The 70,287-nt window shown below is 53.1% G+C and overlaps 2 protein-coding genes and 1 long non-coding RNA gene across 3 annotated transcripts in view; 2 read left to right on the forward strand and 1 right to left on the reverse strand.

Annotated features, from left to right (window-relative positions):
* The window catches only part of CA3 (carbonic anhydrase 3), a 10,837-nt gene extending 9,429 nt beyond the window's left edge, over window positions 1-1,408 (forward strand). Inside the window, exon 7 of the mRNA XM_036337461.1 lies at window positions 516-1,408. Coding sequence (XP_036193354.1) covers window positions 516-635 — 120 coding nt within the window. The 3' untranslated portion in view covers window positions 636-1,408. The remainder of the gene's footprint in view (window positions 1-515) is intronic.
* An 11,433-nt stretch (window positions 1,409-12,841) lies between these two features.
* On the forward strand, window positions 12,842-26,671 carry LOC118670453 (carbonic anhydrase 2-like). Its single transcript, XM_036337462.1, has 7 exons — window positions 12,842-12,994; window positions 13,715-13,912; window positions 21,205-21,323; window positions 21,731-21,823; window positions 23,090-23,152; window positions 24,102-24,257; window positions 25,903-26,671. Exons 1-7 carry the CDS (start codon window positions 12,961-12,963, stop codon window positions 26,020-26,022), a joined length of 783 nt encoding a protein of 260 aa, XP_036193355.1. The 5' UTR covers window positions 12,842-12,960; the 3' UTR covers window positions 26,023-26,671.
* A 9,652-nt stretch (window positions 26,672-36,323) lies between these two features.
* LOC118670532 lies at window positions 36,324-46,554 on the reverse strand. Its single transcript, XR_004972366.1, has 3 exons — window positions 46,456-46,554; window positions 37,736-37,943; window positions 36,324-36,908 (listed from the first exon to the last, which is right to left on the reverse strand). It is a non-coding gene; the product is annotated as an uncharacterized LOC118670532 (long non-coding RNA).
* Between the last annotated feature and the right edge of the window lie 23,733 nt (window positions 46,555-70,287).

Raw genomic sequence — 70,287 nt, forward strand, 5'->3', positions numbered from 1 at the left:
ACAGATCGGGTTTAACTGGTACAAATATTTTGAAAGAGAGAATTTCTTAAAGGAGAAAAACTAAAAACATTTTCATAGAGAAATATAGCATCACTGACAAGAATTTCCTAAATTCATCTCCCTAAAGAGAAAGAATCAGTTCTGAGCATTCTAAATGTAGCGCGATTGTTAGTTCCTGGTGCTCTTTGAACAATGGATTCCTGCATGTACCCAGTGACGACGGCTTACTGGTGCACTTTGCACCGACACTGTCCCCTCCTCCGTGAAATGAACTGTTTCAGAACCCGGGGAGGGGGCTCTGACCGGGGGCATGCGGTCCTGCATGGAATAGTTTTCCCGCGTGAAGAAAAGGCCTGTTCCACCAGGAACTGGTCACCCGCCAGCTCTGGCCTGAGTGGGAGGCAGGCGCTGTGTTTGCTGATCTTGTTTAAAAGCCATGGGTTTCTGACTCCGTCGCACGCATTGTGTGTCCGCTTGGTCTGACGTGGAGCTGACCACCTCCCTTTGCCCTGCAGATGGCCAAGCTGCGCAGCCTCCTGTCCAGCGCGGAGAACGAGCCCCCGGTGCCCCTGGTGGGAAACTGGCGCCCACCGCAGCCCATCAAGGGCAGGGTGGTGAGAGCCTCCTTCAAGTGAGCCCTCCCCACAGGGAACCCGCCCCCGAGAGCGGGTCCCGCCTCCTTCCCGTGCTCCTTGTGCCACATGTATTTCAGTCTCCACACCCAGCGATGAGCGATGCAATCACTGACGACAGGATGAGCAGGAAAGCGCCCAGCCTTTGTAGCGATCACCTTTCCTAGAAAAGTAGCATTTGTAGCGCAGTTTCAAAAAAGAGATGGAAGAGTAAAGATATAGGAAAGGACAATTGGGCACCGTTTTTCTGTCATAAATTTCACAGAACTTCAATTTTACAATTTTCACGTTACCCATTGTCCATTTTAACAGCTTAGTGAGAAATCCTATATGTAGGTGTGGAGGCGTGTGTAAGTCATATAGCAATTAAACTTGACCAGACAGGAACTGAGATGAGAATGTGTTTTAACCCTTAACTAAACCAACAGAGGCCCATGAGGTATTAAAATTCCAGCTCCTGTAAAGATGGCCTGGTTTTGATTATCAATGAAACAAAGACACATTCGACCAGGAGATTTAAGAAAACATGACCTGGTATTTGAATTTTTTCTTCCTAAAGGTGGTTGACTGTAGCCTAATACTTTTCTTTCCCGGAAGGAGGACACTTACTTTTAATTTCGCTCCTTTGGTTTTGCATGCTTGTTAACTAAACAGCCCGGATCTCTGAGTTGCGGGTGGGATTCACAACTCCTGGCACAGGTGGGGCGATGTCTGACGTGCAGTGAGGCGGGCAGCTGATCAGCAAAATAATAAAGACATGAATGCGAAGAGTTTCATGCCCTGGTGTGTGTGCTGTTTGTTGTTTGTTTGTTTTTAATGAAAAGGGGTTGCACATGACAAAACAGGGTGAAACTAAGAACAAGCCCACATACTGAGTTGGGTTGGATGCTCCACCCCCTTGGCGTGGTGAAGACAATTAGTGGGAGCCTCTGAGGAAGCCGCAAAAGGACCACATGGCCATGAATTTGAGAGTAGTCTCCAGAGGTCTGAAGGCTGGTTCAGGATTTGGGATTCATACCATAGGTGCCCCTGAGGGACAAGGAATGACCCTGGTCCAACACGTCAAAAGTCCATCCACTTAGCCCGGCCAATGTGGCTCAGTGGTTGAGCATCAGCCTATGAACCAGGAGGTCTCAGTTCGATTCCAGGTCAGGGCACATGCCCAGGTTGCAGGCTCGATCCCCAATGCGGGGTGTGCAGGAGGCAGCCAATCAATGATTCTCTCTCATCATTGATGTTCCTATCTCCCTTTTCCTCTCTGAAATCAATCCTATATAATAAAAGCCTAATATGCTAAGTGTCTGGTCTATGGGTTGCTGTTCAGTCAAAGCATAATCTACACTAATAAAAGAGAAACATGCAAATTAACCATCACTCTGCCACTCCGCTACACCCACAAGCCAGGCCCACCAGCCAATCAGGAGCAAGTGTGCAAATTAACCCAATCAAGATGGTGGCAGCCACGGAGCTGGAGCAAGGAGGAGGCTTGGGTTGCCCCTGATGATGGAGGAAGCCAAGCTTCCCGCCTGCCTGGCCAGCCCTGGGCTCTGCTCAAGGCTACAAAGTTTCAATTATAGAAGATAAATAAATCCCAGATACCTGCTTTCCTCCGCTCAAGGAGGCACTGAAAAAGAAAAAGAAAAAAAGGAAAGGCTGGGAGCTTGGGTCACTGGGGGCCATGGCCAGCCTGCAAACAGCCATCAGCCCCTCACCCAGGATGGCCACACCCCCCCAGCAGGGACCCTCACCCCATGGGGTCGTGGCTGGCCAGCAAACCACCACAGACCCCTTGCCCAGGCCGCCCCATGCCCCAAGGGAACTCCCACCCTGATCTGGGACACCCTTCAGGGAAAACCAGCCAGCCCCCACCTGTGCACCAGGCCTCTAGCTATACTAATAAAAGGGTAATATGCTAATTAGACTGGAAGACCATCCAGGAGACCTTCCGGACATTCTTCTCGACAAAGCCATGGTGGCAGGGCTGCAGTAGAGGCAGTTAGAGGCCAAGAGGGGAGGGCAGTTGTGGGTGATCAGGCTGGTGGGGGGACGGGGCTGTTGGGGTTAAGCAGACCACCAGGGGGCCAGTTAGGGGCAAGCAGGCCATCAGTGGGGGTCAGTGGAGGTGATCAGGACAGCTGGGGGGGCAGTTTGGAGTGAGCAGGCCAGCAGGGGGGCATTTGGGGGCAAGCAGGACAGTGGGGAGGGGAGGTGGGGGCGAGCAGGCCAGCAGGGGGACAGTTGGGGGTGAGCAGGCTGGCAGGGGAGGCAGTTGGGGGAGAGCACACTAGCACTGGGTCAGTTGGGGGTGATCAGGCCAGCATGCAGAGTGGTTAGGGGCAATCAGGCAGGCAGGCAGGCAGGTGAGCAGTTAGGAGCCAGCAGTCCCGGATTGCGAGAGGGATGTCCGACTGCCGGTTTAGGCCTGATCCTACCGGCAATAGGACATCCTTCAAAGGGTCCCAGATTGGAGAGGGTGCAGACTGGGCTGAGGAACACTCTCTCCCCTGTGCACAATTTCGTGCACCAGGCCACTATCCTATCTAATAAAAGAGTAATATGAAAATTAACCATCACTTCACAATAAAGATGGAGCCACCCACAGCCAATAAGGAGGGAATATGCAAATTGACAAGACAAATATGGCGGCACTAGCCAGAGCCATGGAGCCAAGCCGGCTGGAGTGCGGGCATGGGAGGCTTGGCTTCCTTGGTATTCCCAGCCGGCTCCGTGGCTGCTGCCCAGACAAAGCCATAGTGGCAGGGCCAAGGCAGAGGCGGTTAGGGGCGATCAGGCCAGGAGGGGAGGGCAGTTAGGGGTGATCAGGCCAGCAGGGGGAGCCAGTTGGGGGCAAGCAGGCCGGCGAGGGGGCAGTTGGGAGTGAGCAGACCAGGAGAGGGGTGTCAGTTGTGGCCAAGTAGGCTGGCAGGTGGGGGGGGGGGCAGTAGAGGGTGATCAGGCCAGTAGGGGGAGCAGTTGGGGGTGACTAGGCTGGCGGGGGGCAGTTGGGGGTGATCAGGCTGGAGGGGGGGAGTTGAGGGCAATCAGGCCAGTAAGTGAGGGCAGTTGGGGGTGAGCAGGCTAGCAGACAGAATGGTTAGGGGCAATCAGGCAGGCAGGCAGGTGAGTGGTTAGGAGCCAGCAGTCCTGGATTGCAAGAGGGATGTCTGACTGCCAGTTCAGACATTCCCCAAGGGGTCCCAGATTGGAGAGGGTGCAGGCCAGGCTGAGGGACAACTCCCCCAGGCCCCGTGCATGAATTTTGTGCATGGGGCCACTAGTATGCTAATGATATGCTAAGGCCATTCAACCACTCGCTATGAAGTGCATTGACCATCAGGGGGCAGACAGTTGACTGATCAACCAGTTGCTATGACATGCACTGACCATCAGGGGGCAGATGCTCTGACGGGTAGGTTAGCTTGCCGCTGGGGTCCAAACAATCAGGACTGAGCGAGACGGGCCATACACGCCTTGGAGCCCTCCCACGGTCCCTGCCCAGCTGGCCAACCTTGGCGCCCCTCCCTGGCCCCAATCGTGCACTGGTGGTGTCCCTCAGCCTGGCCTGGGCCCTCTCACAATCCGGGAACCCTCGGGAGATGTCCAAGAGCCAGTTTTGGCCTGACGGCGGAACAACTGGTGGCTATGACATGCACTGACCACCAGGGGGCAGATGCTCAATGCAGAGCTGCCCCTGGTGGTCAGTGCACTCCCACAGCAGAAGCACCACTCAGCCAGAAACCCGGCTTAGGGCTGGAGAGCGCAGTGAAGGTGGCAGGAGCCTCTCCCGCCTATGCAGCAGCGCTAAGGATGTCTGACTGGCGGACATCCCCCGAGGGCTCCCAGACTGTGAGAGGGTGCAGGCCAGGCTGAGGGGACTCCCCGCCCCCCCACCCCCGCCCCAGAGTGCACAAATTTCATGCACCAAGTCTCTAGTATATATATTTAAAAGTCCATCCACTTAGACCTTCAAACTACTTACTGTCTTTAGACATAAACTTTGATGTGCATTTCACCACCTCACTGGCTCATGTTAACTGACTAGAAAGTGAAGTGGTGCTGGGCCAAGAGCCCCAGGAGGCGGGAGGTCAGGCAGCAGAGTCCCGGGAGGGAAAATAATTTAATGAATCGCCACTTGGGTGAAGTGAAACCAGGTTGGTCAGTGCGAACTGGATGTGTTAATTAAATCCCTTGCAATTAAGAGGCGGGGAGCGTTCATCAATTAGCGGAGAGGTGCAGCTCATCCTCTCGGGTAGGCCTGCCCCAGTCATGCTGCAGCGCTGTGAGGTGTGTCCAGGGCGGACACACGTGCCAGTGCCAGCCACAGGCTTCAGGTACGCAGCGCCATGGGCAAGAACTGTCTTGAGAGAAACCGTCTGATCAGGGGAGCAAGCTCCCTGGACTGTGAGCTCCGTCAGGCACAGATATTAGTCTGGACACTGACATTCCCATATCGCCTAGTACTGTGCCTGGTACTTAACACATGTCCAACAAATATTCAGTGAGTAAATGATGAACACAGGGCAACTACGCACCTTCTCAAATAATACTTTACTCGACAGGGTTCAAATTAGTACTGGTTTTTGCTCATCTTATTTCATTTTTAGATCTCCTTGGGCAATGATTTCTTTAGCTTCAGGTGATCACTTTCCAGTAAAACATTACTCTCCCCCTCCTCACCCCCCATTCCCCCTGTCTGGGTCATTGCTCACAATTATCACCCAACTTAGAACTTCCTCCAACTTCTCCCTGGGCTCACAGTGCTGAGTTATTATAAATGTCCATTTGAACATTGAAACCACACTGGGACCTTATTCAGTGGAGGGTCCTTTTCCTGGGGGTGCACAGACCTCCAGACAAGCACATCTCAGGCCCAGCAGGCAGAGGGAGCAGGCCAGGAACTGCGGGAGGAGGGCCGGCGCTGGCGCCTTCCGTTCTGCAGAGCAGAATCAACATAGGGCAGAAACTAGTTCAAGCTGAGTCGTAATATTCAGATGACTATATCCTGAGAAGCCGGTGAATGGGCATCAGAATCAAGAACTTGCTGAATTTGAGCACTGCTAGGTCTCCAGGGTGAGCCTGTGTCATAATCCCCACTAATGGCTGACGGTGTGTTATGAAGCGATAATGACTGCACAGCAGCGCGGACCTGAAGCTCTTTATGTGGGTCAGTGGGTGCTGGTGCAGATGAGCAGACGTGTTCTACACAGAGCAGGTCAGGCTGCAGATGTGTCTACCTGGGATCATGAAATAAGTACCGTTGGCCAGAACTATAAACAAGCTGGTTACGTGTGAAAACTCAGTATGCCAGTCATTCAAGTGAGAATTGGCAAAAATAAAATTGGTCTGAAAGAAATTCATAGGGTTCAAAACCACACATAAGATTAATTAGACGTCAGTTTCTCTTCTAATGTCTTCTTATTTGATATTAAAGAGTAATTCTGGGCGTAAGCATAACATATTGTAGCAGAGGAAGAATAAGTAAGAAAGGAAAGAAAAAATAATGATAACTGTGAATGTCAGGTTAAATTGTTTTCAGATTTAATGCATGTACAAACTACCCTAAGGCCGCAGAGTTAAAATGCAAAAATAAAGCCATGTTTGCATGTCATTTTTCATCTAGGCCACTAGATGGCAGCACAACAATTATAAAAATGACAAAAAGCCAGCCTGTGTTTCAGAGCCATGGGGTTTGTTTTATTATTGGACACCTTTTCTCCTCCTTTCAAATGCTTATTAATGAACCATTAATGTCCGTCTACAAAGAAAAGATGGGGAGGCATTGTTACATATTCTTGAAAATTTTAAGAGCCAAAAATGAGGCCTGGGGGGTTAAAGGACAGTAGTTATTGAACTGAAATTTAAATAAATGAGAAACATTCCACAGCCTGCCCAGAGGCCTCCATTCAAGCCACACAGAACTTGATGGCGTGTGGCCTCAGGCACGTTCATGTCTCTGTGCCTCAGTTTCCCCACCTGTGAATAAGAGGGTTGTTTTAAGTATTCAATGGGCTGAGTTAGTATAAACCTCTTGGATTAGTTACTTTAGCATGTAATAAACTCAGTAAAGGTTAACAATTACCTTCTATAAACTGGTTATACTTCAACCAAGAATAGTTTTAATGGAATATGGAGTACCTGAGGTCATGTTCTTTATGTCTCTATTAGCATCATGGACCTGATGTCATCAATTAGAATAATGCTGCAGGAGTTGCCGAAGCAGGCCCCTCTAACAGGCCCCCTCTGCGACTGGCACTGGGGAAATGAAATTTAGAAACAAGCCAATGGCCTGTCCCATACAATGTGGCCACACCAGAAACCAGCACAACGTTAGGGGGTGGCGTGAGCCCGGGGACTCTCCGGGGGAGGCCCTGCTCCACAGCCCGGCACCGTCCCTGATGACAGGCACCGTGGGCAAACACCCAGAAAATAAACAAGGAGAGCCGTGGGTGAGGGGTGCCCCGCTTCACTGACTTTTCAGTGTCAGTGGACAGAGATTCGGGGCTCTACACGCAGGGGAAAACCATCTTCGTGGTGAGTACAGAAGGTCTACTGCCGTGAAATTAATTTGGGGCTTGTCTGGGCACATTGCAGAATCAGAACCCTGGATGAGTTGCCCACGTCAACCTGGGAGACAAATGTATACATTTGGGATGACCATCTTATTGCACAAAAGGAAATGAAAGAGATGAAGCATGAAATCCAAGATCAAGGGGATGAACGGGAGCTAATGAACCCCTTTGGATTTGAAGGTGTGGCAGCCACCTGACAACTTGACCAGGTGATAATCACAGGTAATCAGCAGGGGCGAGAGAGCGAGAGAGCGTCTAACAGTGAGGTCTCAGGGGACCGTGCAGAGCAGCGGCACAAAACCCAGCGATTTGAGAGCTAATTTTAGCCAGAGAGACTCGACTCTGAAGTAAACAGAATTGGATTCTCCCTTGTATTTAAATCATGTCCGGGTAGAGGAGGGGCCTGGGAGCTCAAGGGAAAGATTTTAGCTATTAAATGTGCATATTCTTTGCTTCAACATGTCCATAAATTTGTCATACTCACTTGACTCATTTAAAATTTGAATGGTTCCTAACACAGGTGATCAAGGGACTTCTTCCCCCCAAGGACACTTAGCTCCCATGAAAGTACATTAGAAACGCAGCCTTTGAACTCACTGTGCAATCTGGTCCCAGAACTCCCACCTCTGCTCCTGGGTGGAATCAGCCTAATGGAGGCCCTGAGGCAGGCGGGGACACGTGGGTGTTTGGGGGCCCAGGGAGAGGGCTTGGCTAGGGAGGGAGACCGGGGCCAAGCAGAGCAAGCAGAGAGCAGGGCCATCCAGGGAAGTACTAAAAACTAAGCAGCAAGGTGCAGGTAGACAGCCATAAAGAGGCTGCTTTTCAGGGAAGACGTAGGGTTGGGTTCTTGTACTGGGAACCAATTTTTGGAGCAACTAGTACATTTAAATCTCATCTGTGATGTAACTTGGTGTGTGTGTGTGTGTGTGTGTGTGTGTGTGTGAGTGTGTGTGTGTGAGTGTGTGTGTGAGTGTGTGTGATGAGTAATGGAGGCTGGAAGGCTATAGAAAAGTAAGGACTCAACCTGTCTTGTTATTCTACTGAGGCCCCAGTACCTAACAGCATCTGAAACCTAGTCAGCGCTCAAAATGTATTTGTTGAATGGAGGAATGGGCAGATGGACAGACAGATGAGTGGAAGGAAGGAAGAATTAGAGGAAAGGAGGAAGAAAGGATGGGTGGATGGATGGAAGGGTGGGTGGGTAGGTAGGTAGATGGGTGGATGTACGGAAGGATGGATGGGTGGGTGGATGGATGGATAGATGGAAGGGTAGGTGGGTGGATGGATGGATGGATAGAAGGGTGGGTAGGTGGATGGATGAATGGAAGGGTGGATGGGTAGATGAATGGAAGGGTGGATGTGTGGGTGGATAGAAGAGTGGGTGGATGGATGGATGGATGGATGGATGGATGGATGGATGGAAGGGCGGATGGATGGATGGAAGGGTGGGTGGGTGGATGGATGGATGGAAGGGTGGATGGGTGGATGAATGGAAGAGTGGATGGGTGGATGGATGGAAGGGTGGGTGGGTGGATGGAAGGATGGGTGGGTGGATGGATGGATGGAAAGGTAGGTGGGTGGATGGGTGGATGGATAGAAGGGAGGGTGAGTGGATGGATGAATGGAAGGGTTGGTGGGTGGGTGGATGGATGGATGGAAGGGTGGATGGGCGGATGAATGGAAGAGTGGATGGGTGGATGGATGGAAGGGTGGATGGGCGGATGAATGGAAGAGTGGATGGGTGGATGGATGGAAGGGTGGGTGGGCGGATGAATGGAAGAGTGGATGGGTGGATGGATGGAAGGGTGGGTGGGTGGATGGAAGGATGGGTGGGTGGATGGAAGGATGGGTGGGTGGATGGAAGGATGGGTGGGTGGATAGAATGATGGGTGGGTAGATGGATGGATAGAAGGGTAGGTGGGTGGATGGGTGGATGGAGAGAAGGGTAGGTGGGTGGATGGGTGGATGGACAGAAGGGTGGGTGGGTGGATGGATGAATGGAAGGGTGGGTGGGTGGGTAGGTGGGTGGATGAATGGAAGGGTGGGTGGGTGGATGGGTGGGTATGGATGGATAAGGCAATGAGAATCCTAAAATACTGAATGACACTGTACAACTATGAGCTGGTGCGAGGTCTGTCCCCATCCCAGGAGTTCTCGGAGGAGGGCAGGGGTTTCTGTTGCCACCACCCAGGCCTCTCTGTAAAGAGACTATGGAAGGGGAAGGGAAACAGCTTTATATGGGTCAAACCTTATCCTTTGCAAATTTAAATTTAAAAAATGCATTTCACTTAGTATGGGAGAGGCATGTTTAGGAGCTATAGAGCACATCCTCTACCCAGAAACTTATCTCCTTCAGCACCTGCTCCTATGTACTCACCGCAGAGGCCGGTTGGCAATGAGCCTGTGCCACTGGAGCGGTGGCAGGAATCAGCAGATCTAGTCCAGCACTTGAACTTCCACGCATTCACCTCCATTTTCCCACTTGTGACTTTCATTCTCCATGTTCTGAGCTTTGTGTGAAGATACCCACAGCAACTGCCCACCCATTAGAGGATGTCTCCTAGCTCAAAGTTTGTCATGGCTGGAGATGCACAAAGTAGGCTGATTTTGAAAATTCAGTAAGCATTTCCCACTGACATATTCTGTCCCACGCCAACCAACCAGGTGGTCCATTCAGGTAAATTCCCACCCTCCACAGACAACACAGACTACACTCCACACACGTACTCATGCTCTTGTAATCACTACCTAGAGTGTGCTCATAGCTGAGATTCCTTAGGGGGAAAGATTTTACTCAGTGAATTTACCAGAAATCAAACTTGGGGTGGTGGTGGTGGTGGTGGTGGTGGGAATGGTATGTTGTTGTTGTTGTTGGTGGTGGTGGTGGGATATGTTGTTGGTGGTGGTGGGGGTGGGATGTGGTGGTGGTGGTGGTAATGGTTTGGTGGTGGTGGTGGCGGGATATGTTGGTGGTGGTGGTGGGGGTGGGATGTGGTGGTGGTGGTGGTGGTGGTGGTGGTAGGAATGGTATGCTGGTGGTGGTGGGGGTGGGATATGGTGGTGGTGGTGGGAATGGTTTGGTGGTGGCGGCGGCGGTGGGAATGATATGCTGGTGGTGGTGGTAGTGGGATATGTTGATGCTGGTGGGAATGGTATTTTGTGGGTCAGCTCATAACTTGATGATCTAAACAGCCTGCCTATTATAATTTTTATGAAACAAGTATTTTAATAATATTTCATCAGAGAAGGTCTAATTTCTTCCTTTTAGTTTGTTCTCTCTAACAGAGGGCCTGTTGCCATGATGGCGAGGCATGCTCAGCCTCTGTCCTGTGAGCTTAATTGACTGAAACATTGATTGAGCCCCGGGAGGGCAGAGGGCCCCAGCGGAATCACGACATAGCCTCGGTGTGTCAAGAATGCCTGCAGCTCGCTAAGCGACCTGCGCTTTGAGCTGGGGGAGGCGCTCTGTGTTCGCTGTGACAGCAGAAGTAGACACAAATGACGCCAAACCTTCCTGAAAGGGTTTCATGTTTTTCAAAGTGTGTATGTGTAGATGGTGGTCGCCTAAGACCATCCTGCATATCAGATATTTACATTATGATTCATAACAGTAGCAACATTACAGTTATGAAGTAGCAACGAAAATAATTTTATGGTTGGGGGTCATTACAACATGAGGAACTGTACTAAAGGGTCGCGGCATTCGGAAGGTTGAGAACCACTGGACTGTAGAGTGTGAAAGAAATAAAACAAAATCAAAGAGCTACCAAGAAATATTAATGAGAAGGAAGATGGGAAGGGGTGACACTACCCCAGAGAAGTCAGACCAGGCAGCCACGGCCGGGGGGCAGGGCTTATCGGGCATGAGCACCGTGCCCGCACGCTGGGCACGAAGTAGTGGCAAACGGTGATATCAGCGCCATGTGGAAGGGGGCAGATAGCACAGCCAGGGCACAGGTGCCTGGCACGACATGACTCGGCCTCCTGCGCCCCTTGGAGGCAATGAGTCGAGCCTGTGGCTGGGACAGACCACAAGGGCACAGTGTTAGAGGGTGAACCAGGGTTTAAACAGAAATGAGACACACAGTGTTCTACTATATATATAATAAAATGTAAGCACCCTCGGGCGCGGGTCCCTGTCTCCCCGACCGTCCCGTCCACCAGCGGGACTCGCTGGCCCCGACGCAGAGAGGAAGACGGGAGGGGGGGGGGGTGGGGGGGGGGGGACGACCTGCTTTGCCCTGGCGAATCCTGCCTCTAGTCCTTCATCAGGAGGAGACACTGGGGTGCTCACACGCCCCTGCATGGAAGCTCATTCATTCCTGTTTCCAAAAGGAAGTAACCCCTGCCCAGCGGCCATTCCCACACAGAGACGTTTCCCCACGGGTGAGGCCACTCGGACCTAACCAGGGCTCACCATCTGGGCGAGAGGCCACCTGGGGTGCTCTCAGGGGTGAAGCGACCGTAACCCTAAGGTGCAGAGGGGAGATTTGATCTTTTCTACCCAGTCCCACCAACAGAGGACAAGGAGGGCATATTCTGGGCACAGCACGGCTTGGGCGCACGTGTGCCCACACAGGCTTGGCTTTCAGACCCTCCGTAGACAGGCACCGGGGACAGGGCCCGGACCTGGTGTCCGGACCTGGGGCTGGATGCTTGGGGTGAGGGCTGCCCTGTGCAGGGTAGAGGCGGAGCAGCACCCCTGGTGCCAGGAGCACCCTCTGTGACAACCAAAAGGTCTCCAGGCACTGCCAACGTCCTGGTCGGGAAACTGCCCCGCAGAGCCAGGTGGCCGGGACCGCATTCTCACCGAGTCTGTTGTGGGTGCCGCCTGTGGCGGCCTCATGGGCACGCAGCGTGGGAAATGCATCAGTGTCGCTGTCCCCGTTAATCTTTTCATTTCTGTTCTGGTTGAACTTGAAGCCGGGTAACAATGTTTCAATGCTCGGCTGCTCTGGGCAGCGCAGTGGATGCAATAACTTACAGAGAAGCGCTGCTCGTTACCGTGAGAACGCCACGACCCTTAGGAAGCGCGTCGCTCCAAGTCTGAAAAGCGGTTCACCAAGGGCCTCGCGCGCTCGGTGGGAGTGGGGTCGCTGTCCCGGCCACGGCAGGGCTGGGGGTTCGTGGGAAACCGTAACCCGCGCCCGGGCGTCCGTCCTCTCCCGCGCCTCCCGGCCTCCTTCCGCGGCCGGCCAGCGGGGGGCGCGGGCTCTCCGCACGGAGCCGCCACCGCCTCCCGTTTGCCCCAAGGTCACGGCTCGGAGCGAGCTCGCCGGCCGCCGGGGCGGGAATCCCGGGTGCCTTCGGGGCGGAGACGCCGGCGCCGGGCCGGGGGCCGGGGATGCGGTCACAATGGGCCGGGAGGGAGGCGCGGGGCCGGGGCCACAGCGTGGGCGCCGCCACCGGACTCCGCGCCCGGAGGGAGGTGCGCGCAGACGTCCCGCCGCCCCGCGCAACCGGAGCGCGGAGCCGGTGCCGCCCAGGCCCCCGGGCGCGGCCGCGGGAGACGCTCCCCGCGCGGCGGGCGCAGCCTGCAGGGCGCTGTCCCCGCCCGGCCCTCCCCGCGCGGGACCGCACCTCCGCCCTCACCTCCCGCCGCAGGTCCGCGCGGCCCCTCCCCGGCCGGCCGCCCCCGGCACCAAGTTGGCGGGAGCCTATAAAAGCCGGGGACGGCGCGGCCGCGGACACACCGAACCGGCCCCGAGCAGCCGCCGCTGGACGCGCGCCAACTCCTGCCCCGCCGCCCCGCCGCCACCATGTCCCACCACTGGGGGTACGGCCCGCACAACGGTGAGTGCGCGCCGCCCTCTGCACCTGCCGGCCGCGGGCGCGGGTCGCGGGCCAGGGCCCCTGCGCGGGGTGCCCCCTCCCCAGCGCCGGCCCCCGCGCGGGTGCCCCTCGCCCCGGCCCTGTCCGCTGCCCCGAACCCCCGCGGCCGGCGCGCACAGGCCCAAGGGGGGGGGGTACCCTCAGCGGGAGACGCGAGGACAGCCCCTCCGGGCCCCTGCGGGACACCCTCCTACCCCGACCCAGGAGGAGAGAAGAGGTTGTAACAGGAAATGGTAGGTGTTGGTGGCAGAAATCAGGGACCCGCGCCCCGACCATCCTCAGCGCCACCTGTGGCTGAGGCTCCCGCACAGCCTGTCCCTGGCACTTCTCTGCGGTTAGAATTCCTTGCCCTGAATGCAGTTCACCCTTCACCTCTGACCCTAATGTCAGGGGGTCACCAGGAGCGGGCTTTCCCGCCAGGGATCTGGGTTCTCAGAGTCAGAGGACATGCAATGGCTGGGAGCTGCGTGGCCTCCACACATGGATGCCCATCTCACAGCAGTCCCTATGGGAGATGTCATTATTAACCCGCAGAACAAATGGGAAACTGAGGCACGGGGTGCTTTCCCAAAGGCTCTTCAGCTTGGTGGTGCCGCCCAATGGGAGCCTGCATCCCTGCCCCTCCCCGGGGAGTGGGTGCCTGTCCCCAGGCTGGGGGCTCACGCGTCCCTCCCCCCCCAGGGCCCGAGCACTGGCACAAGGACTTCCCCATTGCCAAGGGCCACCGCCAGTCCCCTGTGGACATCGACACCAAAGCCGCCGCTCACGACCCTGCGCTGAAGCCCCTGACCGTGTCCTACGAGCAGGTGGCGTCCAGGCGGATCCTCAACAACGGCCACTCCTTCAACGTGGAGTTTGACGACTCCCAGAACACAGCAGGTCAGTGGCTAACGCATCACTGGGGCCTTTTACCCAAAAGCTGTTTTCCTGGTGAAGGGGGACCCTTCTCAGCCCTGAAGAGCCAGGCTGGGGACTGGCACAGATGCCAGGCTCAGAGGGCAGGCCGATGACCTTGAAGTGACCTGGGCGGCTCCTCCCTGGAACAGTCCCGGGTCCCTTGCAGGCCACTGAGAACCTGGGACCTGCCTCTGAAAATTCCAAAAGGCAGTGTCCCCTGGCAAGAAACATCAACAGTGATGTTTTGCAAAATTAGAACATTTAAGTTCTGTTCCTCTCTCACATCAATGTCTGCCCCCTCCCTCTCCCTCTCCCTCTCCCTCTCCCTCTCCCTCTCCCTCTCCCTCTCCGTCTCCCTCTCCCTCTCCCTCACCCTCTCCCTCTCCCTCTCCCTCTCCCTCTCCCTCTCCCTCTCCCTCTCCCTCTCTCTCTGAAATCAACAAAAACATACTTTTAAAAATTAGAAATTTAAGTTCTAAGTTTCACTCTCACATAGATATTTCTCTCCCTTCCTCTCTAAAAACCAATGGAAACATGTCTTTGGGTGAGGATAAAAAACCGACAACCTCCCCCCCACCCCACCCCCCAACCCCCGCCCAAATTCTTGGAAACAAAATTCTGAGTATTTTCTGGGTGTTGGGCTAGCGCGATAAAGGTGGCAGTACAGCTTGGTATCTACTGAGAAAGTCATTCCACGAATGAAGATGGTTTAGAGCTGGTGGATATACTTGGCCCATTACGGACAAAACCGATTACCATCATTTGTTTGTAATGAGCTGTTTTCAGGGCGCTCGTTGAATGCTGTGCTTTTCCTTGTTTAGAAATAGAGCCCCCCCCCCCCCCCCCCCCACACACACACCATTCAGCCGTAGTCCTGCCTCTTTGCCCACTGGTTGATGTTATTGCCCTGTTTTCCTGAGCGCTGCCTCTGAAGGTCCGTGGCCGCTGCTGCAAACACACAGGCGGGCGCTGGGAGGGGCCTGGGACAATGAGAAGGAGCGCGATGGTGCTGCTAAAACGGTGCTTCCACAGCCGCAGCTCTAGCATCTCCGGTAACCAGAGCCCTCGGAGGCGCGGCCACTGTCCTGCTCAGCTCTTACCCCTGTATTCAGCACTGTTTTGAAAAAGTTCTTCCCTGCCCCTTTCCCATTTTAAAATTTCTTGATACTTGGCTTTCTGAATAGTGATTTGGGAAGACAGTTTGATGGAGGGTAATGTAGAGGTGATCTGAGAAGTGTTCCCACCCCGTGCTCTGGGTCACCTCACCCAGCACACACGCACACGGACACACATGGACACACATGGACACACACGGTTTTCTAGGTTTTGAGGATTAGAGTTGGTGGAGGGTGTCCCCTGGAGACCCTTCTGTGGCTTTCTGCCGTGTCACCTTCCCCGGCGCCTCCCACTCCAAAGCAACAACGCTCGGCGATTAAGTTAAACATAATGTTAAATATAAGGGAGACAGTTTCTTTCCTTCGTGTGAAGACTGTAATAGGACAAGGCCAAAGGTCTTGGCTGTATTGTACATATAGAAAGGATGCCATAACACTTTGTGTTTGGTTATTTAAAAAAACAAAAGCTACTTTAGTCTGTAGTTGTCAGCTTTTTTTTTTAAGAGACAATGGGCATTCAGTGTTGCCAATGAAATCATTGTTTTCCCTGGGTCTACCAGTTACATAGTAGATTTAATTCTGGATGCTACAAAGAATCCAGTATAAGATCACATGCCGACTGAGTGCTGAGAGTCTTTCTTGGAACAATGAGAAACAAATGGAACCGTGCACTGTTCTAGTGCGTGTGTCTTGGGGAGCGGGGGTCAGCATTTGGTGGTAGCTGTGAGCCTCGCCCGGGGTCCGTGGCCCTGGTGGCAGCAGCCTGGCCTCTCGGAGGTTTGCTTTCTTCCCGTGAAACTGGAGTGAGGGTGGCGTGCACCGGAGGGGGAAGCGTGCTGAGCTCTAAGATTACCGCCGGCGCTTCCTCGATGGGGTTTCCACGTCTCGTTTGTCAGTGTATCGGCACGTGCCATGTATGATATTAAAGGGGTCCTGCTGGTTTCCTACGTGGCACCCAGCTGTAGCTGCGCGTCCGGCCACGCGCCCGCCGCTCCCGGGGGCTTTCTCCACGGGCAGGGGCTGGTCACCTGGCTTCCCATCTCTGTGGCCACTTGCATGTGTAAGGCGGCAGCCCGGCCGTGTTTAGATTGTGAACCGAGAACACAGGTGGGTCAGTTTAGGGAGGGGCTCAAATCCACGCGTGGAGACACGTGGACTTCACTTAGTTCTCATTTTAGAAACCCTCACTAACACAACGAGATTCGAGGTCAGGCAGGCACCTGAGGGCCGGCCAGGGGCCGGGGCACCTCGGGAGAAAGGTGGGAGTAATGGCTGGGCCAGCCGCTCCCAGACGTGCGACAGGAAGTCTCCCAGGGCCGAGGAAACAGGGAGGCCTGAGCTGGCCCGGGTCTCGGTGAGGCCAGGCCTAGGCTGGGAGGGGCTCCAGGCGAAGGAAGAGGTCGGCCCGAGGCTGCCAGGGCACAGCACCTGCTGGCACCGGCCGGAAGGCACGGGAACCGGACGGGCAGGCGCAGAAAGACCTCTCTTCGCATGTGAAAGTCTCCTTTGTGACTCTGTGCAAACACTGCAACCTCCTCAGCTGTTCTGGTTAAACAGGAAGCTTTCTCTCTTTTCGAGAATGCGGAATGCATTAAATATTGATGTTAAGGGAAAACACACCCACAGAATTAAAACAGAACCAAAGCGATCGTACCAGGCAGGGGAACAGCCTTCAGACTTTTGTAAAGATCCTGGCCTCTCAGGTTAGAAGAAGCGGCCGCCAGGCGTGAGGCAGAGGCTGGCCTCCCCGTCCCGGGAGTGACTGCCTGGGGACTTCAGAATAGGAGGGAATAGAAATCTTCACAAAATAACACGGCTAACCTAGTGTGTGCACACCGTCTCCAGCACTGCGCTTTTCTGTCCACATACGTCTCAAAATAATTTATCCTTCTGGTCACCCAAGCTCGTTAAGTCAACAGTTTAACATCTCTTTTTGTTAGGAGTTATTGTTATGGTGTTTATCATTTTTATATCCTTTGCCACTCATTTTATACTTTTAAACCCTTAAGTTTATTTCCTTTTCCCTCCCTCTGTGATTTCAGTCTTCTAGCACTTCTCAGAGGTTCAGATTTTCAAATATATCCTAAATGCTATCTTATCTCCAAACTCAAACATGGAGTCAGGAGCTGAGCCGGCAGAACTTATCGCTGTTTAAGCCCAGGGAGTTCTTTTTGCCTGTGAGGTAATGGGCTGTGACCAGAACCTTGGGCTAAAGCCCTCATCAATCTTCTAAATTCCTTTAAAAACAAACCACCTTAAATTAATGAAAAATCGTTAATCTTGTTAGAGTTTTTTCATTATTAGAAAATAACTCCCCCTGCTTAAGATCTTTTATTACTATCTTTATTTGAGAGAAAAGATCAGCAGTCAAAATTCCTAATTCCTGCTAACTTATTAACTTTTATTAATGAGTGTAAAACTCTCCTGCTTTATTGCGAAGTTAGAGGCAAATACTGAAAGACAACATCTGGATTATTGAGCTAATCCATACACAGCATTATTTCTGTGTTGTTTTTTGAGAAATTGGAATGTTTGTGTCTGTTTATATTAATTCAAGAAGGAAGGCGGCCGAGCTGTCCTGGCCCCGGCCGGGCGAGCAGACCTGCTCTGGGCATATTCTGGGTTCTGCTTGCTTTTCAGGAACCTGCTCTTGAAGCTGCTAAACTTCCCTCCCACAGACAATCTTAGCTCCAAAGGAAACAACCACCACAAATGGCAGGGCTTGCCTGCAAAGCGCGGCCCTCACCCAACCCCGCCAAGCTGCAGCATGCCATGCCGATCACGTTCACGGCGCGCGCGTGTGTGTGTGTGTGTGTGTGTGTGTGTGTCTGTGTTCGGGCTCTCAGTCCGCATCGTAGATGCTCACGGTCTGCCTGCAGTAGCACGCATGTCATGTCCAGTGTGTGTCACAGATGTGAACCTCCACCCCCTCGGCTCCCGTGCAGCTGCTGCCAGGCACCGTGTGTGTACATACCTGCGTCTCCTTTTTAATTCTTGGACAGTTGCCATCCACCTGCCTCTAAAAGCTGAATTTCCGTGTGTCTACGTAGCGCAGGGCAGCCTGCCATTTTGCTCCTCAGAAGCAGCCGCGCGGGCCGTCCGCTTCGCCCTGGGCCGCCCGATGTCCGCTCTCCTCTCCCGGGGAGGCCTGGCCGCCGCCTCCGCCGGGAAGGCCACAGGGATGCAGTGTGGTAGTTTTCTGATTGTTCACAGAGAGCGTTGTTCACCTGTTGGAAATGCTGTGTTTAGTGGATTTATTTCTTCACATTGTTGACAGGAAACTCCTTAAATTTTAAGTTTGAACCAAAGACCATCGGGTTAGTTTATTTGTATTTTGGATCTAAGAGAGATTATTGACTTCCAGGGAGGTCTTTGTTATTTGGATGCATTTTATATGAAGGGATCATGTGATTTGGAAGAAAAAAATTCAAAGCGTTAACATTTCAGTTTTTAATTTGTGTAGGTGGTCTGATTTATCTCAGTATGACTGGCGTGACTGTCTTAATTTTTACAAACAACCTATATTCAACATAATTTTTCCACGTAATCTGTACAGGAAGACAGATGCGTCTAGAATATACTTGGTGCTCACTTTGCAGTTTGTGCATTAAGTTGGTACAACTGAGGCAGTCACGGCAGTGAAAGGCTGCAGCGCCCGTGGGCGGGGGGGGGGGGGGGGGGAGGGAGAAAGTGGGGGGGAGGGGGAATCGGGGCTTCAGTTGCATGGAGCCCGCGTGAGTCTGTCCTTCCCGTGCAGCACGTTTCCGCCAGGCAGCAGGCCATGCCTCGTCCACCCCACGGGCCTCATTGCCTTTTACAGAAACAACTTCTGCTATTTTTAAACCTTATTTTTGCAGTAGAAAAGCAGGTTTCATTTTAAACTGGGGTAGTTTAGAGGTGACCTGAGGCAGCCAACGTAAAGCAAGTAAGCAAGCAGAACCAGAGGCAGCCGCTTCCCAGCTTCCAGCTCGTGCTGTCTGTGCTGCTTCTCAGTTAAAAAGAGAGGTGCCCTTTACGACAGCTCAGGGCAAGTTATCATCATAACAATGAAGTCTTGAGGGACTTCATTGACTAGACATCATGTTAAGGAGTTCTGAGAAATAACCAACTAGTTGAAGAAGGTCAGAAATGCTGCCTTTAATAGCAAGTAAACAGTAACTATAATAATCTTTTAAAATTACAACAGGCTTACAATTTACATAGCCACATAGTTTTATTTTAATAGGAGTGAAAACAGGTATCTGGTAATAACAGATCAGCATGGAATGTGTTTAATCATTGAACCCAGAGCTTAATTCCTTTTCCTTTTGAGTATTAGTAAGTCCCGTTTAATGAAAGCTCATATATACTCTTGCCTGACTCTAAATGTTCTCTGTAAGAAGTAAAGTAGGATGGAATCTTAACATCCGCCAGAGAGTGAGTAAGAACTAGCTCTAAGCTTCATGATCTTTAAAGTTTAAGATTCTGACAAGATTCTTCACAGGGAGGGAGCTTAGTCAGCTCAGATTTTACTTAACTCACTTTCCCACTTGGTAGAATGAATGATGTTACAAATGGTTTTCATGATCAGCCCGCCAGTTAGTTAGTAGCTTTAAAAAGTTATAAAGGAATTAATTCCAACATCAATTTATTTCATAAACAAGTATTTTGTTTTAAGGCTATATCATTAAGAAAAATAGGAATTATCTCATTTCTGAAAAAGCCTATTTGGGGTGATAAGGCTAATTTTTTCCTCGTAGACTTATGAGGTTAAAAAAAGCTTTTACAATTAATTGTTATTAAGTTTCAAGAGAGGTGATTTTTGTCAGAAAACATGCAAATTCCTGTTTCTTAGCAGCTCTGTAACATAGCACTATTTATGGTTCGCGGGTTTTTTCATTCTCTCTTTCTCCCGCCTGTGAAAAGCAGAGGCGCACCAAGGCCATGCCAGGAGCCACAGAAAACCTCCACCCGAACCTCCCATCGGCTTCCCCTTCCCTTCCACTAGATGAGTGTCTGCTGCCGCCTTGTAAGCACATTTAGCTAAAGGGAAGCCAGCAAACTTGTCCATCCAGACTTGGTCCCTTTGATTTGCAAAGCCAAAGTTTGGACTCATTCTTTTATGAATTATAAACCAAAACTAGTAAGATATACTTATGGGAACAGATGTTTAATCCCAGTTCTGGAAAAAATAACGTTGAAGTGGTAGAACTAAACTAACTTTAAAAGCTTTAAAATATACTGGTTAAATCCCATTAATACATATAAGTCAGGTAAAAAGTTTTTGGAGGGGATAGGGAAGCAGTGACCTCTTACTATTTTAATCCTCTCTTAAGACACAACTGTCACAGATAGGTTGTGGTCTAACACCGCGATTTCTAGGACTGCTTTTACTGTAATTAATGCCAGAACATTGGAATCATGAGATAGTTATTCAAGTTAGAATTAGAAGTTCCTGGAGATAATAGACCCCTCCACTAGTATGTGATCAGTACCTAGTGGAGTCATCAACCATTGGATGTACCCATTTTACAGATGAGGACGTTAGGGGCAGAGAAGGTAAATAAAAATTTTAAAGGGACAAAGCTAGTCAGTAGCTTTTGGATTTGAATGGTCACTGCTACTAAAGGATTTGGAAAGCCTGTGTGAGGAAAATAGGATTTTATAACATTGAGATCAAGAATGCTGGTATTTCAGTAATTCTGGCTTGTAGGCCTGTCCTGACAGGTTAGCTGAGTCGCCCCTGGACAGTCCCTGCGGAGAGGCAGCCACATTTGTGCGAATGTGCCCGAGGCCTGCGCTGGCCAGCAACAGAAGAACTTCCTCCGTGACTCACAGAAGAAGCCATAGCTTCCTTAACATTTCCTCTCTCTGCCCTGACCCTATGACCCCCAAGCAAACCCAGAAGAGAGGTGCCAGGTGCTCAGCAGACAGAGGGAAAAGCAGCGTCCTTTAGGCAACACGCGGAGGAACAGGTACCGCGTATTCTGCTCCGAGCTGTGGGCCAAACCGGAGCCCGGATTAAATTTCCAGAGTGAAAATGTTGCTATGGGCACAGATGCAGGACTACACAATGGGATTCAAATGTAACGTTAGTGGTGTGAGTTCCATAGCACATGTATGAGTATGCACTGTACACTTGTGTATACACACACGCACACGTATATTTTTACATTTCAGTGCTGAAGGGAGGGCCTCTCGCTGACACCTACCGACTGGTTCAGTTCCACTTTCACTGGGGCTCATGCGATGGGCAGGGCTCGGAGCACACAGTGGATCAGGAGAAATACGCCGCAGAGGTAACCTATGCTTGCTTGCTTCTGGGAAAAACACAGTGATACTTGGCATTAATTTCAAAAGCTTAATTTTGTAAATTCAGCTTAAACAGGGGGAACCACTTTCTGAACAAAAGACCTTCACACTTGCTTATCGCTGCTCCAAGGACAGCGTTGGGGGAGTGAGTGAATTCAAGTGGGAGGACCTGTTTTCATATAAACCTAGAAACAGAATTTGCGTCTTCCCGCAGAACATGCAACTCTTGCTGTTGATGAAATCACTTGCTAGTATGCCAAACAGTTTAAATAGAATTAAAATGAAGGAAAGGCTTACTTTTAAAATGCCCAGAGACCACAGTGGGGGGTGGGGATGGGGGCAGGGTCCCTGGTTCTGTCCATCCTCACTGTGAGTGGTCTGTCTCCTGTCGCAGCTGCACCTGGTTCACTGGAACACCAAGTACGGGGATTTCGGGACGGCCGTCAAACAACCCGACGGGCTGGCTGTTTTGGGTGTTTTTTTGAAGGTAAGTGGGTGGCCCAGTTCTTTCCCCCCTGTTTTCAGCAAAGATGAGCCAGACAGGACACTTCTAGCCAATAGGACATTCTCCAGAGAGCCTGGGTGGAGATGGGACCAAGGAGGACTTGAGAAGTGGTGTTGGCACTGTTCCAAGTGACAGTGACGACGCGTCCCTGTGAGGTGAAGGGAGCAAGAGCGACCCGGCCCACGTCCACGGTTCCTCCCCTTGAGCTGGACAGTGTCTTTCATGACAGATGGCTGTGGGGGGAGGACACACTTTCCTCTGCCCTCGAGGTGCTCCTGGCCGGCCCAGCAGCCCAATAGACCTGAGGCAAGAGAAATAACCATTGGAGAACATCCGCCTGCATGGGAACCCCGCAGACAGGAGAGTCAGAGTCCACCTGCAGGAGCGGGAACCTGGGCTCTGAGACATCTGAGCTGGGGGTGGGGAGGGCCTGGGGGCCTCAGCAGGCCCTGCAGGAGGGTAAGAAGGGCAGCCCTTTAATCAGCAGTTTTCCCTGCCCTGCAGCCATGACAAAGGGTTATCTCTGATCACCTCTTCTGAGCAGAGCCTCTCACTCAAATTCTTCTAAGTAGTTAAAGTGGGAGGAGGGGGTAGAAGTTTGCTAAGGTTGACTTTAGCTCCAAACAATCTGCACCCCACAGAGGCACACAGCAGGGACGGGGTAGGGGGACTTATTTGGACCCCACATGCTAAAGGAAGGGCAGGCTCTCAGGCTGGAGGACGGCTCCATAGTGGGGAATTGCAGGCAACAGGGGACGGAAGGTTGAGCTGCCATCCTGACAGTTGTAAAGCCAGTGGAGTCATGGGCTGGTGAGTCACGGCTGGACTATGTCAAGGTGGGAGCCGCGTGTCATGAAACCATCCACAGAAAGCATGGAGAGGCGTGGACAGACGCTGATTAGATGATGGAAGGAAACGAGGGCTGAGGGGTTGGGAAGGCAGGAGAGCCAAGGGAGAGTGTTAAAAGCGAGGGCGGACAGTCGGCGAAGGCCTGCGAGAAGGTGCAGGCGAGCTCGGGCCAGTGTCCTTCCTTCTGAGCTGAGAGCACTGTTGCCGCTGGAGAGGATGAGAAGCTCGCCTCTGGGGCTGCCAGGGCTGCGGCCGGTGTTCGTGGGGGGTCTGGTGGGGCCAGGTAGCGAGTGCGGGGTTTGGGTTTACTCTTTGGAGAAATTCTATGATAGAACTGCCCAGATCCAACGGGTGTGGTGCCACCCGTCATACAGCACCTGGTCCCGTGTCTTGCTCTAGGTCGGCGACGCTAAGCCGGGCCTCCAGAAGGTCGTCGATGCGCTGTGCTCCATTAAAACAAAGGTACGTGAGTGTCCCGCCACCCCACGGGCTTGGGGAAACGCTTTTGTTCAAATGGAATAGTTTTGGCTTGACAAGGGGTGTTTGGGAGAGCAATCAATAAAGGTAAAATGTTGCTTATATATGTATTTAACTCTTTTGTAATCCAAAAGTGGATCTTGATGCCCGTTTAAGTTAGACTTGTGTTTGCGTAATCTGGCTTCCCCATCCACGCGTCCCTGTGCGTGTCAAGGGTTCGTGCCTGGGAGGAGGCTGAAAGGCCGCCTGCTCAGCCAGCCACTCACCCCTGCGCAGGGATCTCCTGAGGGCCTGCCACGTGCCGGCCACTTCGTACCGTGGTGAACGCGACGCACAGGGCCCGCCTCAGGGAGGTGTCTGTTTTGAGCCTCCTCGAATTGTTTCGTCCCATGTTTAAACCCTCCCGACGGCCCAGCTGCACTGAGGTCAATGGGCATCGGCGTAAATTAAATACTGCCATGGCCAGTGGCAGCCCTGGCTCCGTAAAGCTCGCCCTCACAGCAGCCTCTGTCTTCTGAAATGCTCACCTCCCACCTCTAGCTTGACGCCCTTGACTCCTGAATAAACCTGATCTGAAAGCACTAACTCAAAAAGACGCCTGCACCCCATGCTCATCATCGCAGCATCATTCACGACAGCCAACTGGGGGGGCGGGGGGCGGGGCTAAGTGTCCACCAATGAGTGAACGGATAAAGAACATGAGGTGCATAAGGAAATGTGACTCCACCTTAAACAGAATGGAACTGGCCATCTGTGAGGGCACGGGGCTGAGAGGAGTCAGGTTCTCCAGCTCATGGCTGTTTCTGGGCAGACGCCTCGGTTACGCTCCTTATGTTCTGTTTCCTGGGGAGTGGACTCTTTAAAATGCAGCTGGGCTGTTAGGTGTGCCTCCTGCCCAACCATGAGGCTCTAACCTGAGTGTCGCCTGTGCCAGGGTAAGAGCGCCGCCTTCACTGGCTTCGACCCGTGCGGGCTCCTCCCCGGGTGCCTGGACTACTGGACCTACCCCGGCTCGCTGACCACGCCGCCGCTGCTGGAGTGCGTGACCTGGATCGTGCTCAGGGAGCCCATCAGCGTGAGCAGCGAGCAGGTGGGTCCCCGACGGCGGGCGGGCTGGGTGCGGGGCTGTGGAGTCAGCCAACCTGGTAACCTCCTCCTGGTGCTCTGGCCGTGGGTCCGTGTGCGCAGAGCTGAGCTACTAAACATGCAATAAACACGGTTCGTCATTAACCATAGCCTGAAGCTGTAAACACAGGCAGAATGAGGGTCCGGTGGGCCAGGTGCCTTCACCGAATGAGTGCTGCTTCTGTGAACGCTGAGAAAGCGAAGCCTGCGCAATGACCTGTCACGCCCACGGTTACAGGGTCAGGATGCTTCTCAGCCCCCTGACTCCTGAGGAAGGCGAGGGGCCTTGCAGAAACTATTCAACTCAGTCCCCGCGGCCAGAGTGGCCGGAGGCTGAGGCAGACCCCTCGCCGTGCGCTGGGTGCAGTGCCGTCTGCCCGGCAGGTGATTAAGGCCTTGCAGTCCCAGCGGAGCAGGGGCAGGGGCAGGGGCAGGGCAGGGCAGGTCACCGTCGTCCACTTCAATCAAAGTGACTTTGTGGGGGGCACTGTGGGAATGTCACTGAACCAAACAGCTCAGGCTGCTGACTGGTGGCGGCCGACCTCCTTCACGCAGATCAAGTCTCGAGAAGGGAAAGGGAAGAACCACTTTGCAAAACCACCTCTGAGAAGTGGGGGCGGGTGAGGGCTGCCTGTGTCCATCACGGGGCCAGGGAACAAACTTCAAATGGAACAAAACTCAACCAAGGCACCTGGGCGGCATGGCTCAGTGGTTGAGCATTGACCTCTGAACCAGGGCACATGCTCGGGGTGTGGGCTCAGTTCCCAGTGTGGGGTGTGCAGGAGGCAGCCAATCGATGATTCTCTCTCATTCCTGATGTGTCTCTCTCCCTTCCTGCTTAAAAAATAAAAGAGTCACCCTAGCCAGTTTGGCTCAGTGGATAGAGCATCGGCCTGTGAACCCAAAGGTCCCGGGTTCGATTCTGATCAAGGGCAAGCTGCAGGCTCCTCCCCGGCCCGGGCCGTGGTCAGGGCTCCTGCAGGAGGCAACCAATCGATGTGTTTCTCTCACACGGATGTTCTCTATCTGTCCCTCTCCCTTCCACTCTCCCTAAAAATTAATGGAAAAGTATCCTCGGGTGAGGATTAACCAAAAACAAATAAATAAATAAACAAACAAACAATAAAATAAAAATAAAAAGATCCACCAAGACCAGGACTGGACGCCCACTCGGCACAGCCCTCCAGGGCAGTGTCCTGCGCTTTTGAGCAGAGACGCCGGCCTGCCTTCCGGCTCTGGGCTTGCCGACCCTGGACCCCCAACTGCACAGGTGCTGTAGTTCACCCTCCCCAGGGCAGACGCAGACCTTTAATTTTCACTTGGGATTGTTATGTTACATCTCAAAGGTATAAAGTCAGGAGGAAAGCAGAAAGCGAACGGAAATGGCCTTCAGCAACAGCAGCGATTCCGAGCGTGTGTCATAGAGAGGGATCCGTCGGTGAACACATGCATGTGCATCTGTGATTATCTGTGGGGTCCTGTGAGACGTGAACATGGGTACATGGTGCTGTGCACATAGGGGAGCCCATGTCAGATATGACCCAGCGCGTCCCTCAGTATCGCCGTGAAACGTTTCTTTTTAATTTTCGAATCTTTCCTGTGTCTTTTAGATAAACACGTTCCGTCAGCTTAGCTTCAACAAGGAGGGGGAGGCAGAAGAACTCATGGTGGACAACTGGCGCCCCACACAGCCCCTGCACGGCCGCCAGGTCAGGGCGTCCTTCCAGTGAGATGCGGGCCGCGGTCCCCAGCGTCCGAGGTCCCCGACGCGGAGCACCGGCCCACGCGGCGAATCGGACCTGCTGCTCTGCGTCCCCGACTGCTGGGCTCCCAACTAGACCCTTCCTGTCCCCTCCCGTCCCCCTGACGCTTGCTATTCCCGTGGGAGGAGCCGGGCCAGCTGTCCACGATGCAGCGACGTGGTGGGCGGTGCTTTGCTGGGGGTGGCCTTCCTGTAAGAAATGATTAAAGGGATCGGAGGGGAACTGCCTGTTCACAGCGCGGGGTGAGCCTCACACGGGGTGTCAGATGGGAGGAGGTGGGTTCGGATCTGCACTGGGAGATCGCGGTGATGTGAATCAGGTAAAATGCTCAGGATTCTGTGCGACGTGAACCAGACGGGATCACTGTTCTGACTCCAAGATGTTGTACGAAAGAGAAATCCTCACATTCGTCTATATTTGTAGCAAAGTCCCCTTACATGTGACTCCTGCCATAATTCAGTGGCTTCTGAGCTGCAGAGGTCCACGAGGTAGAATCTAAAAACTGGTATCATTGTCGCTGTGACACAGAATGTATTTCCATCCAGAAAATATGTTCTCTGTTAATAAATGCTGTATTTTGGGTATATTCTCTAATAAAGCCCGATTTCTCTTTGGAGCGCTGTGCTTTATGCTGGGGGAGTGGGCGTGTGTGGGATAGTTCCCGTCGGTTCATTGCTGGGGTGAGCGTGTCGGCTTCCTCAGGACTGGAGGACCCCGAAGGCCTGGCCGGTTCGCGCCAAGGGGAGCAGGCGGAGCAGATGGAACGCACAGCTGCCCAGGAACAGAGGAATGGCCTCAGCCTGCGCTGCGTCAGCAGGGTTGTCGATATCTCTGGCCCCGCTCTGGCCCCACTCCGGCCACACCGAGCTGCTGGGTGAGGGGAGCGGGCCTGGACTTGTGTGCGGTCCCCCGTCCCTGCTGGCCTCTTGGGGTGGCCTTTCTGTGAGGGAATCTGGTTAAAGGCTGGCTGGCCTGGCCCCTGATCAGTGTGCTGACATCTTTCATCTGGTTGGGAGGGACCCGTAGCTGAACGTATCCCCACCACCGCCTCCGGTCGCCAGGTCCTGTCTGCTCCTATCATAGCCTAGGGCAGTGATGGCGAATTTTTTGAGCTCGGCGTGTCAGCATTTTGAAAAACCCTAACTTAACTCTGGTGCCGTGTCACCTATAGAAATTTTTTGGTATTTGCAACCATAGTAAAACAAAGACTTATATTTTTGGTATTTATTTTATATATTTAAATGCCACTTAACAAAGAAAAATCAACCAAAAAAATGAGTTCGCGTGTCACCTCTGACACGCGTGTCATAGGTTCGCCATTGCTGACCTAGGGGGCAAGTATGAGGGACCCCCCCCCGTCACACAGGCAGAGCCCCCCACAGGGACAGCTGCCTCTTCTGACCAGGTCGTGAGTCCTTGCTCCCCTCACCACCCACATTTGGTTCTGAAGATGGGTGGGACAGGAGGACAGGGGGACGGGGTGCTGACATCTTCCTCTCCCCCTCCCCTTCCCCTCCTCCACCCCGCACGCTGGGCCAGAAAGCTGACCCTCCTTCCTCCGGGACCCCCCCCTCCGCCCTCTCCTCAGCAGCACTGACCTGCCCCGCTCCCTCCACCCCCACCCCCCTGCAGGGCCGCCAGAGCAGCGAGATGCACAGAGGAACATGGTTTCACAACAGGGTGTTGGGGATGGTTGCACAACAGTGGAATGTGCTTAATAGCACACACTGTACACGTACAAGGCTAAAATGGTACGTTTCATCACAATTTTTTAGAAGGCTGATAGGATTACTTTTTTATTATCTAGCGTGTCATTCCCCACCTCTGCCTGTTGAAAACAGGCATGTTTTGCACAAAACAAACAGGTACTTATAAATCTCACTTAGCAGATGGGAAGGGCCTTGAACATGCCTGGGCATCAACAGGAGGGGGACTTGGGGTGACGAGTGCCCAAGTTCGTGCTGGCTCTGCGGTTCGATGGTCTATTAAAGCCTGGCTTTTGTCTCAGCTGCAGAAACTGGGGCGAGCTCCTTAATCTTCTTAAATCTCCTATTTCTCATCTGCAACTCGAGGGGATAATACTAGCAAATCCCCTCCCACTCCTGTGCTCGACCCGGCACAGACACGCCAGCACACCCAGGAGCACCAGTAAGTACCAGCTATGGCCAGAGAGGCCACGGGGGCCCAGACGCAACCAGCGAAGTCTTCAGGATTGGCAGCTGTGAGCTCCCCTGACCCCTCCTCCGCTCCTCCGGCCCTGAGGACCCCCGTCTCCTTCCTGGGTGATGCCCCCAGAATCCGTGTATGTCCTGACCATCCCGTGGAGTCTATTTATAGCACCCAAAACTGCCGGAGGATGAAAATAAGCGTTTTCCCCATTGGCTTCCGGGTCTAGAAAGCATTTATGCAACCGGAAAGCAAAATCCAGTCGCTCCCTATTGCACTGCCTCCTGCGACAGGCATTGAAAGGGGTGTTCTTAATCCTTCACTGCCAAGGAGGCCACGCAGCTCCTCCTCGCGGGCTGGCAGGATGGTCTGCAGCCTGGGCCGTGGCGCAGAGACAAGCTCCCAACTGCCAGGCCTTCCTTCCTGGGCTCTCATTCCATTTTTCTGAAAGGAGACGACGAATCTGTCAGGTTGACATTCTTGTTTTACTGCTGACGACCCTGCAGAGCTTATGCGCCATGTCAGCCTGGAGGCAAAGCATCTCGATGTTCCATATGCACCACTGTTGGCAACAGACAGTCACAGGTGAGGCATCAGAAACACACGAAAATGAGTGTTGTGCCTGAAAGGAAGGTGAGAGCGGGACGTGCAGTTGCTAGGGTCCCACTGAGAGGGGGGTCTTCCAACTGTGCGGCCTTGGGCACCGGGCCCTGTGGGCTGGCTCACGGGAAGTGCTCGGTAGGTAGCTGTTCTCACGCAGACCCTCCAAAGAGCCCTGTTTTCTCCGACCCAGGCACGTCCTCGCCGAGGACCGGATCGCAGCGGCCTCCGCCCGGCAGCGCGGGCAGAGGGAGGAAGAGAGTCAGCGCGAGGCCGGCCTGGCTGCCGCCTGAGCACTGGCGCTGCTGGCGCTGCCTGTGAGGCCACAGGTAAGGATGTGACCGCCCTGGCTTCAGTGCCCTCATCGCTCACTGGAGATAACTGGGGTTCCTGCCTGTCAGGGTTGTTTTGAGGACTTAAAGGGGTATCCCGGGTAAAACTCTTATGCCACCCTAAGGTGTTAACTAAGAGACGTTAGAGGAGATGATGAGGAATTTATCGACTTGGCCTTGCACAGATCTGTGGCGCGAGTGGCGGTGGGTTTTCCAGGTCAGGGGCGGGCACCAGCCCACAGGTGAGCGGCGGCTGCCTCCCACCCCCGGGCTTTCCCTGCAGAGCCCCCGAGGGATGCTGGGATCTTCTGCGGGCAACTCAAGGAACACCTCTGAGGTTGGACAGGTCGGCGGACAGATGGGTCATTAGCTGTGGACGGCGGCTCGGGAATGAGCGTGTGGGAACACGAGCATCAGACAGAGAGAGAGCTGTCAGCTGTCGGGCTGGCCGGCGCCAGGGTTGAGTTTTCCGCTGACCCAGTTGAGTTCAATGAGCTGTTGGGGGAGGGAGGCGTCCCCACGCATCCCCACGTCTTCACTGCGCTGGGAGCCAGCCTGCAATGCACTTGCTGAGTCTTTATTCGCCCACCTCCCAGGCAGTGTGCGTGTGTAGAAAATGCCACTGTCCTTTAAATAATGGATGGGATATACACGGGGAGTTTCAATGGCTGCGCCAGAAAATCATTGTGCGTCTGGAAGAAAGAGACAGCCGAGCCCCGCGTGCTCGCACTGCGCCTACAGCTGCCTTCACAGAGGCAGACCTGACAGCGTTTGTGTAGATGCCAACGGGAACGACATACACACATCGAGCCGCACTCACGCCCTGGCGTCTCGGGACGTGTCTGCTGGGAAGTTCGTTTGGGGGAAGCGGGGCCCCTGCTCACGTGTCCCCAGCACTGGCTCATTCCAGAGCCTCGGTCCCCGCGAGGGCAGCGCCTCCACGCATGGGACGTGCGCCTGCTTCCAGCGCTTCTGCAGCCTCAGCTGAGATGGAGCGGAGCTCCGTTAGCTGGCAAGGCAGCAGCGCACACATCGGTTCTGCGCTAACACACTGAGTCTGAGGAAAAACAAGAACTCACTTTCAGACTTAAGCCTTGTGTTCTGGCTCCTCTGGATTTCAGAGGTTTCTCTTTTCCTTCTTTTCCAGATGTTTCCTCTAAAGGGAATTCTGAATCAACGCTCCCTACAGCCTTCCTTTGCTCTTCGGGGATGGGAAGCAAAGCCTGACACTGGGTGCAGGAGGCTGCCCGCCAGCGGAGGAGGGACAGAGCCGGGACGGAGACCAAGGAGGCGAGAAGCCGGCGGCAGGGCCGCTGCCCTGCATTGGATGCCCAGCCTCCCGTCCTGAGGCGCGAGGTCCTCTCCTCCTGATTATCCCAAGTGCCTGCAGCGGATCACAGGCCACGGTGCCCAGCGCGGCCCGGCCGCTGCCTCCACTCGGGGCTCGGAGCCAGGCTCCTGTCCCCAGGAAGGCAGCAGATCAAGGACTCTCTCCTTTTAGAATCGAAACAAGACACCGCTTCCATGTGCCTCTTCCATCACAACAGGGGCACGACCGCCCCGTTCCTACCTCTGTGCTTGGCGGGCACTGCAAGTGGGCCGCGACCCCTTCTGAATCAGTGGCGCAGGGCTTCTTTCTGTGACCGCGCTCACGCCAGTGACCAGGACACTCGGCCAGCAGCTAGGGTGGATGGCAGTTCTTTTATTTTTTAAATATATTTTTATTGATTTCAGAGAGGAAGGGAGAGGGAGAGAGAGATAGAAACATCAAGGATGGGAGAGAATCATTGATCGGCTGCCTCCTGCTTGCCCCCCACTGGGGATGAGCCCGCAACCCAGGCAGGTGGCCTTGACTGGAATCTAACCTGGGACCCTTCAGTCCACAGGCCGACGCTCTGTCCACTGAGCCACACCAGCCAGGACTGGATGGCAGTTCTAAGAATCTTTACGGAGCACCAGTATCTTTCTGCTTCAAAGTAGATGGAAGCAAGAAGTAAAGCCGCATGTCCCAGCTCCATGATAAGGCCTCTGCCAGTGTCTGGGATGATATTATATTTAACTGGTTTTCTTTTGGTTTTTTAATTAAATCTTTATTGTTGAAAGTATTATGTCCCCTTTCTTCCCCCATTGACCCCCTTCTAGCTGGTTTGTCCCCCCCCCCATGCCCCTGCCCCAGGCCTTCACCCCCTGCTGTCTGTGTCCATGGGCCTTGCATAGAGGCATAGAAGTCCTTTGGTTGGTCTCTTCCCACCCTCCCTCCCTCCCCCGCTGGAGCTTGGTTAGAGCAGGCCTGACCCCAGATAAGCCCTGGAAGGAAACTAGCTCCCCTGAGCCTCCATGGCCATCGGGAGAAACGCAGAGAATAGCCTAAGGGGCCTCGTGTGAGGGGAGCCAGCACTGCAAGGCCGGCCCGGCTGGAGGTGAGGGTAGTTTCTCTGTCCCTTCCTCCCTCTCCTCTCCCCGCCTGTCATCAGTGACCCACGTGCCTCCCTCTTGGATCCTCACTCGATCTTCATAGCACAGTGAGGAGGAGGTATGATGGCCCCCCTTTTACAGATGGGCACCTGCACCCCAGGGGCTGAGTAAGTCGCCTGCTGTGACACTGGTAGAATGGACAATGCCCGTGAATCAGTATGACACACACAGGGAAGGTCAGAGCTTGCTCACCCTAGAAGGACAGCCTTTAAGGCAAATACTGCGAAAGACCACCTTTCTTTGATTTAGAATTGAAGCACGTTTAGTGTCTAAGTCTTTGGTGGGCTCCCAGAAATGGGAACATGGGACCGGCCATCACCTTTAGGCTTCCGCAGGAACAGCTATTTTTAACCGCTTCTGTGTATGTTTGGGCTCCACACGTCGCCCCCACCCACTTCCTGTGAATAAAGTTGAACAAAAGAGCGCCGGAAGGAGTTTAGTGTGGTAAATGTTTCCCTCCACGTCCCGCGTGGTTCAGGGTTCAGGATCTGGAAGAGGAGCCACACACAAATGAAAGGGAAGAGACAAGAGATAATTTGGGAATATTGGGGGCCAGGCGGGTAAGTCCAACTCAAGAGGAAGGACTTCCACCCGTGCTCAGGCCGCACCGACCTTTTATAGTCAGAGGTAAACAAGGTAGTGATTACCATAGGTACACAGTTCTTGTGAGTTTCACTTGTTTTGCCCATAGTTACACTTCCTACACTTCCCTCAGCCCATTAGCTTCCCAGGTAAGATCTGGGGAGTGTTATAAGGTCAAGCCTAATTATGCTAAGAGGACTCTGCCCTCTAAGCTGGGACTTGTTTGTGACTTTGCCAACAGGTCAGTCTGAGGTTTAACACTATATCAGTTCCCCATAGTTTAGGGATTGGAGTGTCTCAGTGGCTGTCTCGTGGCACCCTTCTGTCCCTGCTTGGTGCACAGCCTGTGGTCTGGGGTGGGGGGGCAGCCTCTCTCATGTCCGGTGAGAAGCTCTGAGGGGTCTAAGGTCAGGGCAGGCCCACGCCTGTCAAGGTGATTGGCACAGGAGCCCACCTATGGTGATTGGGACGAGCCCAGAGGGCAGGCGCTTCTCTGGCCCCAGGGTTGTTTCTGCAAGAGGAATGAGGCCCAGTTCAAACCAGTGCACTGGTGCTTTGGTTGAGGAGGGATTGCTTGCTTTTCAAAGAATTACTCACACGCATGATATCTTCGGCCCTGGACGGGTAGCTCAGCTGGTTAGATCGTCCTCCCAAAAGCAAGGTTGGGGGTTAGATCCCTAGTCAGGGCACATATAAGAAGCAACCAGTGAATACATAACTAAGTAGAACAACAAATCAATCTCTCTCTCCTGCTATTACTCTCTCTCCCTTTCTCTCTCTACCTTCCTCTTTCTCTCCCTTCCTCTCTCTCTCTAAAAATCCTATCTAATAAAGAAGGAATATGCTAATTGATGGCAGCACCCACAGCCAATAAGGAGGGAATATGCTAATTGACTGTCCCACCCTCAAAGATGGTGGCACCCACAGCCAATAAAGAGGGAATATGCTAATTGATTGTCCCACCCTCAAAGATGGCAGCACCCACAGCCATAAGATTGCCTGCAGGGGAGGGCAGTTGTGGGTGATCAGGCCAGCAAGGGAGGGCAGTTGGGGCAACTGGGCCATCAGGGGAGTGAAGTTAGGGCAGGGGTGGGCAAACTTTTTGACTCGAGGGCCACAATGGGTTCTTAAACTGGACCAGAGGGCCAGAACAAAAGCATGGATGGAGTGTTTGTGTGAACTAATATAAATTCAAAGTAAACATCATTACATAAAAGGGTATGGTCTTTTTTTTTTTTTTAGTTTTATTCATTTCAAACGGGCCAGATCCGGCCCGCGGGCCATAGTTTGCCCACGGCTGAGTTAGGGGGAGACTGGGCCAGCAGGGGAGGGCAGTTGGGGGTGATCAGGCTGGCAGGGGAGCAGTTAGGCGTCAATCAGGCTGGCAGGAAAGTGGTTAGGGGGTGATCAGGCTACAGGCAGAAGCAGTTTGGGGCAATCAGGCAGGCAAGCAGGTGAGCAGTTGGGAGCCAGCAGTCTCGGATTGTGAGAGGATGTCTAAACCAGCAGTTGGACATCCCCCAAGGGTCCCAAATTGGAGAGGGTGCAGGCTGGGCTGAGGGACACCCGCCCCTAGTGCACAAATTTTATGCACTGGGCCTCTAGTTAATAAATAAAAATTAAAGAAAACTGTTCTCTTCCTGGACACTGGGTACCTGAGTGTGACCTCTGACGATCTGAGCCATTCTGCTCCATGGGAGAGGACCATCTGAAGACAAAGCCAAATGCAGCTGTACAAGGACATGAAAGGGAGGGACACTCTGAAGTGACACTGGCACCTGAGGACCCAGATACATGAGCCCATCAACTTCCTGTTGAAGTTCAAGCCATTTCAGGAGGGTTGTCAGTGACTCACAACAGAAAACACTCTAACATTCATGGTGACCTAGGTGGTTTGGCTCAGTGGATAGCGTGTTGGCCCGGGGACTGAAGCGTCCCAGGTTTGATTCCAGTCAAGGGCATGTACTTCGGCTGCAGGCTCGATCCCAGCCCTGGTCGGGGCATGTACAGGAGCAACCAATTGATGTGTCTCTCTCACATCGATGTTTCTCTCTCTCCCCTCTCTTCCACTCTCTTAAAAAAATCAATGGAAGAATATCCTTGGGTGAATATTAACAAAAAACAAAATAATATTCCCATGATTATGAGACTCCTTGTAAATTTCATTGGTCATTCACAGTGGTTAGAAATAGTTGCACAAATGATTCATGCAAAGAGCTTCTTTGGTTTGAAAGTTCAGCTCCACCTTGAGCAGGACCCAAGCAGGGTCATAATTTAATGTTTGATGACTTTGACACAGAATTCTATCCGTCACTAAAAGGATTTTAACTGGGCTCTTCTTGTAGGTATAGCTCAGGTTTCTTAATAAAAAGATGGAGCTTACCTAATGTCAAAATCGTTGTGCCAGGCAGCCAGAGATACAGCCAGACCATTTGGAAAATGATCGAAAATGTGCTCAGAGGGCAACAATCCTAAGATTAGTTATTACTTCCATTGTCCTTTCTAGGGAGCTTTTAGGAATTTTGTTTTTCCTTCACAAACTCAGTACCAATCTTCTCTAGAAATAACTATAAAAAATGAAGAGGCCTATTAGTTGGAGAGCTCTCCATTAGAACAGTGGGCATATGTTGCTGTGGTGAAAAAAACAACAATAAAATGCAAGTTTTTAAGTAAATAGTTAAAAGTTTAAAACATCTATCTTCTCTCCCTTTCATAGGAAATAAAAGATGTGGGAACAAATCCTAAACCCATCAATGAGCTTGCATGTTGTCAATAATGAATCAGTTGAATCTGTAACGGCCTCTACTCTGTGAATCGCTCTTGGGAGGAAGAAAAAGCTGACTGAAGTAGCTTTACAGACGTTGCTTAATAATTTTTTAAAAAATATATTCTTATTGATTTCAGAGAGGAAGAGAGAGGGAGAGAGAGATAGAATCATCAGTGAGAGAGAATCATCCATCAGCTGCCTCCTGTATGCCTCCTACTGGGGATCGAACCCAGGCATGTGTCCTGACCAGAAATCAAACCTTGACCTCTTGCTTCATAGGTCAATACTCAACCACTGAGCAACACTGGCCTTGCAAGTTGCTTAGTAATTAATTCACCTTCTCAGAAAAGGCCAGAGTGCTCAGTGAGTGAGATAAATATCAGGACAATGAATCTGAATTACACATGGCTGATTTGAGATATTCTGATGAATCTCTTAGCTTGGTTCTCTCCTCTCTATGAAATTGGGTTAGTAATCCTAACAGGCAACTCTGGCTTGCATCTGAGTCCTGTTATTACATTTCATTTCTGTCTGATGAAAGGGTTACACAAAGGGTGACTGCTCAGGCCTAGAGCTCTGGCACATTACTCAGAGGAGAAAAAGTCGTTTTAAGGATGAACAGATGTCGAAGAAACCCTGTGATGCCATCCCGTAGCTGGGTGAACGTGCTTGGGTTGTAATTGAGCTCCGAGCCTCCTGCACTGAACTGTTCAGTACAGTTAAAACCGAGGTTGAAAGGCACTGTGTGTGGAAGTAAGCAGGGACCAGAGTCTGGGATTCCTGAGTCTTAGTTTCATACTCCTGGTTAGACACTGCTTGGCCCATAGAATAAGAAATAGAATAAAAAATTGTATTTCAAACATCAGAAGACTATTTGGGTTATGTCATAATTCTTAATTTGGAGGTTTCAGTATATGTACAGCATCTAAAATAGTTCTGCTGATATAATAAACCCTTGAGAGGATCTTCCCAAAAAATTAATTAGAATCACACTAGAATACATCGTATTTACTTATTTAATACTAGGGGCCCAGTGCACGACTGACATTCATGCACTGGGGGAGGGGGGGGGGAGGGGGAGGGGTAGGGGGTAGGGATGGTCCCTCAACTCAGCCTGCACCCTCTCAAAGTCAGGGAGCCCTCAGGGGATGTCCTGCTGATGGCTGTCTCCTGCCGCTGCCACTGCGCTCGCCCATGGCCAGCTTCTGGCTGAGTGACACTCCCCCTGTGAGAGTGCACTGACCACCAAGGGGCAGCTCCTGTGTTGAGCGTCTTCCCCCTGATGGCCAGTGTGCATCATAGTGACTGGTCATTCTGCCATTTGGTCAATTTGCATATTAGCCTTTTATTATATAGGATTATATAGGATACTCTGCCAATTTTCATCAAAGATTTGGTAAGGTTTTAAAGATACATACAATGGAAGGAAATGAAAATAAATAAAGGAGCGAATTCAGGCCAGAGGAAAGTGTGGGTAGGAAAGTAATAAATCTATGGTAAAACTGATAGACGGAAATCCAAAGGTCCGCTAGCTGGAGGCCACCCACAGTGGCTCCTCACTTCAAGCAGCAGTGCAGGGGGCGGGGCCATCGCAGAGCGGCGGGGCCAGCGCAGAGCGGGCTGAAGCAGCTGCAAGCTCAGTCCCCTGAGACCAGCAACTCAGGAGAATCTCAGCCTCTTGGACCAAGAGACCTGGGAATAACTTCTGATGGGTCCTCACCGTCAGCATTGCCAGTTTATGTGCATCTTCATGGGACACGTGGCGATGCCATCCTGTAAAGTCAGGCCACGGTATGTTTAGCAACAATCATTCCTAAGGGCCCAATGCCATAGACGTGGTGTAAGCACACAGCTCCTGGGAAGGACCGCTTGCTGCGAGGATGCAGGGAGCTCCCTTGGATCAGATGGTTCTCGTGCCAGCTCCGCCTCTTCTGTAAAACAAGACAGTAGCCACCGTGGCCTGGCTGCACACGCACAGTTAGGTAAAGGCCTCAGCAGCGTGGCACGTGGTAAGCTCACGGATGGTGGTTGTTATTTTTATTGCACCGTTTGGTCCAAGGAAGCATTTGGAACCGGGAGCGCTCTAGCCATCCATCAGGTGTCTCAGAAGCACCGCCCTCACCGCCAGGCTTTCACTGAGGAGCGGAGGTGCCAGAGAAGGTGGAAGCTGTGGTTGTGCCAGGAGCCTGCATGCAGGTAGGGGGCTGGTTCCTGAGGGAGGCAGAGAGTGGGGACTCTGTGGCTCAGACAGATGCCACAGGAGGACCTCCGACGGGCCGGGACAACGCTCCTCAGAAAACCACGTGAAGGTCAACAGAGACTGAGTCCCCGAGTTTCGGGCCACACATCATGACTATAAACCATTTGACCTGAAAATTTTTCCAGCAGAAGTTAGACCCGTGTCCACAGAACACCACAGGCACCGTGGGCACTACACCTGGACCCGGCTGCCAAGCCCAGCACAGCCCCAGCGCCCGCAGGCGCCGAGTGTCTCGGCCGCTGTGCATCTTGCTTGTGGGCGGCACTCGCCACTTCTGTGTTTCTTTGGAAGATAGAAATGTTTAATAAGTTTGGGGTTGGTTCCAGAGACTTCTCAGGAGGATGAGGAGATGCTGGGGTGCCCAGGCCTTGAGGAGGAAAGCATGGGCTCTTGGTGTTGGGTTTTAGCCACAAGCTTCTCAATTGAAAAAAGATGTCATTCCCAGCAGATCCTGGGGCCACCCCGGCTTGGGAACAGGGCTTCCACTAGGACTCTTACCTCCTGTTTGCACAGCAACCACCACCATGTTGGAGACAGCTGTGACTTGGGAAGACGGCTGCCTTCCTCCCGGGAAAGCTGGGGGCACCTGCGGTCCTCTGTGGGTATGTCTGTCTTGGTCCCTTCCCGGGGGATGTGACCACTGACCCCTGTTTCCATCAGCACTTCTGTGGTCGCCACTGGGCACGAAGCTCAGACACAGGTTGCTCTGGTGGTTTGCACACAGTGAGTAGATGTGTGTGGCTCCTCCCTTCCACACACTTCCCTATGCTTACAAGCATTTTGAGCCATCAAGTGTCAACAGGAGCTCAATCATAAGAAGCCACTAAACATAAAGACATGCCAACAAGAGAAACCAAGATGGCAAAATAGGTAAACACCAGAAATTGCTGCCTCGCACAACCACTTCAAAAATACAACTAAAAGACAAAATGGACATCATCCAGAACCACAGGAAGGCTGGCTCATGGAAATTCTACACTAGAAGGAAAGAGAAAAGCACACTGAGACTCAGAGGAGGTGCGGAAGTAAAGTGCAGAGGTACGGAAGCACACGTGGAAAGGGCTGACAACTGAGGACATGGTTGTCTTTTTCAATCGGGAGAGAGTCTCAAGCTCCCAACTGCTCTGAACTCCATCCAGTTCAGGGTGAGTCTCTGGGGACCCAGACTCATACGGGGAGAAACTGGACTGTCTGGCATCGGTCAGAACTCGAGGGCAGCTTTCTCTCAGAGGTGCTGCAGCGATTACCGGGACACTGAGATGAGGGGCCTCTTAGGGTAGGACTGAGGATCAGCCATAGCTGTTTGCTCCGCCTTGTTGATCCCCTGAGACCCTGCCCCACCCAAGCTGTCCACAGAGGCTTTTTCATATGAAAGGCCTGGCCCTTTGCAATCTGAAAATTACCTAACAAACTGCAGCTGGGTCAGAGAGACCCAGAACTTCCAAAAGAAGGCCCAAGGCCCCACAGCAGCTTGCATTGCTTCACAGCTGGGCCTCATCTAGGCATCTCCAAACCCCAAACAAAGAAGAGGAATCAGCAGATCTCTCCATAGCTCCTGCTGGGTAGCCTCAGGCAGAGGCTAAATTAGCACCTCCTTAGATCCAAGAGCCACTGTACCCAGTGGTCAGAGTGGGACCATCCAGATTACAACTCCTCAGATCCATAAGGGACACACTCAGGGGGCAGACTCAGTGAGCACCAAAGCCCCACTGAAGCAAGTCTTGCCCCAGAAGGGTGTCTCCAGCACAGAAGCTCTCCCACTATAACCACAGCTGATTCTCACAGCCAATTGGCCTGGAGGTCAATTCCTCCCAGTGATCCTACAACAATCAAGGCTTAACTACAAAGGGGTGCACTGAGAGTGTCCACCTCAGGTAATTGCGGAGGCTGAGCCACTGGGCCCTATAGGACACCTAGCACAGAAAGCCACTCTATCAACACAGGGAAGCATAAAAAATGCAGAGACAAAGAAACAGGTCACAAATGACAGAAATGGAGGAAAGCAAACGACTGGATAAAGAGTTCAAAACCACAGTTATAAGGTTTTTCAAGAATTTTCTAGAAACCACCAATAAATTTAGTAAGACCCTCAATAAGTCTAGTGGACCGCCGATAAATTTAGTGAGATCTTCAAGAAATCTAGTGAGACCCTCAAGGATATGAAAAAGGACTAAGTAGAAATTAAGCATACACTGACTGAAATAAAGAATATTATACAGAGTTCCAACAGCAGACTAGAGGATCGCAAGAATGAAGTCAAAGATTTAAAAGATGAAGAAGCAAAAAACACCCAACCGGAAAAACAAAAAGAAAAAAGAATCCAAAAGTATGAAGATAGTGTAAGGAGCCTCTGGGACAACTTCAAGTGCACCAACATCCGAATAATGGGGGTGCCAGAAGAAGAGAGAGAGCAAGATATTGAAAACCTATTTGAAGAAATAATGACAGAAAACTTCCCCTACCTTGTGAAAGAAATAGACTTACAAGTCCAGGATGTGCAGAGAACCCCAAACAAAAGGAATCCAAAGAGGACCACACCAAGACACATCATAATTAAAATGCCAAGAGCAAAAGACAAAGAGAGAATCTTAAAAGCAGCAAGAGAAAGACAGTCAGTTACCTACAAGGGAGTACCCATACGACTGTCAGCTGATTTCTCAACAGAAACTTTGCAGGCCAGAAGGGAGTGACAAGAAATATTCAAAGTGATGAATGCCAAGAACCTACAACCAAGATTACTTTATCCAGCAAAGCTATCATTCAGAATTGAAGGTCAGATAAAGAGCTTCACAGATAAGGAAAAGCTAAAGGAGTTCATCACCACCAAACCAGTATTATATGAAATGCTGAAAGGTATCCTTTAAGAAGAGGAAGAAGAAGTAAAAGTTAAAGATACAAATTATTAACAACAAATACACATCTATCAACAAGTGAATCTAAAAATCAAGTGAATAAATAACCTGATGAACAGAATGAACTGGTGAATATAATAGAATCAGGGGCATAGAAAGGGAGTGGACTGACTATTCTTGGGGGGACAGGGGTGTGGGGGGTGCGGGAAGAGACTGGACAAAAATCGTGCACCTATGGATGAGGACAGTGTGGAGGGGGTAAGGGCAGAGGGTCAGGTGGGAACTGGGTGGAGGGGAGCTATGGGGGGAAAAAAGAGGAGCAACTGTAATAATCTGAACAATAAATAAAGATTTAATTTAAAAAAAAAAAGACATGCCGACAGGCTTCTGGCAGCTTCCCGGGGCGGGAGGTCGAGCACTGCCACAGGTGAGGGGCTTAAAGCAACAGAAACATGTTCCTCTCAGTTCTGGAGGCTGGAAGTTCAAAACCACGGCAGAGGCACCCCCGACACCTGCAGGGAACAGTCCTTCCCGCACCCCGCTCTGTGGCGGGGGGAGAGGGCGGGGGCCACGGCACCAGCATCCTAGGACCATTGTTTGCAGACGCACCCTCAAACCCTCCACCCCCACGTGGCTTCCTCCTCGTGTCTTCACGTCACCTTTCCTCAGCGGGCCTGTTTCTGTGTCCCATGGCCCCCTTTCTATAATGACACCAGCCACACTGGGTGAGAGCCCACGCTAATGCCCTCAGATTAACTTGGTTACCTGTGAAAGTACCCCGTTCCCAAATAAAGCCCATAACACACGTCATCTCCCCCCCCCGGTGTGCACACGCCCAACACCAGGAACTGTGCTCAGCTCTGTTTACAACCTCAAAGGTCCACACCAGCAGTTTTCCCGGTGCGCTCCAGGACTTGTAAAACACGCAACGCCTGACTGTTCCGTCAGGGACACGCACCTCTCTTCCCCTAGACCCGTGGTCGGCAAACTCATGAGTCAGCAGAGCCAAATATCAACGTACAAGGATTGAAATTTCTTTGGAGAGCCAAATGTTTTAAACTTAAACTATAGAGGTAGGTACCTTGTTATTAACTTAATTAGGGTACTCCTAAGGCTTAAGGAAGAGCCACACTCAAGGGGCCAAAGAGCCGCATGTGGCTCTTGAGCCACAGTTTGCCGACCACGGCCCTAGACCGACAAATTAAAAAATGACAACAGCCAACACAACAAGAGCCGTCCAGTGTGAATGAATCAAAATTGTACCTATTTTATTTTGCCAGGTCGGCAAAAACCGTATTTCTTGGTGTGCAGCAGGATTTTGGTAATTAGTTTATGCGCCATGAGATGGAAACGGTTGGCACTCGCTGGTCTGTACATACGGGACAGGACGTAGGCTTGAGAACAGAGAATGGGCTGAGCGCGGCCCAGCAAGGTCTCCCTTGCCCTGTAGCCAGTGCCTGGCCCGCTGCGCGGCCCCGGAGCCCATCACAGGCCTGGGGCCGCGTTTACCCGGCTGCTCTTATAAATCACCTCGCTGGCTTCTCCTGGGCAGACAGCAGCCGATTAATCTACCCAGGGCTCCCCCGGGGGCTTGGCACGCTGCTGCCCCTTAAAGAGCACGTGGGGAATGAGTGGGTGAGCGAACGAATGGGTGGATGGAACGGTGTGCGAGCCACTCAGACTGACCGTGCGGCCAGTGCTCACAGCCACACACTCTGGGGCTGGCCAGTAATTCCAGCAACAAAGTCTTTGCTGCCCAAAATGTTGTGGAAAATGGATAATGCATTAACTCCGACTTTTTAGGGGACCCAGCTCTGGGCATGGAGTCAGAGTTGGACTTGAACCTGAGCTCCGCCTCTGACTGGCCAGGATCTTGAACAGCTGACTCGACGACTCCAAACCAATGTCCGTGTTCTAATCAACAAGACGGTGAAGTGGTACCTCCTCACAGGCTTGGCTTCATAAACGAAGGAATTCATGAGAGAAACCAGAAATGAGCTGGTGGCTGAGACTAACTCAATAATGTCAGTAGCTCCATTATTTTCTGGGCATGAATAATTTACCTGCTTCGATTGCTTAAAAAGCCGGTGTTTACTAAAACATTTTTTAGTCAAAAGCCTCAACCACAGTTTTTATCAGCGACGAGATTAAATATTGATACTTATTGAGCCCCGTGGAAGGAAGGGCTGAGTGGCTTGGTGGCAGGCCCTCAGGCTGAGCAGCTGTGAGGTGAAGCCCAGTGCGGGGCGGTGCCCGCTGACCTCTCAGCAGGGCCTGGCTGTCCTTGCATTCTCCAGATGGCGTGGGGGGGAGGGGGGAGCAGGAGCATCATGTAGCGGGGAGCACAGAAGGGCAAAACCCAACACCTGAACTCCCCACGTGCAGACACCCTGGTCCCCTCAGGGCTGAGGGCTCGGTCTCCAGGTGCCTGTTTTTAAAAAGCTGTGGAGAGGAGCCCACTGGGACAGTCCTTTTCACATACGGCAACCTGCCTGCCGCTGAGGCGTGGGGAATACGCCGTTTTGTAAGGTGTCATTTGTTAACACAGTTCTTCCTTTGAATCCTAATTTGCCTTGAGGAACGGGATTTTAAATTTCCTTGACGTTGGTGTGTTGCCAACTCCACTCAAGAAACACAGGTGTCCCTGATGGGTTTGGCTCAGTGGATAGAATGTCAGCCTGTGGACTGGAGGGTCCCAGGTTCGATTCCGGTCAAGGGCATGTACCTGGGTTATAGGCACATCCCCAGTACGAGGTGTATAGGAGGCAGCTGATTGATGTTTCTCTCCTATCGATGTTTCTAACTCTCAATCCCTCTCCTTCCTCTCTGTAAAAAATCAATAAAATATATATTTTTAAAAATTAAATAAAGAAAAAAAAAGAAAAGAAACATGGGTGTGAGCTGGAGCCTTGTGATGCATCCAGTGGCCGCTCCCTGTAAGTGGAGCCTGAACAGCACAGGGAGAAGGTGCAGCACCTCCCTGAGCAAACAGGTGCCCACAGTCACAGCAGCGCCCACTGTCACAGTCACAGCAGCGCCACAGTCACGGGGGTCTGATCCGGGTGACCTGGCCGGAATGTCTCTTCACTTCTATTCTCAGGGGAAGGAAATCAGTCGCACAGAAGGTCGTTGCTCACGCACCCATGGCAGGCAATGTGCCGGGGGAAGACCAGGAGGAGGACACACAGGGACCCGACAGGCTGCCACTGGGCAGCCTTGAAAGGGCCGAGGTGGGGTGAGGGGGCATATGGCCATGAGGCGCCCAGGAAGGTGGTCATTGAGGAGATGGCTTGCCCCCTGGTCGGGCAGAGGCCTGGGAGCCGGCTCCCTGGGCGTAACCCCAGACATCAGTGCAATGGGCTTCCTGCGGTGCCCGTCCTAAAGTCGCTGTGAGAATGAGCGTGGTGCGCGTGTAAGACACAGGCCATGTAGCCAGCGCCCCACATACCTGGGATACAGGCTCCACTGACAGGCGAGCGAACCACGGGCGGGGGTGAGGAGCAGCCCTGGGACTGGTGTCTGGTCTGGTGGGAGCAAGGGTCTCGGTGGTTAGAGCCTTTCTGCAATGCCAGGGCCTCCCTCAGGGAGACACCCCGCAAGCCAACCCCGAAGAAAATCCCGGCCCCAGTCCGTCGGGGGACCAGCGGATGCGAGAAGTAGAATGAAAGCCATGCACATCTTCATCTAGACTCCTTGTCACTGCCCTGACTCGTCCTCCCAGACCCTGGCTGTGCTTGTTGACTTAGAAAAACAGAGCAAAGCATCTGTTCTCCTGACACCGGGGACAGCCCGGAGGGGACGTCCAGCTGCTTCCCTCCAAGGCCTGGGACTCTCTAAGTACATTGAGTTCAAAGTTTAAATCTTAAACTCACGGAAAAATCGTCTAGGCCAGTGGTCAGCAAACTCATTAGTCAACAGAGCCAAATATCAACAGTACAACGATTGAAATTTCTTTGGAGAGCCAAATGTTTTAAACTTAAACTATATAGGTAGGTACATTGTTATTAACTTAATTAGGGTACTCCTAAGGCTTAGGAAGAGCCACACTCAAGGGGCCAAAGAGCCGCATGTGGCTCGTGAGCTGCAGTTTGCCGACCACGGGTCTAGGCTTTCGTCTCCGTCTGAGAAGAACCCAGCCTGCGGTTCCCGGGTTTTGTTACAGGAATTTGTTAGTGGTCGTTAGTCGTCAGTCTCCACGGTGATGCTGCTCTGGCTGCTCTGCTTGCCGGGCGACCGGCCTTGACAGGACTGTGAGACCAAACACCTCAGGAAGGCATCCTGGTGCCAACTCCCCCGCCAGCTTGGGAGCCGGCCTCCACGCCCCTCGGAAGTAGGCAGAGCCCTCATCCAGGGAACTTGCAGCATCTGGCAGACAGGTTGGCGAGGGAAAGCAGCAGAGAACAGGGACCATCACAGGTGAGATCCGCTGTGAGTCACGGAGGTCTGCCAGTGCCACTGTCATCTCTGGCCCCAGGCAAGGTGGCCCCAGGCAAGACGTCGTTAGGTGCCCTGTGTCCCTGATGAACCTTTGTCCCTCTGGCCTCCTCTCCTGTGAAGCTCATCAGATGCCATGCTGTTTCCTGCCAGTGGTGCCTGAATTCTCAGGGACAACCTCTGTTCCCCAGGGAAGGGCGGAGGAGCAGACCTGAGGCCTACTGAGTGCATTTCTTAGAAGAGCGACCCCCTCTGGGCCCCCAGTGATGAGGCTGCGAAGTCAAGGCTTCCCTGGGGATGGAACTGACTCCTGGAACCCCAGCCTGGCTGCCACCTGCTTCTCTCGGCTCCTCAGCTCCTCAGCCGGCCTGGGGACTGCTTCCTGCTTTCGTGTCATTCAGGAACCAGGGGCTGTCTTGACAGTAAGCTGGTCATACAATTCTCTCAAAGACAAACATGTGAAAAGATAGCATGGGCCCTGGCCGGGGGCTCAGTTGGTTAGAGCGCCAAGGTTGCGGGTTCAATCCCCAGTCAGGGAACATATAAGAATCTCCCAATAAATGCATAAATAAGCAACAATAAATCAATGTCTCTCTCTTTCTCTCTCCCTTCCCCTCTCTCTCTCAAAATCAATCAATCAATAAAAATTGAGAAAAGATAGCATAGAGTTATTTGTACATAAATGTGAATTATTTGTTTGACAAACATTGACTGCAGAAAAGCACATGGGCCATGCGGAAAGCCCGCCTACAGGCCCCGCCTACAATAGCCCACATTCCAGTCCCACGAAAAGGTGGGTCCAGGCCACGGTCGGGGGAGGGTCCCCGTAGGAAAGCAGGGCCGAGACTGATGGAACGTTCGCTTCCAGGCGTCTTTTCTTGAGAAGGAGGCGTGCGCATAAGTGAACATGTGGAAGCTGTCATGCAGCAGAATTTCTAAGTGAAAATTTGGAAACAGGTTAAGGCCCATCATGGCGGGAATAACTGGACAGTGGGTGCGATTTGTGCTGGCCAGACCCCAGATATAAAAACAACATTGGTCACGTTCCTCCTTTTATAACTCAACACAAAGGTCACATGTTGACCTCCAAGGTCATCTGGCCCCTTCCAGACAAACATGGTCAGTTTGGGGCATGCCCTGTCCTGTCTCCCCCCAAGGCCAGGTGCACCCCAGGGCCAAGGGAGCTTGGGCTCGGGGTGCAGTGGCCATCACTCGGTGCCCCCTACATGGCAGCTCAAGGAGGGGCCAGCACCGTTCTCAAGGCCTGGACACCTGGCCTCCCCTTCCCCTCCCCCACCCCCGCCCCGTACCCCCCCCACACTGCCCTGGGCACACCTGAGAAGTGGTGCCCCACCTCCTTCAGGCTCAAGGTAGGCCCCACTTTCCTGTGGAGAAGCCATTCCGCCCATGACCAAGAAGCCCTTCATCTCTGCAGGCCTTCCTGCACCCAGGTTTCTCCTGGCACATTTCTCCATCTCTGGGGGCAGGGGAAGTACGGCCTTCCTCCCTCCCTGCTGCTGGGCTGCCTGGCTCCTGGGAGACACTTGTCACCTCTCCCCAGCTGCCCCTGCCTGTGCCCTGATAGGGAGAGAGCAGTGAGGGGCCTGTGCCTCCCGGGGCCAGGAAGTGGGGACTTATCTCTACCCTCAGGCTCACAAAACGGCTGAGGGCCTGCAGTCCCACTGTTGCCTGCGGGGCTGTATCTTCAAGAACAGCTACAGCCCTTCTCCCGCGCACATGCTCTTCTCACAAGGAATGCTGACGTTCCTCCCACAGAGAGGGGAGAGGTCAGGGGGGCCATGCCCTCTCCCCTTGAACCGGCAGGACTCTGTGCCTGCCTCAACCCGCAGCGGGTGGTGATGACACCGCGTGACTTGGGAGCTAGGTCATAGGAACGTCATGCCCTTCTGCTCCTTCTCTTGGGACACTTACCTTGGATTCCGAGCCTCCAGGAAGGAGTCTGGCTGACCCGAGGCCACCGCGAGGCGAAGAAGCCCAGGCCAGTGACATGGAGCAGAGACAACAGGAGGCCTTTCCTGGTTAAGGGTGGTGTCCTTTGCTCCTTCACCCCTTGGCTCCATGTCCTGAAGGTGAGAGATGTGAGTCACTCAGCCTGTGAGGATGTGGAGCAATGAGCAGAGCTCCGATAGTCACACTCTCTTACTTTAATCCTGGGCAGTTTCTCTCACTTAGAACTTGCATATGGGAAGATTTTACAAACTAGAGATAAGCTATAGAAACATCTCAGTATAATATATGGACAGATATGTAAACAGAAATAGAGGAATAAATGGATGGATGGGTAAGTGGATGGATGTTTGGATGGATGGGTAATGGGTAGAAAGATGGATGATGAAAGAGAAATAGAAAGAATGAGAGAGAGGGAGCGGCTGATTTCTTTTTAGTCCTAAGAGTGGCTTTTGTTGAGAAGTATTAAATGATCCAGAAGACATTGTATGGAGTCATATTTTGAGATCTGGTGAGCTCTATGTCTTTCTGACTGTTTACCTGTAGTTTGCTAGTTTGCATGATTGAAACTTTCTTTACTCTAGCTCACTTCTCTGTAGACCTAAGAGGAAATAATTGTGATTCAAATAAAATTGGCCCACTTTAAGACCTGTCCCAGTTTGGTATGACATGTGGAGAGAGAGAGAGAGAGAGAGAGAGAGAGAGAGAGAGAGAGAGAGAGAGAATTTCAGCCCCAAAAATCACTGAACAGTAATGTAGACTTCTACTGAAAAGCTCTTGGAGACACCCAGGTGGGAATTCCGTGGGGTTTACAAAGCACATTATAAATTCAGCTTCCTGACTCCCTCATTAGACATCCCTCCCTGTCCCCCAAGTTCTCTGTGGTTATACAAATGTCCTCACATCCTCAGCCCCACGGAGAGCCTGCCTTTCCAGAGGATTGTCCTTTTACATAGAGCCATCCTTCCTCCCTAAACCCTTCCCTGAAAGGGTCTAATGGCACGAGCTGTGGTGGAAGGAGGGGCCTAATGACTGATTTTGTTTTTGTCACACAGAGATTGACCTTTTCTTTCTCTTTAGGCATAAAAGTTAAGATTAGAAATACTAATTTGTGTCTGTGAAGTTATGGACCGCTTTCCAAAGTGGTAAAGTCCATGCCCCATGGGGTGTCCTCCCTGAGTCCTGAGAGCGGGAGTCTCCTGGGCAAGGAGAGAGGAAGGAAGGAGGGGAAGGAAGTTCAGACTCATCCAGGCTGTGGCGGAAATGCATGCCTCTCGGAGATGCAGAAACCCTGGGACCCAGTGTGAGGACTTGGCGTCAGGCCGGCCAGGATGCTTCCTGCCAGGTGGGCTCTGGGGGGCACCGGTAGGTCCCAGAGCCCCCCCTCTCCCCACCGGTGACATGGGGTCATGAGGGCCTGCCCTGTCAGACCTCCGCTGCTGCCACAGGTGACACTGCTTTGAAAATCACAGGCACAACCCAAATGTAAGAGTCTTGGATCCAAGAGAGCGGGTTGGGTTCCCCTCCTGTGTGAGGTGGAGGAGGCCTGATCAGCCTCCCAGGGCTGCCTCCACAAACCCAGCCCGAGAGAAGTGAACAGCAGAAATGCACTTCTTCACAGCCCCGGAGGCTGGACGTCCCGGAGCGAGGTGCCAGCAGGTTGGCTTCATTCTGAGCATCCTCCTCGGCTTACAGCTGCCCCCACCTGCCTCACGTGGTCTTTCTGCTGTGTGTGTCTCTGTCGTAATCTCCTCTTCTTAAAAGCACCCAGTCATAGTGGATCTGCCCACCCGATGGATGACCGACCTCATTTACCTGTCACCTCTCTAAAGGCGCCTTCTCCAATACAGTCCCATTCTGAGATGGTGCTGGATTCAATATCCCTTTCGGGGGGACACCCCTCAGCCATTCCTGATTGTCACCTTTCTTTGTTGAGACGTTAATTTTACTTTCTTGATCTTAATGTATTATTGACTTGGAACTGTCCGAAGCTGCTTTGTGAGGAGTCAGACTAATGTCCTGGCTTCTTCCCCCTTCATCTGCTCGCAGTTTGAGGAAACGTTGAAATTCTGAGTTCCGTATTTCAGGCTATGAGTGGCTGTGGGTTTGAGGCAGGAGGGGTAGCGTCTGTGAGACCTTATTCATCAGTCTCCTTTGAGGCTATTCCTGGTGTTCCTGCCATTCACAGTGAAGTCAACAGCACTGGTGATTCATCTTCGTTGATAACCAGCTTCCAAAAAGAGAGAGGGCATTTCCATCATTCCAGATCTGCTTCTGAGTGGTAATTCATTGTTCGTGGTCATGTGCCAGCCATCTTCTGGTGTCTGACGAAACCTGGTACTTCTCTGTATTTTTCCAGATCAAAGATAAAGAAATGGAAACTGTAATTTTCATTAGTCTCACCAAAAACTGTATACAAAGTCATGAAGTACACAGGACAATGCTCAGGAAATGTTTACCTTCTATATTTGTTAGGCTGGCAAATGTAGAATATATTTAATACTTATTTCAAATATATATTATGCATACATTATATACATACAATACGTTATATATTATACATGGATATACTATGGATATTATATATATGGATATATATGGTTACATGTAATTAATTTTCCCAGGTCTCACACCACCTGAGGTACAAATGGAGTCACCGTAATAGAAACAATTTTAAACCCCCTAGCTTCTTTTTTATATATATATAAATTTTTTATTGTTGATGGTATTACAGATACGGGGGGTAGGGGGAGTGGGCGAAAGGGGAGCTATCTTTAATACTATCCAGCGTCCTCACTACGTATTTAGGGAGACCTGAGCCGGCTGGGAGTTGAGCCCGAAGAGAGAGATGCCATCCTGCTGAACTGAGCAGCCCTCCTTTCCGAACCGATGCGTCCCTACTGTCTCGGGTGCCTGCGCTGGACCTCCAGCCGACCTGGTAGATTCAGGTGCCTCGGGGGCACGTCCCCGACACATCCATGTACCCTGAATCCTGGCGACATGTCCGGCCAGGGCCCTGCCGCGTGTAACATACGTTACCTTGAGAACTTCTTACAAAGAGCTTCCCTTGGTGTGATCTCTCTAATGTCAAAGTAGCGATGTTTGCTAAGGGTACTTGCTCTCATTCTGGAGATGAGGAAACTAAACTGCCTCAGGCGAAGCAGTGACTAAGTTAAATTAGAACCCAGGCATTTCAGCATCGAGTCTGGGAGTGGGCGCAGAGGGCGGGCCCTGAGGGCACTGCAGGGGCAGCCCCACCGGCCTGGTCGGGGCACCTGGAGGACACGGGCCGCGCTGAGTCACAGCACCCAGACGTCACCCCTATGAGAAGCAGGAGGGACCCCCTGAATCGAGCTGAACGCTCAGTCTAATCAACACCAGGACCTCCTGCGCATCCACAGGCTGAGGAGGCCAGGAGACAGCGGAGCGGCTTCAGGAACCCCAGTTTCCTGCTTGTGCCAGTTAACGGTCCCAAGGATGAGTGAGAACAGACCGCTTCTAAATGTGAGATTTTTGTTTATCCGAAGCCTTAGCATGACTGGCCGGCTCTGTCACTGCATGCACACATTTTCTCTTTATTTAATTCCCAGGGCCGAAGCTGGGCAGGGGCTGGTCTGCCAGAGAAAGAAGGCTCTTTCTTCAGACAGGGCTGTGCCTGCAGAGGGAACCTTGGTGCACTTCTATATTCAGAACCCGAAATGGCCACTTGGGAGGTGTTGACATTTGTGTATTAAGGGTTTAGGGATTGGGAACTTTAAGGCGTTTCCCTCTATAAATTACTCAGTACTGACCCAGGCCCCAAGGCCACGAGGCCCCGGCTGCGTGAGGCCCCGGCTGCTCCCCGACAGGCTTTCCAGGCCACGCGGAGCTCAGGCCCAGGAGTGTGAGCAAACCTGCGTCTGAGGGACAGGGCAGAGACCCTCTCCCTGTCCCTGCCCCCCACCCCACCCCCACCCCCACCCCGGTGTCAGTGCAGACGCCACAGGGGAAGCAGGGCTCCCAGGAGGGATTTTCTTCTTTGAAATCAGTACCATGAATATTCTGTTTTCTTTCCTTATTACCTGAATGAGAAATAACAGTTACACTCCAACTGCCATTTATTCTGCGGATCTTTCTCCCCACTGCACAGCCTACTTTTGGGGCCCCTAACTTCCCCCACTTCCCTTTCGAGGAAGGGGAACCTCAAGGTCAGGGATGGCCAGCCCTCCGCTCCGCTCCCTCTCATGACGGAAGTGTAGAATGGAACTTGGGAGAAACTGCATGTGTAGAGCTTTCTTTGGATTCCGAAAAGGCTTTCATTACATTTTCTAATGCTTTAAATTAGTAAAGCCCTTTATGAAAAACATATCTATTTGACTTCAAAGCTAAAGCCATGGAAAGGAAAGGAAGATCACAGACTTAAATCTTAAAAGTCAAATGTTGCCATGTATGAGAACAGTATTTCGGGAAGGAAGGAGGCGAGTGTGCCCCAGACGAGGGTCAAGGGTCCCTCCACCCTGTCCCTAATACTCGGAGTCACAGCTGTCCCTGCACCTGAGTATCGTCCCGCCCGCCCTCCCCTACAACCCACGCAGATGTCTGTACAGGGGGCAGGGGTCGCTTTACGGGAATGGCTGCGTGACCTCCCGCAGAGGCAGGGCCTGTGCTCACGAGGAAATGGGGTTTTAAAGTGGAAACTAGTAGCGCACTCGGGTTTAGGGCCACTCCCGGGCCTGAAAGCGCAGAGGACGCCGACACGGGAGTTCCGGACGAGCGCCGGTCACTGTCCTCAGAGGAGCACAGGGAAAGGCTGTTTTTGGACTGAATGTTCACGGGACATTCTGCTGGTTACGAAGGGACAGGGCCACCGGCAGCCACGTCGAGGTCTCTGTTGTATGTCCAATACGTGGGATGATTACCAACCACCTCCCCACCAGCCCCTCCGTGAGCTAGTGAGGTCCCCCTGCAGTCGTCGTTTTCAGAACGAGGAGGGGAGTCAAGGAGACCTAGCGACGCGGGAAGGGACACAGCGTGTGAGCCGGGGAGCTCGCCTGGACTCACACAGACAGCTGCACACTGGGAACCTCCGTCTCCCATTGTCTTCTTCAAACGCACACACAGCCCGGCCGGCGTGGCTCCGTGGTCGAGTGTGGACCTGTGAACCAGGTGACCACGGTCCGATTCCCGGTCGGGGTATGTGCCCAGGGTGCAAGAGGCAGCCAATCAGTGATTCTCTCTCATCATTAATGTTTTTCTCTCTCTCTCTCCTGCTCCCTTCCTCTCTGAAATCAATAATAATTAAAAAAAACTTTTAAAAACCCCTCACAGTTTCAACAGCAAATGGACACAATTCTACCTATTACTAGTAGAACTGTCTCAGGACATGTCAAACTTTAAAAATCATCCGGAGTTTTGAAAAAGATAATGTATTTGTAACTATTTAATTATAAGTAGCCTCATGAAAATTCCTGATCGCATCAAGTATACTGTTCTACTTTTATATCAAAATATCAAGTACTAATTTTTTCCAAGTACTTACAATTTATCTTCCATCATTTAATTATATATATTTAATTTATATGTCTAGAATTCAGAGTTTCAATTAAAAATTGTGAATTAGATTCTAAGGGTTAGGAAGTTAGTAAATGGCAAATATATGTGAGATAATTCCACCGCTGTGATAAGAGTGTTGAACACCTGCTTTAAGGTGTGAAGCGAGGACAATGGCAGGGTGCCCAGCACTCTCCCGTCGATGAAGACGGTTTCTTGAGAATTAGCAATGCCTGCCTCACGCTTCTATGTCCCTCCTGTGCTCCATCTGCAAGGATAGATCGCTGCGAGGTGGCGCCTCGATGTTTTCAAGGATAAACACATCAGGTTAATACTGACTTGATCGATAGAGGGACTCTCCGAAGCGCAGAGACCAGCGAGCCAGCACGATGAGTCAGGCCCGAGCCGAGCACCTACCGGTGTGCACATCTCCTTATAAAGAGATTCCGGGAGTAACTATTGCGAAACATGTCCTCCCTGGTAAAGAGGCAGGACACGAAACAGCTCCACGAATCGGGAAGTCAATGGTCACACTGCTAGGATGCCAGACCTGTGAGAAAAGCAGGGCTTTTTCTGCAAAGTAACAGTTAGAAATAATGACTAACTGATGTGCCAAAGCCTAATTTGGGGAAGGAAAAAAGATGGCATAGAAGCGAGAAAAAAAGCACATGGTGAATATCAGGAACTGGTCTTAGATAAACGAATAGAAAATATTAGAAAAAAGAAACCTTTGAATGGAAGAGGTGAGTCCAAGAGCCGGCAAGTGGTGCAGGAGACATCAGACTCTGCTATGGCGGGGGGGGGGGGGGGGGGGGGGGGGGGGGGCCGTGAGAGGAGAGCCTAGAAAACCGCAGAAGTTCCTCAGGATTTAGCAGTGTGCTTTTTGAAATTACGTAGGCACTGGGATTTAGTTCTCTTTCTTAGTAGGAATAGGAGACACTAAAAAGAAAGCTTTAAATGGAAAATAACTCAAATTCCTAGGGGTCCTCAAACTACGGCCCGCTGGCCACATACAAATACAAATGTTGTATTTGTTCCCATTTTGTTTTTTTACTTCAAAATAAGATATGTGCAGTGTGCATAGGAATTTGTTCATAGTTTTTTTTTAAACTATAATCCAACCCTCCAACGGTCTGAGGGACAGTGAACTGGCCCCCTGTTTAAAAAGTTTGAGGACCCCTGATTTAAAGCCATAGGAGAAAGTACTGGGAATTGCAGTTGTCATAACCAGAGGAGCGTGTGCACCCAGTGACAGGAATCTAGTTGGAGGACTTGAATGGCTCTACCCCAGAGGCCACCATAGCGTGCACAGCACGGACAGTGTGGACAGTGTGGACAGTGTGGACCGCGTGGACAGTGTGGACAGCGTGGACAGTGTGGACAATGTGGACAGTGTGGACAGTGTGGACAGTGTGGACTGCATGGACAGCATGGACAGTGTGGACCGCATGGACAGCATGGACAGTGTGGAGAGTGTGGACCGCGTGGACAGTGTGGACAGCGTGGACAGTGTGGACAGTGTGGAGAGTGTGGACTGCGTGGACAGTGTGGACAGTGTGGAGAGTGTGGACCGCGTGGGCAGTGTGCACAGTGTGGAGAGTGTGGACCGCGTGGACAGTGTGGACAGTGTGGAGAGTGTGGACAGTGTGGACAGCGTGGAGAGTGTGGACCGCGTGGACAGTGTGGACCGCATGGACAGTGTGGACAGTGTGGAGAGTGTGGACAGTGTGGACAGCGTGGAGAGTGTGGAGAGTGTGGACAGCATGGACAGCGTGGACAGTGTGGAGAGTGTGGAGAGTGTGGACCGCGTGGACAGTGTGGACAGTGTGGAGAGTGTGGACAGTGTGGACAGCGTGGAGAGTGTGGAGAGTGTGGACAGCATGGACAGCGTGGACAGTGTGGAGAGTGTGGAGAGTGTGGACAGTGTGGACAGCGTGGAGAGTGTGGAGAGTGTGGACCGCGTGGAGAGTGTGGAGAGTGTGGACAGCATGGACAGCGTGGACAGTGTGGACAGTGTGGAGAGTGTGGACCGCATGGACAGTGTGGACCGCATGGACAGTGTGGACAGTGTGGAGAGTGTGGACAGCATGGACAGCGTGGACAGTGTGGACAGTGTGGAGAGTGTGGACCACGTGGACAGTGTGGACCGCATGGACAGTGTGGACAGTGTGGAGAGTGTGGAGAGTGTGGACAGCATGGACAGCGTGGACAGTGTGGACAGTGTGGAGAGTGTGGACCGCGTGGACAGTGTGGACAGTGTGGAGAGTGTGGACAGTGTGGACAGCGTGGAGAGTGTGGACAGCATGGACAGCGTGGACAGTGTGGAGAGTGTGGAGAGTGTGGACCACGTGGACAGTGTGGACAGCATGGACAGTGTGGACAGTGTGGACAGTGTGGACCGCGTGGACAGTGTGGACAGCATGGACAGTGTGGACAGTGTGGAGAGTGTGGACAGTGTGGACAGCGTGGAGAGTGTGGAGAGTGTGGACAGCATGGACAGCGTGGACAGTGAGGACAGTGTGGAGAGTGTGGACAGCGTGGACAGTGTGGACAGTGTGGACAGTGTGGAGAGTGTGGACAGTGTGGACAGCGTGGAGAGTGTGGACAGCATGGACAGCGTGGACAGTGTGGAGAGTGTGGAGAGTGTGGACCACGTGGACAGTGTGGACAGCATGGACAGTGTGGACAGTGTGGACAGTGTGGACCGCGTGGACAGTGTGGACAGCATGGACAGTGTGGAGAGTGTGGACAGTGTGGACAGTGTGGAGAGTGTGGAGAGTGTGGACAGCATGGACAGCGTGGACAGTGTGGAGAGTGTGGAGAGTGTGGACCGCGTGGACAGTGTGGAGAGTGTGGAGAGTGTGGACCACGTGGACAGTGTGGACAGTGTGGAGAGTGTGGACCGCGTGGACAGTGTGGACAGCATGGACAGTGTGGACAGTGTGGACAGCGTGGAGAGTGTGGAGAATGTGGACAGCGTGGACAGCGTGGACAGTGTGGACAGTGTGGAGAGTGTGGAGAGTGTGGACAGCATGAACAGCGTGGACAGTGTGGAGAGTGTGGAGAGTGTGGACAGCATGGACAGCATGGACAGTGTGGAGAGTGTGGAGAGTGTGGACAGCATGAACAGCGTGGACAGTGTGGAGAGTGTGGAGAGTGTGGACAGCGTGGACAGCGTGGACAGTGTGGAGAGTGTGGAGAGTGTGGAGAGTGTGGAGAGTGTGGAGAGTGTGGAGAGTGTGGACAGCATGGACAGCATGGACAGTGTGGAGAGTGTGGAGAGTGTGGACAGCATGGACAGCGTGGACAGTGTGGAGAGTGTGGAGAGTGTGGACAGCATGGACAGCATGGACAGTGTGGAGAGTGTGGAGAGTGTGGACAGCATGAACAGCGTGGACAGTGTGGAGAGTGTGGAGAGTGTGGACAGCATGGACAGTGTGGAGAGTGTGGAGAGTGTGGAGAGTGTGGAGAGTGTGGAGAGTGTGGAGAGTGTGGAGAGTGTGGACAGCATGGACAGCATGGACAGTGTGGAGAGTGTGGAGAGTGTGGACCGCATGGACAGTGTGGACAGTGTGGACAGTGTGGACAGTGTGGAGAGTGTGGACTGCGTGGACAGTGTGGACAGTGTGGAGAGTGTGGACCGCGTGGACAGTGTGGACAGCATGGACAGTGTGGAGAGTGTGGACCGTGTGGACAGTGTGGACAGTGTGGAGAGTGTGGACCGTGTGGACAGCGTGGACAGTGTGGAGAGTGTGGAGAGTGTGGACAGCATGAACAGCGTGGACAGTGTGGAGAGTGTGGAGAGTGTGGACAGCATGGACAGCATGGACAGCATGGACAGCGTGGAGAGTGTGGAGAGTGTGGAGAGTGTGGAGAGTGTGGAGAGTGTGGACAGCATGGACAGCATGGACAGTGTGGAGAGTGTGGAGAGTGTGGACCGCATGGACAGTGTGGACAGTGTGGACAGTGTGGACAGTGTGGAGAGTGTGGACTGCGTGGACAGTGTGGACAGTGTGGAGAGTGTGGACCGCGTGGACAGTGTGGACAGCATGGACAGTGTGGAGAGTGTGGACCGTGTGGACAGTGTGGACAGTGTGGAGAGTGTGGACCGTGTGGACAGTGTGGACAGTGTGGAGAGTGTGGACCGCATGGACAGTGTGGACAGTGTGGAGAGTGTGGAGAGTGTGGAGAGTGTGGACTGCGTGGACAGTGTGGACAGTGTGGAGAGTGTGGACCGCGTGGACAGTGTGGACCGCATGGACAGTGTGGACAGTGTGGACCACGTGGACAGTGTGGACCGCATGGACAGTGTGGACAGTGTGGACCGCGTGGACAGTGTGGACAGTGTGGAGAGTGTGGAGAGTGTGGACCGTGTGGACAGTGTGGAGAGTGTGGACCGCATGGACAGTGTGGAGAGTGTGGACCGCATGGACAGTGTGGACAGTGTGGACCGCGTGGACAGTGTGGACAGTGTGGAGAGTGTGGAGAGTGTGGACCGCGTGGACAGTGTGGAGAGTGTGGACCGCATGGACAGTGTGGAGAGTGTGGACCGCATGGACAGTGTGGACAGTGTGGAGAGTGTGGAGAGTGTGGAGAGTGTGGACCGCATGGACAGTGTGGACAGTGTGGACCGCGTGGACAGTGTGGACAGTGTGGAGAGTGTGGACTGCGTGGACAGTGTCGACAGTGTGGAGAGTGTGGACCGCGTGGACAGTGTGGACCGCATGGACAGCATGGACAGTGTGGAGAGTGTGGACCGTGTGGACAGTGTGGACAGTGTGGAGAGTGTGGACCGCATGGACAGTGTGGACAGTGTGGAGAGTGTGGACCGCGTGGACAGTGTGGACAGTGTGGAGAGTGTGGACCGCGTGGTCAGTGTGGACAGTGTGGAGAGTGTGGACCGCGTGGACAGTGTGGACAGTGTGGAGAGTGTGGACTGCGTGGACAGTGTGGACAGTGTGGACAGTGTGGACCGCGTGGACAGTGTGGACCGCATGGACAGTGTGGAGAGTGTGGACCGCGTGGACAGTGTGGACAGTGTGGAGAGTGTGGACTGCGTGGACAGTGTGGACAGTGTGGAGAGTGTGGACCGTGTGGACAGCATGGACAGTGTGGAGAGTGTGGACCGTGTGGACAGTGTGGACAGTGTGGAGAGTGTGGACCGCGTGGACAGTGTGGACAGTGTGGAGAGTGTGGACCGCGTGGTCAGTGTGGACAGTGTGGAGAGTGTGGACCGCGTGGACAGTGTGGACAGTGTGGAGAGTGTGGACCACGTGGACAGTGTGGACCGCGTGGACAGTGTGGACAGTGTGGAGAGTGTGGACCACGTGGACAGTGTGGACCGCGTGGACAGTGTGGACAGTGTGGACAGTGTGGAGAGTGTGGACAGTGTGGACCGCATGGACAGTGTGGACAGCATGGACAGTGTGGACCGCGTGGACAGTGTGGAGAGTGTGGACAGCGTGGACAGTGTGGACACTGCACAGTTTCAGTTTCCTGAAGGAAGCTCGCGTCTTGGTAATGTGTCAGCCCCCGCTGTGCCCAGCACTGAAGCAGACATGGTGTGTGGAAGAAACATGAAAAGCACCGATTCTGCCTCAGGAACTTGCTAACGTGCTGGATTTTTGTGGCTAATTCCTCCTGTTGTACTTCCTCCAATGAGCTCTGGAACAGACCGGAGAAGTCCGGCATGATGAAAAGGAAACACCGGGATGCCCTTTTGTCTTCTTGTTTCTAATCTGTGCAGCGAAGATCCACTGCGAAGTCTTATTCCAGGCCGGAGGCACAGTACCCACCCTCGGCCTCAGTGCAGCGCGCCCCGCGCCCAAAGACACCCCCCCCAATGCAAGGGCATGGCAGCGTGAGGGGCTCCCCGAGAGCCGGAGGCGGGGTTCCCTCCCGCCGAGGTCTCCCCTCCTGCTGTGTGGGCTGAGCTCCGGCCACGGGATGGCTGCCGTCCCTGCTCAGGCTCGTGCTGGCTCGTGCCGTGGCCCCCGCTGTCCGCTTGCTCTCAGCCTTGGCCCCGCCTCCGTCTCCTGGGATCGCCTGCCTTCGGTCCGGTATTGCTTTCCTGGTTTCTTCCTTTCTTTGGGGGAGGAGGGGGCAGTAGCTGGTTTTTTCCATGTTTTCCTCCACCCTGACGTGGGTCTAGTCGTGAGTGCTTCTCTCAGCACACCCTGCCTCACGCTTCGTTGCTCCTGGATCAGAAGCAGAAGCCCAGCTCTGCCCCCCGGACACAGCATGTCCCTGTAATAATTCCTTTATTAAACGTAAAAACTGCCACCAAGCCCCTCCGTTTCCTTCCTCCGACCTCAGTGCCCCGCCCTTCTTCCCCGACCCTCAGGGGAGCAGTTTGCTTCCGGCTCTGGGACCCAGGCTCTGGGGAGGAGCGTGTCCTCGTGGATGGCAGTCCCCTCTGTGGGCAACGCATCGCAGAGCAGAGCCTGAGTCATTGCCTGGGGCGCTGGCACTGAAGTAACTCACCCAGACCCTTCCTTCCGACTGAGGGCTTCTCCACACGGCGCAGGCCACCCTGGAAAACAGGACACCGAATCCGCGGAAAGAGAGCCCAGCGCTCGGGCTGCCGGCCTATGTTGTTTCTCCCTGAGGTCGGCACCCGGCTCCTCCTACACCAGACAGGGAGACCCTGTGAGCCCAGCACTCACGCCTGTGCCGGGAGATGCCATCGGTGAGGACCAGGAGGGCGGCCACGAGACAGGGAAGTTCTCAGCTCCACCCCACCTCCCCCAGCGGGGCATTGGGCCCCCACCCCGGCTGGGGCGCCCCGCCCTCCCCTTCTGGGGCGTCCTGCCCTCCCTGCTGGGCAGAGCTCCTCCATCCCCAGCCCAGGTCCTCCTGGAGGCACTGAGCCAAGTCTGACCTCAGGTACAATGACTAAGAAATGGGCTCTTTCTTCGTTTCCCTCTGAGGCCAGATCCCACCCGCCTCCCCTCCACCCGCCTCCCCTCTACCTGCCCCCCCCCCCCCCCCCCCGCATGCATGAGCTGGCACAGCTGAGCACAGCTGAGTCTGTGTGACTAGGCTCTGTCTGGAAGGGCCTGCGGAGGAGGGCAGTAGCAGTGTGGGTGCGCTGAACCCCAGCATCCTGGCTGCCGCCCCTCCCACAGGCATGCCCCACACTCCAGTCCTCGGGTCACTGCGGGGTCGGCCTCCGTGGGACCCTGCGGCCCCGGCTGCTGTCCACACCCTTGTCTCCTGCCCACTCCAAGCTCAGTCCCGCTCTCCTGCTCTGTCCCCTGGCCCCCGGAGGCCTGGTTCCAGCAGCGGGTCATGCCCGTCAACTCCTGCAGAGCACTGGGGACCAGGGCCCCCGCCAGTCCGTGAAATCAGCCGCAGGTTTCCGGGCGCTCAGAGCCTGACAGCCCGCACTTCCATGCTGCTTCCCACCGCAGGAGCGCCCCTCTCTCCGTGGGGCACCACGGCCCTGTTTAGATCTCCTCTGTATGTCTTAGTTCACGTCCCTGCTTTAAGGAAAGTGAGCTTCCTTGTTTTTTTCTGATGGGCTTTCATCGGGGCTAAGTCAGAATGTTCAGTAGGCGTTGTACAGCCCGGCGGGTGTGGCTCTGTGGTGGAGCGTGGACCTATGAGCCAGGAGGTCAATGTCTGATTCCTGGTCAGGGCACAAGCCCGGGTTGCGGGCTTGATCCCTAGTGTGGAGCGTGCAGGAGGCAGCCTGTCGGTGATTCTCCCTCATCAATGATGTTTCCATCTCTCTTTCCCTCTCCCTCCCTCTCTATGAAATCAATAAAAAAAGTTTCTTAAAGGCACAGCGCAGGCTGGCTGGATTTCAGGGCCCACGGGGGCCCAGCAAAGCCCCTCCGCGTCACCCCTGGAGAAACCTTTCTCCGATATGAGAGTGGTTGTGGCGTTTTGTTGGGGTTTTTTTTGCCTTAATAAACAAAATATAAGAGGGTTGATTCTTACTTTGGGGAGGGGCACTGGCCACGAGGGTCAGGTTTATGCGTCCTCTCACAGGCTCTGGGACAGGCGTCCGTCAGGGGCTGTGACCGGTGGAGCCCGGGGCACGGAGCAGAGACAGGCGTCCGGCTGGAGGATGTGGGGAAGCCAGGGAGCGTGTGCCCCGCTGGGCCAGTGACCTGCTCACTGTGCGGGCGGGCCCTCTTCCAGGCCCGAGCCCCACAGCGGGAAGCAGGGGTGCTGCTCCCGGGGGGTCCCTTTCCAGAGCGGGGGCCACTGGCAGCAGACACACGGGCGCCAGCTGGTGAACAGCGTGAGAGCAACAGGGCAGCTGGAAGGAGTGGGACCCAGGGCCACGCACAGGCTGCTGACCCAGGGGCGCCGGGGCTGGTGTCGGAGCAGAGGCCTGAGTGGAGGGATCTGTAAACAAGAGGGAGAGGGAGCCAGCAGGAGGGGCAGGGGGAGCCCATAGGCCAGCGAGGGGCGGGACAGCCGGGGGCAGGAGCCAGGGCTGTGCAGTGCCCCCCTCTGCCTCCTCCACCCCGACTCTCCGGCTCCCGCGCTCTTTTCTCCCAGTCATTCTCCTGGAAGGGCAGCGGCCGGCGAAGGAAAGCACGCTAATTACGGTTCTGCGAGCTGGACTGTGTTTACCTCGCTGGAACCCTGCTCTACGTTGTCTGTATTTAATTCTTAAGTCATGTCCTGTGAGCACCTTTCTCTCCCAAATTAGATGGTACACGACCAAAATCACAAAACAGTCTTTTCCCTCTAATCGCCCGACCTCCCAGATCCTAGAAGACCTCGCAGCCTCTTGCTAAACCGATGAGTCAACCACTTTTCTGCCCGGCCACAGGCCTCGCCCCTCCTTCTCCAGGCTGTCTGCGGTCGTGCCCCGCTCGGCGGCGGCGTGAGGCTGTAGCCACGTGTGGGCAAGAGGAATCTGCAGGGGTGTGTGTGTGTGTGTGTGTGTCTGTGTGTGGGGGGAGAGCGGCGGGGGCGGGGGGGAGAAAACAGTTTGTCTTTCAAGATTGTACATATGTGGCATATATGGTCTCAGCTTGTTCTATACACATTATTTCACATTATGTGTTCACTGTTACCATTTTTTGGCAATGGAGACATTTTTAACTTTTACCTATTAAAACGTATGATGCTTTTATTTTATGAAGTCTGAGTGGTTTGTACACAGAAAGGGCATTCTCTACTCAAAACTAGAAAACCATGAGTTTATTTATTCCCATTAAAATATTAGAACCATTTGAAATCTTGTTTTGATGTAAGACATAAAGTAAGAATTTTATTTTATTTTTTCCAGAAGTCTTCACTCTATCAAAGCCGTTAATTGATTTTCCACCCCCCCCCCTTCCCCCCACCCCCCACCATGAATGAATGGATTGTGTCTCCCTAGCAGAGTTTCAGAAGGCGAGGGGGCCAGGCAGTCAAGGGAAGTTGACTCAGTCACGCTGCCATGTATTCACTCGGACTGAGAGCGTTTTCCGCTTCTAATAAAATATTTTCTTTCCTCTCCCGGGAATGGTCCCCCCGCCCCCATCATGCTGGCGATTAACCAGCTCACAGAGCTCTTGAGAACAGAGCCTCTTGTGCAATTGCGTGGCTGTCACTGACATCGGGTCCTTTTCAAATGTGTTCAGATATACATTGTTGTCCTGAACTTTGTCTTTACTGCAAAGAATACTAGGCAAGCAGGATATTTACCTTCCTTTCAACCCGTAGCCTGAGCTAGACCCAGTCTGGTCTTTAACTCCGTTTGCTTCCTCTTGGTCTCCAAGCCATGAAGCTCAGGGCCCGCTGTTGTGCAAGGCCGCTTCTGAAATGACTCCGCGTGGTCCTCCCGTGCTCCCTCCTGCTCATCCTCCCCTCTGTGGGGGCGGGGCACAGCTGCTCATTTCTAATGCACAGAATTGGCAGGAGAGATGAGATCTTACTTCTGAGATTAAAGTCTGAAAACTCAGATGTCGCCCGACCAGCGTGGCTCAGTGGTTGAGCGCCGACCTATGAACCAGCGGTCATGGTTTGATTCTCTGGGGAGGGCACATGCCCGGGTTGCACTCGATCCCCACTGGGGGGTGTGAGGAGGCAGCCAATCAATGATTCCCTCTCATCATAGATGTTTCTGTCTCTCCCTCTCCCTTCTTCTCTGAAATCAATAAAAATATTTTTTAAAAAAACAAGTCAGATGTCTGTCTTCCTGGCTCTCTCTTGTTCCACTCACCTTGGTGATGACGCAAGCTGCCGTGCTGGGAAAGTCCATGTGACAAGAAATAAGGGCCGCCTTCAGCCACAGTCCACAAGGAACCACAGGAGGGGGACCTTGGCATGACCTTGATTTCAGCCTTGAGAGCGACCTTGAGGGAGAGCAGCCGCTCTGCCAGGTCCTGGACCTACAGAAGCTGAGATAGTAAGTGTTGCTGTTTTAAAACACTAGGTTCTGGGTAATTTGTTATGCAGCGATGGATAACTACTAGAACAAATAAGGAGCTGGGTAATTATATTACATAATATCACTAATACATTATTAATAATATTGTCAACATACTAAAATTATATTGCGATGCTATAAAAGCATGCAGTTTAATTATAATAGTAGAGAGCTGACATTGCTTCCGTCTAATCTTCACCACAGCCTCTGAGAAAGCTAATGTAACTGCAGAAACGCATGTCTTCAACGTGGGCCTCTCTTTCTGTCCATGGACTCCCGTCCCTCCCCCAGGGCATCAGGTTCTGCTCAGCATCCAACAGTCTTAGGAACAAAGCCTCAGGTCTGTTGACCACAGAAACAGGGTCTGGGTCAAACTAGAGAAAACAATTTGACTTCAGGTGTGTTCCAGCCCCCGGCCCGTGAGAGGAAAGGGCACTAGTGGCCACACCTCCCCAAACTGGACAGACGACCCCATGGCTGAGATCAGGACTCGATAGGATGGCCAACCATCCCTGCCCTGGCCCCAGCCGGCCCGCAGAGCCCACAGCCCCAACTCCCGAGTCCCTGGCTGCCCATGCCCTAGACACCTCGGGGAGCCAGCAGAGCCCACAGCCCCAACTCCCGAGTCCCTGGCCGCCCATGCCCTAGACGCCTCGGGGAGCCAGCAGAGCCCACAGCCCCAACTCCCGAGTCCGTGGCTGCCCATGCCCTAGACGCCTCGGGGAGCCAGCAGAGCCCACAGCCCCAACTCCCGAGTCCCTGGCCGCCCATGCCCTAGACGCCTCAGGGAGCCAGCAGAGCCCACAGCCCCAACTCCCGAGTCCCTGGCCGCCCATGCCCTAGACGCCTCGGGGAGCCAGGTCTCCAAGCAGGAGCTCACCTGCAACCCTGGTCCTGGGCCATTTCCTTCAAAGTAAACCTCGACTTGCTTGGCTGCAAACTCCTGTCTGCATCTGATTGGGCTTCGTGCACCCAGGCAAGTGGACCCCTTTAGCTCCATAACATGAACACATTTATTTGCATTTACAGAGGAAATAGAAGCTAGATTGGAGCCCTAAGCCTGTTCTTTGAACAGTGCGGTGAGATTAGAAAGAAAACTGCCTCCATCTGCCAGGATCACTGAGTTCCAAGATCTTTCCTTGATGTCTTTCCTTTCCCTGGCAAGGTTCTGCTTCCCTCCCCCAGGCCAGGAGCTGACCCCCCCCGCCCCCCCCCACAAGGTTCTGCTTCCCTCCCCAGGCCAGGGGCTGACTAACCGCCCCCCGCCGCCCCCCCACACACACAAGGTTCTGCTTCCCTCCCCAGGCCAGCGGCTGACTGACTTTGGCCTTGGTCTGTAGATGCAGTGACCTCACTCTGAGCCTCCTGTGGGGTGGGTCACCAGGCACGTGGTTGGTGATAATGGTCACCTTGCAGATCTCAGACATGAGGGAAGGGCAGCTCTTGGAGAAGCTGGGAGGACATGGAGGGGGAGCTTGTGTGCACTCTGGTGACACCCACATCCTCATTTACCGGCATCTCCGAGGCCCGCGCCTCTCCTGCCCGCGTGGGTCTGGCTCAGGGAGTCCTTCCCTTTCTGCTCATTTCAGTTCCCGTTGAGACCCAGCACTGTGCCCCTGATCATTTCTAATGCACAGAAATGCAGGGGTAGGTGCCAGCGCCACCTGAGCTGCTGGGAGAGTGCCTGTGCCCACGGCGGGCATCACCATTTTCTTTTATATGTGGTCGGCAACTTGGTCTCCACCAGCAGCTAAACCCCACGTTCACAGTGGCAGAACCCTTTGGCCCAGGGTTCCATCTTTAGGAGCCTCCACTATAGGAATATTAGCACAGCTGATGGAGAATATAGGACACAGGGAAGCATTTGTACCCGCCACTCATCAGGGAAGGCTGGGGAAAGTCAGGGGCCGCCCACCCACGGTGAGCGCTCCGCACATGAAGGGGCAGGTAGTCTGTCTATGGAAAGATGTCCTTGGGAAAAGTCAAAGTGCAAACTATAATGCCGTTTGCAAAGATAAACAGAAGCCCAGTGTGCATCCCTGGACTCCGTTCACACGTGCAGGGAACGGCGTCCGAGAAACAACAGGCGAGGAGCAGAGGGCACCCAGGGCTCCAGCGCTTCCCTCTGTAGAGTTCTGCCTTGTTTGTAGCTTGTACGCACCACTTGGTTAATTTTTAAGAGCAGTTCTGAGAAAGAAGAGAGTTTTTTCTACAGTGTCGTGTTTTCTGAGAAGACACCCCCAGGAAGCACAGAGAGGTGTAGACTGGACAGGGACCTTGGGCCTCGGCTCAGCTCCTGCTCACGACTGTCTGGCTGTCCGACTGTCCAGCTGTCCGACTGTCCGACTGTCCGGCTGTCCAACTGTCCGGACAGACTCGGGCTCTTGTCTCCTGATGTAAAAGACGTCAGAGCAGAGGCACTGGCACAGCCAAGGCGGTTACGAGGCTCTGCAGGGGAGAGCGCTGGGCTAGGGCCTCCGGCTCCCTGCCCACAAGGCAGGGCTTAGGGCTTTTAAGGCTGAGGGCCTGGAAGTTGCTGGGGTTAAGCGACAGGCAGTCTCCTTGTTTGGGACCCAGATGTCCAGGTATTAGGAGAGAAGTATCCTGGGTTGGGCAGCACTTATTATGGGATGCAGAAAGGGACTTTCCCAACCAGCGATTGAGCTTGTCTCTGGGGTTCCTGGCTTGGCTTTAGATTTGGAAAAAAAACCATAAACGTCAGAGTAGCTCCTGCACCGTTGCTTTGTAGCTACCTATGGATGACTGCCATGTCCTGGTAGGCTTGACTGGAGGGAGCAATTTTAGGGAATATTTTATTCTACCTGTTTCAGCTGGGGTTCAGCAGGCTCATCTGTCTGGCTTTGCTCACGCAGCTGAAAGGGGGGTTACAGATACATGGTCACTAACATCCCCTCCAGTTTAGCAATTTATGAACACAGATTTTTTTTTTTTTTTTTAGGTTTTATGGTATGCGCAAACACAATTTCAAAGTTAGAATGACATTTGGAAGATAGACATCAAACAAGATGCATGAGAATTAAGTATATCTTAATTATGGCATGGTAACCAATATTTTAAACCAAAAAGTCTCTCTCCTCTAAATAAAGATTGTTCCTAGTGAAGTGATGACTGCGTTGACTTTTGTGTAAAATCAAAGCCCACAGTATGTTTATTTGCCTTATATTTTGAGATGCCCCTGCAGGGGTGAAACTTCTGGAAAAGAAGGAGGGGTGGCTAACGGGCAGGGCCCTGTGGGTCAGGGAGGTGCCTGCGGCTTTGCGCTCACCTAGCTAGGCTCCCGGGCCTGACAGGAGACCCCAGCATGCGCTGAGGGTGAAGCCTGGGTGTTTTAACCAGGGCTAAGAAGCCTGTTGGAGGCGAGGCAAGCTGAGTCAGGACGTCAGCCCCGGGCCATGTGGGCCTAAGACGGGGCAGGAGGGCCTGTCAGTCTCTCAGCTCCCACCCCGGGCGTCCTGTGACTAGTCACTCCACAGGTACCTGCCTGCCGGCGGCCAAGTCCTTGGATCGAGAACTCCGGGCTCAGTGTTAATCCACCTGCAGAACAGCAAGCAGGGTGGGGGACGGAGGAGGGAAGCAGCCGTTCCGTTCCTGCTGAGTCATAAGAGCAAATAAACGCAGTGCGCGCGGGTCTGTCCCAACGTATGGTCCTTTTGACACATTTCACGCCTTGGACCAGGTTGTGCAGCGACCCGTGGGGTCACTTTTCCTTTTCAGGTGCTGACCTGGGAAGCCGCTGCTTTTCTAAGAAGGGCAAGCGCTCTGCTAGAATAAACACTAACGTTAGCGGGTAGTCTTTCTTAGGAATCCCTTACCAGCTTATTCATATGGGCATATTTACAAGCTGTTGTTACCCCCTGGAGGGTGAAACTCTTGAGGTCGGACTCTTGCCTTCACACCCAGTCCGAGGCCAGCATTTGGCGCATCCACAAAGCCTTGCTGACAGACCGGGGAGAAGTGGGGCCAGGCTGGTCCCAGTGACGGGCACATCATTTAAACCATTCATGTTTGTTCACAAGCTGAACTTGATTGAACTTTCTGGAATGCAAACTCCACAAATGCAAGGATTTCTGCAGTTTTGTCCACGGGTGGACCCGGGTCCCCCACAGCTTCCTGACGTCACCAGCGTGACTGTCCCGCTGTCTTCATGAGCATCGGTTCTCATTCCAGGAAACTCGAGGTCATGCAGGTGTTCATCTCCTTAACTTCCAGAATGACCTCTCAACTCTTCCATAGAAAACACAGAAAATTGACTCATGAAGATTCTCTGAACCCATTGCCCCAGAAATCCTCGCCTTGCTCCATCCGCCAGTTCTAAGTCGCGATATGGTGGTCCTTCCCCACCCTAACCAAACCTCCCTCCCGTCGAAATACCTGCCTTACACCAAACTCCCAGTCCTCAGTGGATCCGCCCTGCCTTCCCGCTAAACACCGCCTGGCTGGGCTGGCGGGGCCCCTCACCCGTAAGCCCCATAAACTCCTGTGGTCTTGTCAGTGGGTCGGGTGGGTGATATTTGGGGGCCAGCATTCAGCATACCTCAAGCAGCCTCGGGCCCTCAAGAGGCCTGAATGAATGAGTAGGTGCAAGAGGATCATACGAGGGCGATCCGACACCTTATTAAGCCTAAATGAGAATGGGATCAGCTGTGACTCCTCTCCGGGGCCAGGACGATGGGGCAGAGACGTTCGCTGTCCACACCGGCATGCTGCCCGTGACGCCTTGGCCAGAGCAGGCACGTCTGCCATGTCTTTTTGATCCTAAATGACTTTTCTGGAGTCTGAGCCCAATGGTATGCATCAAGGTTCACGGAGCCACAGATGAGCGCGCTCCCATCGCCTTCCCTCCGAATGCCCGGCGGCCGAGGGCCCAGCCTGTCCCCGGGAAACGTCTGTGGGCCACGCCAGGTTTCCCATATGGATCCCTTTGGATGCTCTTCCAGGAGAACCGGGTTTCCTGTGGGGCCTCTTCCTCGCTGAGCTGCTGAGCTGAGGCGCCTGCTGACAGTGAGGGGCCAAGGTCCCTGGTTCTGCACAGCCCGGAGCTGCCACGGGGCAAACTCCCACTCAGCGCATCAGTCACAGGGGGAGGAATTAAATCCGGGGTGTCCCCTGCCCACTCAGCTAGAGTTTGCATAGGGAGCAGAGGGTACCGCTGGGCCCTAAGTCCCCACTGCGGTGTGAGCCTGCTTCCCTCCCCAGTGCCCGGGGTGAGCGGCGGGCAGACGGGCAGATGGGCAGACGGGCAGATGGCGGGCCTGCATGCTTGCTTCAGGTTTCACTTGCGGCCCTGATGCCCGGAGCTAATCCTCCCAAGCTGCCGACTGAAACACCAATCCCCCAGGAGGACGCGTCCTTTCTCCCTTTCTTCCCAGCACAGCGAAAGCCCTGGTGCTTATCCTAAGAACATCTGAGCGCCGAAGCTCACATTTCGGGAGCGGGTGACAGAGATCAAGACTGTTTGCTGCCCGGGCTCCTGAAACTGTATTCTCTGGGCAGTGAGCTGGGCTGGGTCAGCTCCAAGCTGGACGGAGAATTCCCCAGAGCCAGGCCTCCAGGCAGATTCCAGGAGTGCTCAGGCCTCGGCCTCAGAGACACCCTGCTCTCCAGAAACTGTAGAAGGTTCTAGATCACACAGACAAACCGAGGGCTAAAAATCTAGCTGTGCTCCCCAAATAGGACTGTTCTGACAAGAAGGGTCTCACTCGGGTTCTGAACCCAGAATACATTTTGGCCACTGATTTGTCTTTTTTATTCATTTTTTTCCCCTCAACTGTCAAATATCCCTTTTATCTATTCCTGTGTTTCCCAAACTATTAAAAAAGCTTTGATCTTTTCCTCTTGTCATGTTAAACTTTCTCTTTTTTGCTCATATTCATTTTCCCAGCCTTTCCTCTCGGCCCTCACGTCCCATAGCCTGTGAAAAATAAAAGCGACTAAACTTTTGTCCTGCGTGGGAATCAGGTGTGACACTGTGCTGGGTGTTACCAAGCCTGGCCTCACGTGATCTGCACAGTGAAGCAGGCAGGACTTACAGCCTCATGTGCAGTTTGTAGATTGTAGGGGGGGGCGAGGGGGGCTGTGGGCTGAGCCCACACAGCCTGCCCCAGCCCAGCCACACTGCAGGGTGCACGGGGAGGGCCGGATATTCACCCCAAATATGTCTCAGGTCAAAAGGATTCTTTTCAGCTGATTATTTTTAAGACACAGGAGCTCTGAAAACTGAGTAAAAGTGACCTCTTTGAAAGGGAAACCTACGTTTATTAAGTGGATCTCCATTAGAAAGGGGCCTGGCCAGGGAGAGGATCACCAGAGACAAGGATTGCTCCCCAGAGAGAGAAGCTGCAGGAGGGGACCCCTGCTCCCTTCCAGGCAAACTGCCTCCCCTCTGCAGCCCAGACCCCCACCCCGTCCTTAGCTCGGGGGGTGCATGAGCCTCGGTGGTCTGGATGCCTTTAGAGTCTCGGATCTTTGGGGGGATCCCCATGTAATTAAAATGGCTCCCCTCTACTGTTAATCTGTCTGTTATTACAAGGGGGTTTCAGCCAAGAGCTCAGAAGGAGAGAGGGACCATGCTTTTCCTCCCTTGCACCAGGCAATCCTTGATTCTGAGACTCCTTGTCAAAAACATGGCAGATGGTGGGGAGATAGAAGAGGGCTAGGCCACAGAGGGGAAGGAAAATAGGGAAAGTCAGGCGGCAGTTGCTAAGCAACCCGGCTGGGCAGGGAAGAAGAGTGTGCAGGAGACCTGCGCCTTAAAATGTATGGATGTTGCTAAGGCAGAGTTCTTTGAAAGGACCAATCAGAAGCTAGCAAAGCACAGATCTACCCCTAGACCAAGAAGCGCACCCTCTTCTCTCTGGAGCACTGGGCTCCTGGCTCCCCTGCGCCCCGGGCTTATGGCCATGTGGGACTCCGCACATGGACTAATGGACTGTAATTAGCTCGGATGCTGGACCACACCGGCTGCAACATGGAGCAGACGCTCTGGGCCCGGCCTGCTTCTGGCTCTCCTGGAACCCCAGCTGCCCCTTCCCCAGGACTGGCTGAAGGGGCAGGGACTTTGCAACGGAGACAAAGAAGCTTTGGTGGGAGCCTGCTTGCCCCACTCCCATCCCCACTCCCGCCTGCTGCAGGGAGCCTGTCTATCCCTCAATAAACTTTGCTTCCACTTCTGCTTACTGTCTTTGTCCGTGAACTAATTTTTCGACTTTGCAGGACAATGAACTCAGACCCGAACAGAAATGTTGGCATCAATGGGTCCTGCCTCTTGAAATCACTGCAGAAATTACAACCTGGAAGGAAACCGGAGGGAGGACAGGCGGAAACAGTCAGCTAACGTGGTGGCTGCAGGCCAGCGGAGCCTCCAGATCACTTCTACCGAACAAAAGCAGCATTATCAGATTAGGAGCTTCGGGGAACTGCCTGTACCGGCAGGATTAAGCTGCCTCAAAATTCCCTAGGACACGCTGACAGCTGTTTTCATTTCAATACTTCTAGCTTTATGAGCGATACCTAAGGAACAGTGAAGACTCAACATGGTTTCGACGACTTTAGAGAAAAACTGATCTCACCCCATCTGCCGCCAGCTTGAAGTCACACAGGTCACAAGCCACCTTGAAAAGTTATTTCCCACAGAATTGGGCGACTAACTCCCAGCGTGCGATTTAAACATCTAGACTCCAGAGGCTGCAATCAGAAGGAAGACTCCGGCTATTCATTTCAGCGAGTTGATGAGTTACAGCCGCCCTGATTATTTGAGGAAAGAAGGGAAGAAATGTGCCATTGTCGCTGTCACTATGACATACATCCAAACCTCTAGAGAATTTTTATGAGTTTATTTTAGCCAAACTGGTGGCAATTGCCGGAAAGCA

The sequence above is a fragment of the Myotis myotis genome, unplaced genomic scaffold (genome assembly GCF_014108235.1).
Source record: "Myotis myotis isolate mMyoMyo1 unplaced genomic scaffold, mMyoMyo1.p scaffold_m19_p_16, whole genome shotgun sequence".
Lineage (NCBI taxonomy): Eukaryota > Metazoa > Chordata > Mammalia > Chiroptera > Vespertilionidae > Myotis > Myotis myotis.

Excerpts from the sequence above, each read along its gene's own strand:
- LOC118670453 (XM_036337462.1), top strand. The coding sequence starts at position 12,961 with ATGTCCCACCACTGGGGGTACGGCCCGCACAACG. Across the intron at positions 21,324-21,730 it reads AGGAGAAATACGCCGCAGAG|CTGCACCTGGTTCACTGGAA; the intron begins GTAACCTATGCT and ends CTCCTGTCGCAG. Across the intron at positions 23,153-24,101 it reads TGTGCTCCATTAAAACAAAG|GGTAAGAGCGCCGCCTTCAC; the intron begins GTACGTGAGTGT and ends CGCCTGTGCCAG.